The sequence below is a fragment of the Ricinus communis genome, chromosome 6 (assembly GCF_019578655.1).
Source record: "Ricinus communis isolate WT05 ecotype wild-type chromosome 6, ASM1957865v1, whole genome shotgun sequence".
In the NCBI taxonomy this organism is placed as follows: domain Eukaryota; kingdom Viridiplantae; phylum Streptophyta; class Magnoliopsida; order Malpighiales; family Euphorbiaceae; genus Ricinus; species Ricinus communis.
Window position 1 is genome coordinate 2,173,185 of NC_063261.1, and position 72,089 is coordinate 2,245,273.

The following is a 72,089-nucleotide window of genomic DNA, read 5'->3' on the forward strand; positions in this document are numbered from 1 at the left end:
GCGAGCACGAGGGCAAGGTTGACCTCGCGTGAGTTCAACTTGGTCAACATCCAACCCCTTACCCAAACTCACTTGGATCAATTTTTTAACCTAACTACCCGCCCAAGTCCCAACTTGAGGCCACCTTGCTCTTTTTCAGGTACACTCCATGCCACTAATTTCTCGACCGTGTATTGCTTCACTTCAGCTCGCCTCCCATAGCAAGGGGGCATGACACAACCAAACTCCACTAATAGGTATCACTTCTAAAAATGCATCGGGGCAAGTCTACACCCCCCTCTAAAAGACCTCGGCATCGTGCCCGAGGCACCTTCAACCAAAGGGCTCGGCATCATACCCAAGGCGCCTTCAACTAAAGACCTCAATATCGCACATGAGGCACTCTCTAAAAAACATCAACATCGCGCCTGAGGCACCATCTAAAAGACCTCGGCATCGTGCCTGATGCACCTTCAACCAAAGACATTAGCGTCGCGCTAGAGGCACCCTCTAAAAGACCTTGGCATTATACTCGAGGCACCCTGAACCAAAGACCTTGGTATCGCGCCCGAGGCACTTCCAATAAAAGACCTCGGCATGGTTCTCGAGGCACCCTTTAAGATCCCTCCAGTGTGATCCTCACAACAATGCCCTAAAGCATCCACTAAGAGATGATAGCCGCCAAGGTACGATCCTCACACTCTTACTTTGATCGAACTCATTTCAAAACGCTTTATAAAATCATTTTTCCAAGCATTCCTCCTCTAAAGTAGGGGGAAATTATTATCATTAGAAATTAGAGATTAGAGTTATATAAAGCTCGATAATGAGAAGGTTTAATTAGCTGAGAAACCTAAAGACTGAAAGGAACTGTAACCCTAATGTCTTAGGGAAATTTCCTAAGAAAATATTGATGAAAGTTATCGGCATTTAAATAAGCAAAAATGCCAATAAAGGCAATAGCGAGAGGTCAGGGAGCCTAAGGCTTCAAACCAACAACATTTAGCCCTTTTAAGTTTAGTTTAATGTGTTCTAGGGACTAAATCTTGAGTTTGCATGAGGTCACCACTGCTCACGGGAGTCCAGTGACCATTTGAACTCAAATAGAGGCTTTGGGGGTTAAACAATATTGTTTATGTACTAATTAAGCGTTTACAGTCTGATCTTGTGTGAATTCAGTCTCTCTTTTCTTAAAATAGACGGGTTAGCTTCAGAATGATGTTATGAGCCCGTTTTGTGTCATAAGAAACTTACCTCGCACGAGCTCAACCTGTACTCATGCGAGGTCAGCCTCTATAATAAGACAGAAATTATAATATTATTATTATTATTATTATTACTATTCTACTATGTTTCTTTTACTCTTATTTTATTTCATTTTTGCCTACTTTAATTAAATTGCATGTCCATTTGATTTGCTTATTATATTTTTATTATGCTTTAATCATAACCCCTAAATGTAGATTAGTTAGCCCATGGAGGTTCACCCTTTGAGGAGGACCAAGAGTCCACTTGCTTCTTTTTTCATCTAATTTGTGATTTGTACTAAGGCTACTAGGGCCATTTGTATGTGTAGTATTTCCCTTCACTATTCCCCCATTTTTCTTAATCCCTTTCTAGCTCTATTCTCCTTCTTCCATTTTCTATGTATGCTTAAATTCATCTTAAAATCACCCACATATGTGAATAAAGGATAAAATTGGACTTAGTAAATGATGTCATCACCCTATATGCAAAGATAATAAAATGGAAGCTTATAAAGTAAGCCCCCGCATCTCTCATGCTCTCACCTCAAATGCTAAGGATAAAATAAATCTATCACTTAGATTAGGATAATATAATATAAATAATATGGACACCATGGCATGCCAAGAAAAAAAATCTAAGGCACCAAAGTGCCTCCCGACTAGGATTATTAAAAGCACCAATGTGCCTCCCATCTATGACTAGTTAAGGTACTAAACCCCCCGCCTTAGGCTAGATTCTTGGTTGCTCAGCTCACATGCTAAGAAAGATAAAATGGATTGATGAATAAAATAAATATAGGGTATACTTAAGCTAAGATAATTTTATTTGGATAGGCAAAGGCTTGTCTACTCTAGTGGAAGCTAGGCTTCACCGCCTAGACAGATAAGGGTGCTTTCGAAAACCTTCCTTATTCGTACATAGTTTTCTGAACCTAGAATCTCTGATTTTAGGGAGGGAAAAACTTAGGCTCTTCACGAGGGTACAAAGCCATTGTCCTCATTCTCGAATTATCCTAATCTCATCGGGTGGCGACTCCTTCTCCAAATGGTCTTAAGGCCATTTTATAATCTCTTAGGACCCTCAACCGAACGGCTTATTACGAAACAGGCCTAGTGTGAAGAGTGGACCTGAACACAACAGTGGAAAAATTTCATTAAAAGGAAAAAAAATAAGTCATCCGCTGACAAAGCAACTCAACATATAAACAATATATACAAAAGGTTAACAAGAACTTATAGATGAGAATGAAACCATGTTTTCTCAGAAAAAAGATCAATACCAAAATCAAAAGGAGAAGATATTATATTATCCTTTTTTGAATATAATATCCTCCTATTTAATCATGAAAAAATAAAATTAAGTATAATATTAAAGAAGAATAAAAGAAAAAGATAAAAAATATATTTTACTTGTTCTTTTTCTTCATCCCCTAATCAAGCCATAAATAAAAAATCTATTGATCTTCAAACTTTGACAATATACCAATATTATTATCTAAAGCTGATATAGAAATAACATATTTAATTCCGGTTGGTACTTCTTCCAAAGACCCAAATTCATTCAGAAAAATAAGATTTTGAATACAACCAGACTTAGTCTTCTTTTTTTGAACATTAGATGTCACAAAATCTTCAATGCCTTGTTGTACAATAATTGCTTTCCCTTTATTTTCCAAAGACTGAAAGACAAAAAAATCAAAATATAAAAGACATATACTAAACAAATATAAAAAACTATATAAATAAAATACAACATTATCATAATTGAATCAAATTTAGTAGCTACTTTAACAACATCCTCAATCTTGAAAATCAAATTTGGATCCAAATGGTCAAAAAAAGATTAAAAATTAACTTGACCTACTATATTATTCTTATTGAACTTTTCAAAAACAACAACATTATCATCTCTAAAAATAATCTAAAATAAATAACTATACAAAATATAAAAAATATTAAAATTAAAATAAAAAATAGTAAAATTAAAATACTTTCTCATCATCATCACCTCCATCATCATTATTTTGATTATCATCGTGACTCTTCTCAACTCCATCATCATCAACATCGTTAATATTTTCGTCATCAATATTTTTTTATCACCATCATTATTGCCTTCTTGAACTTCTTTACCATCCCCACCATTGGAAGAATCACCTATATCATTCTAAGCCTCATCAAAACTATCATCATCATCTTCATCATCATCATCTTTTTCACAATCCTTTTTATCATCTCTATCATCATCATATTCAACATCATCATCTTCATCATTATCACTATCATCATTATCCTCTTCATTACCATAATTAACATCCACATTAATAACCTAACTAAAAAAATTAAATACAAAAATATTATTTATTCAGAATCTAAAAGATATACATTAATATAAAAAAATTAAAAAATAGTACCTTATCATCTTTACTAATTTCATCTTCAACATTCTCCTTACTTGCTTTCTTTTCAAAAATATCATTATCAATTTGTAAATCATCTACCTCAACTTCTTTCTTATCATTAACAACCTTATAGTACAACTGTATAAATAATAAAAATAATACATTAAATATATAAAAGTTATATGTAAGTATACAATAAGTATATGTTAAGTGTATGACATACTTTAAAAATCTTTATCTCCAAAACCAGAACTAGCAAATCCTGAATGATCACTTTGAGACTTCATTTAAAGGGAAAATAAGACATCAAAAACCTTAGAGAATTTCTGTTACAAGAAAATTTTTAATTCAGAAAATTCAACAATTAGTTTCTTCTCCCTAGAAGACATTAATTTTAATTGCTTCCTCATACTAACAATAAAGCCATAAACATCAAACCTGATACTACTAGGTTGCTTTGAGGTAGAAGCTATAAAAGGTTATGGATGAGGTGGAGAAGACTCAAAATTATCATATTCATCATCAATCAACAGATATATCTTTTTATTTCTTAAAAAATCCATCCAAACTCAGCTTTTATCTCTCCTAAATAGTAGGAGAAATTTTTTTCAATTTCAGTTACTAAAAAATTAAAAATAATCCAAATTAATAAAAAATGATAAAAAAAATAAAAAACTTCTTTCTAAGAGATTTACCAAATATACTCTTTTGAAGAAACTTGAAAGAAGGAGTTAAAGATGAACTCCAATTTAGAATATAAGGAACATCACCACCTCTAAGAATAGCAAGCTTTCCAACAACATATGGGAAACACTCATAAAACCAAAATTGAAATGCAAGAGGAAAGCCAATCAAATGATAGAAATTACTGCTTTTTGTCTTCATTTTAGCAAGAATCTTATTCTTCAAAGAATCGAAAATGATATTGATGTAAATCTTTTAAGGAAGAGAAGGATACACGCCAAGATCGATACTTATAAGATTTGCCAAAAGATATTTGCGGAACTATCACCCTTATTTATAAAGAAATAAGATCAATAGCTATAATGGGATGAACTTAATTAATCCTAGAAACTAACAAGTTAATAGAATTAAATTAAGGTAGAAGTGAAATCGAAACCTAAACAATAAGTTTTAATCTTAAGAACACTTAAAAGAAACTCTTTAAGCAAAAACAAGGTTTTCTATTCAATCAAAGATATGTGTTTGCCGAATTACATAGCTCTATTTATAAAGTTTAAAACATATTAATCCTAATCCTAGAATGACTAGGATATGTGGCCAAGATTTCTAAATAAATAAAACTTTGAATTAAAAGAAAAGAAAATTCCTATTTTAACTTGGACTTGTTAAAACAAAACTCCTAGTTTGACTTGGATTTTGATTTTAAATATTCAACCTTGGACTTGGGCTTTACGTTTGGGCTTGAATTCAACATAAATCGGAGTTGATCTTCATGTCTTTACGTTGGACTTTAATCCATGAATGAAATACAATTAATCAAAGTTAAATCTTGATCTTCTAAGTCCAACTCGCTATCCTCGCTTCTTGAATGCATCTTATCTATCACGTGGACCATGAAAGAACACAAGGCAGCCTTGAATCTCTTGCTTCTAGCTTGTGTGATTGGACCCTCATACTTCAATGGATCCATTCGTGGCTTGCTTAGTGGTAAAGGATCAGCCTTGATTTCATCATCCCCTCCCTTCTCGAAAGGATTCGTCCTTGAATCAAGACCTTCATCAAAAGAATATGGAGATAAATCAGCAACATTAAATGTAGCACTAACTCCATACTCGCTGGGCAAGTCAATCTTGTAAGCATTATTGTTGATGCATTCCAACACTTGAAATATCAAATGCAAACCATGCCTATGCCTAGTTCTAGGTAATCCAAGTACAAAATCCATAGAAATATCAACCCAAGGTGAACTAGGTATAGGGAAAGGCATATACAAACCATGTGGTTGAAGCTTAGACTTAGCATGTTTGCACACAATACAATTTGCACAAAATCGCATAACATCCTTTTTCATGCAAGGCCAATAAAAGTGATCATGCAATACATCTAAAGTCTTTTGAACACCAAAGTGTCCCATCAAACCACCCTTATGTGCTTCTTTCACAAGTAAATCACGCATAGAACAAGAACGAATGCATAAACGTTTTTCAAAGAAAAGAAAACCATCATGCCTATAATACTTATCAAATGCACCTTGTTCACATGTCTTATACACTTGGCCGAAATTACTATTATCATAATATAAGTCTTTTATTTGTTCAAAACCTAGTAATTTGGCATCTAAAACAGCGAGTAAAGCATACCTTCTAGATAAAGCATCGACCACTATGTTATTTTTACCTTGCTTGTACTTGATGACATAAGGAAATGCTTCAATAAACTCATTCCATTTAGTATGTCTTCTATTCAGCTTGTTTTGACCCTTTAAGTACTTCAAGGATTCATGATCGGTGTGGATCACGAACTCTTTGGGTAGCAAGTAATGTTGCCATACTTCTAAAGCTCTAACAAGTGCATAGAGTTCCTTGTCATAAGTTGGATACTTCAGGCTTGCTCCATTCAATTTTTTGCTAAATTAGGCTATTGGCTTTCCATCTTGCATTAGAACAGCTCCAATACCTATACCAGAAGCATCACAATTAATCTCAAAAGTTTTATCAAAATTAGGAAGAGATAGAATAGGAGAAGAAGTAAGTTTTTGTTTCAGCAAGTCAAACGCCGATTGTTATGCTTCTCCCTAATTAAACTTCACATCTTTCTTCACTAATTCATTCAACGGTGCAGCAATGGTACTGAAATCTTTCACAAAACGCCTATAAAAGCTTGCTAGTCCATGAAAACTTCGAACTTCACTTGCATTTGTGGGAATCGGCCACTCTTTGATTGCCTTCACCTTTTCTTCATCAACCTCAATTCCTTTTGCACTAACAACAAAACCAAGAAAAATAAGTTTGTTTGTGCAAAAATCGCACTTCTTGAGGTTAGCAAACAAAACTTCTTTGCGTAAAGTTTCAAGAACTAAATGCACATGCTTTACATGTTCATCATAAGACCTGCTATAAATAAGTATATCATCAAAATAGACAACCACAAACCTGCCTATATAAGCACGCAAAACATGATTCATTAATCTCATGAATGTACTAAGTGTATTAGTTAAACCAAACGGCATGACTAACTGCTCATATAAACCAAATTTAGTTTTGAATGTTGTTTTCCATTCATCACTCTCTTTCATTCTAATTTGATGATAACCACTTTTTAGATCAATCTTAGTGAACACAACAGCCCCATGCAACTCATCAAGCATATCATCTAACCTAGGTATAAGATGACAATATTTAATAGTTATTTTGTTAATTGCACGGTAATCTATACACATACGCCAAGAACCGTCTTTCTTAGGGACAAGTATAACAAGAACAGCACATAGACTTAAACTTTTCCTAACATAACCTTTATTAAGAAGTTCTTCCACTTGGCGTTGTAATTCTTTGGTTTTCTCGGGATTTGCTCTATATGCCGGCCTATTGGGTATGGTAGAACCAGGTACAAAGTCAATTTGGTGCTCAATTCCACGAATGGGTGGTAACCCACTTGGAATTTCGTTGGGAAATACGTCCTCAAACTCTTGCAAAAGAGACTTGAAACTTGAAGGCAAAGAAACATTAAGATCGTTAGTGGTTAGAAAACTTTCTTTGTAAACAAGCACAAGTATTTGTTTTTGTGACATTAAAGCTTTTCTCACATCTCTCTCTTTTGCCACAAAGCTCACTTTTCTCTCTTTTGCACTCAACTCACCTTTTTCTTGCGCTTCACAACTCAATATTTTCTTTTTGCACAAACTCTCTTTCTCTCCTTTTTTCTCTCTTTTCTCACACCTCTCATGGTTTTCCACACAACTCTCCTTTTGCTTGTGCACCTTTTCTTTTTCACGTGTACTCTCTCTCTCTCTTTCTTTTTCTTTTTCATAGGCAGCAACTTTAAGTTTCATTGTATGTTGGTCTTCATTAACAATCTTTGGACTTAAAGGTGTAAGAGTATAAAGTTTGTTGTGAAGTGTAAAATAATAGCAATTTGAACACCCCTTGTAGATGACATCTCTATTAAATAGCCATGGCCTTCCCAAAAGTAGATGACAAGCTTTCATTGGGATCACATCACACAGTACTTCATCTTGGAACTTTTGTACACCAAACGCCACCCTAACTTGCTTTGTAACCTTGATACCTCCCGAATCATTCAACCATTGAAGAGTATATGGTTTTGGATGTTTGGTTGTTGGAAGTTTCAATCGATCCATCATCATTGTGCTAGTAACGTTAGTGCAACTACCACTATCAATAATTAAAACACAAGGAGTTTTTTTTACCAAACAGCATGTATGGAAGATGTTCTCTCTTTAGCTTTCATCATCAGCCCCTTGTTGCACGTTCAAGGATCTAATGGTGACTCCACATAGCTCACCTGAATGCCCCTCTTGCTTACCTCCATCATCGGAATAGCAATCTTCCAATTCGGGCATTGAATCTTCATCACTTTCAGCTCCACTATCTTCTTCACTAGCATACACCAATTCGCCTCCTTTTAATGCTAAAGTGCGCTTGTTTGGACATTGAGAAGAGATATGTACATAGCCTAAGCATTTGAAGCATTGGATCTTTTTGGGCTTGCCTTCTTGAGTTCGGCCTTTATTACTTTGATCCCCCTTTGTTTCGGCTTTATTATCTTTAGACACTTCCTTTCCTTTGTTTTGGGTAGAATTTAGACCTTTCCAATTAGAATTTGTTGAAGATGAGTCCTTGCTCTTTTGCTTCAATTGCCGCTCTATCTTGATTGCCATGTGTAGCATGTCCTCCATCTCTACATAATGCTGCAATTCAAAAAGATTAGCAATATCTTTGTTAAGACCATGCAAAAATCGAGCCATAGTAGCCTCCCTATCCTCTTCTATATTGGCCCTAATCAACGCAATCTCCATCTCTTGATAATATTTCTCTACATTCTTTCCCCCTTGTACCAAACTTTGTAGCTTATTGTACAACTCTCTATAGTAATGAGAAGGAACAAAGAGTTTTCTCATTATTCATTTCACTTCAGCCCATGTTTGGATCTTCCCCTCACCATTCCTACGCCTATTACTCACTAGTTGATCCCACCAAATTGCGGCATAATGGGTGAATTCAACTAATGCCAATTTTACTTTCTTCTCCTCACTATAGTTATGGCATTCAAATACTCTCTCAACCTTCTTTTCCCACTCTAGATACAACTCGGGATCACCCTTACCTTGGAAGGAAGGAATTGTAAGCTTAATACTACCCAAGTTTGAATCTACCTTATTTCTCCCATGGTGAGTTTCGGTTCTATCTCCCCATTCTTCTTCATCTCTCCACGTTCCTCTCCTCGCTCTAGACATACTTTTCTCATCTCGAAAGCTCCTACCTCTCGATTCAAATTTGATTTTTATTAGTTCATCCATCATTTCAGCATACCTATTTTCATTATCAAGCCATTGTCATTCAAGTTTGGAGTTTATAGCCTCCATGAATGCTCTCATATCTGGAATTTCATGATTGGAATCTTTGGAAGAAGATTGATTAGACATGGTTTCAAGAAGATTAGTTTCTCCCTCACGTGTTTGCACTCAATCAAAGAAAGAGTTTGTCTTTGTGCCCTTCAAAATTAACTCAAATTGTAAAAGTTAAAATCACAACCAACTTAATAAAATACAATTAACAAGCCAGAATAGAGATTAATTAAGCTAAAGATGAATTAGAGGAAAAGGAGAATAAAATAACGAACTAAGAATAAGGATGGAAGTAGAAGAAATATAGAATAACAGAATGATAAAGAGGAATATAAGAAATCGAATAGGAAACAATTAAGGAAAAGTAGAATAGGAAAAGGAATTGAAAAGAGAAGGTTATGTGATATCTTCAAACCTGATTTTCTTTGGATTTTGACCTTGAGCAAGTCAATCTTTTTTTTGAATCAGCTCCAAATCTTGCTTTCTATACTCTTCCTTTTCTTTTTTTTTTTCTTTTTTTAAGCCTCACTTCGGATCAATAATCCAGATCCACACAATTTTTTTTTTTTTTATAACCAAACAAGAAAACAAGAAGAAAACACATAGAGCTTAATTTGATTGAAACGTCTCGAAGATTTTGATCAAGCAAATTAAAGGAAATGAAATAACAAGATAAAGATATCACAAACCAATTTATCTAGAACGTCTCGAAGACTTTAACCAAACAAAATAGTATGTGAGTAGAAGAACAACGAAGATAACAAATAGGATACGTAACCAAACCTTGTAAGCTAGCTCTGATATCAAATGATGTAAATCTTCTAAGGAAGAGAAGGATACACACCAAGATCGATACTTATAAGGTTTGCCAAAAGATATTTGCGGAACTATCATCCTTATTTATAAAAAAATAAGATCAATAGCTATAATGGGATGAACTTAATTAATCCTAGAAACTAACAAGTTAATAGAATTAAATTAAGGTAAAAGTGAAATCGAAACCTAAACAATAAGTTTTAATCTCAAGAACACTTAAAGAAACTCTTTAAGCAAAAACAAGGTTTTCTATTCAATCAAAGATATGTGTTTGCCGAATTACATAGCTCTATTTATAAAGTTTAAAACATATTAGTCCTAATCCTAGAATGACTAGGATATGTGGCCAAGATTCCTAAATAAATAAAACTTTGAATTAAAAGAAAAGAAAACTCCTATTTTAACTTGGACTTGTTAAAAGAAAACTCCTAGTTTGACTTGGATTTTGATTTTGAATATTCAACCTTGGACTTGGGCTTTACGTTTGGGCTTGAATTCAACATAAATCAGAGTTGATCTTCATGTCTTTACGTTGGGCTTTAATCCATGAATGAAATATAATTAATCAAAGTTGAATCTTGATCTTCTAAGTCCAACTCGCTATCCTTGCTTCTTGAATGCATCTTATCTATCACGTGGACCATGAAAGAACACAAGGCAGCCTTGAATCTCTTGCTTCTAGCTCGTGTGATTGGACCCTCATACTTCAATGGATCCATTCGTGGCTTGCTTGGTGGTAAATGATTAGCCTTGATTTCATCAGATATTAAACACTTCTTTACCCCATGGATAATATTCACCTTTCCACTATCAATTATATTAAAATAAGATTTATAAACTAACTTATCCTTAGGAGAAGTTAACAAAACATATTAACAAAGTATAAAATAATAATTTTTCCTGCATCTTTATCATAATCCCACCTTTTTGACAGAAAACACTATTCAATTAATTGTTTATTAATTTTCTTAATACTAGCAAAATACTTCTCAATAATAGTATTCCAATCTCTAGAAAAACTAAGCTTATTGCATTCATCAACAAAATTCAAACCAATAATAATTGTAAACTCTTGAACACCAAACTTTAATTTAACACCTTTAATGCAAATCTATAATTTACTATCAACTTCTAGATACACCTCTCTCAACAACAAACAATGAACAAGTTGCGGTTGAAACTTAAATTCTGATATTTGAAGAAAATGACCAAAACAAATTACCAAACAACTCTAATTGTTTGAATGAAAGCTTAGATTTCAGTTGACCAATAACCTCTTCACCAATATGACTGCCTATTTTTGTAGAAAAGCTTTCAAAGTCAATCAAAAACTGCAAAATAAACACACATAAAAATAAAATAAATAAAGATTATTCTAATAGTAAAATTAAACATATAGAACATATTCAAAAAATATAACAAACATATAAAAAGAGTATAGTAAATAAACACTAAAAAAATGATAGAGATATATCAATAAGGGCTTGTATACAACTTTATTTTCCATCAATTATAAAAATAAAACCATAAATAAAGAAAAAATAATAAATAATCATGGTAAAACAACAAAGACAATTATAATACTGTTATTGCACAAAAGAAAAAAATTATTTGAACTAAAGTGAACATAAAAACTAAACATATAACAAAAATATATATAATATAATAACTAAAAACTAAAGTAGAAGACACATATAAAAAACTAAATAAAAATAAATAAGTTTAAAAATAAAAACAGATTAAAAAAAAAGAACACATTTGATCTGGTTTAGACATTTTATAAACACACAAAATGCATATAAGAGACAAAGAACAAAAACATAAAGAATCACTATCAAATAAACAACAAATCTGCTAAAAACACAGCAAATACGAAAACTACTAAACATATACCTAACTAAAATCAAAATACATAAGCAAATACTAATATAAAAAAGTAATGTAAATTTTTTTTTTTTTAAATAACCTTCACCAAGACATTTAAAGGAGGCTCTTGAATAGTGACTGTCCTTTATTTAATACTACTTTCAACTTTTTCCTTTTCTTTAATAGAAGGAGATGAAGGAACATCTCTCTTCTTTGTCGATTTTTCCTCTACAACATTTTTAGATGAAGAAACACTAATATCTTGCTTCTTTTTCAAACTCTTGACTATTGATTTCTTACCCATTTTCTTAGAAATAATATTATCTGAAATCTCCTTCTTATTAATATAAATAGGATTCACCGACTTTCTTAAGATTTGAGAGCTTTAAATGCTCTTGCAGAATCTGTTTTCCAGCCTATAAACTTATAGATCTGAAAATAAATTTGAACAGAAACAATCAGCAAGTTTCTGATGTGCAGGATCCTCTTACGAGGCAAGCACAGAGCATACGCTTGATGAAAGAAACAGGGAAGAAGAAGATAGTCAAAGAAATAAACTTTGAATGCTTTATTGATAATAACAGACTTTGAACATAAACATATAAACAACTTTGAAAGCTTTAAACAAACATACAACTTTGTAAAGCTTTGAAACAAGAAGAATATAGACTTACAAGAGGAGTTACAAGATTTCTCTCTCTCTCACTCACTCTTTTCACTCTAATTTCTTCTGTGAGAACTTTGAAAATGGATTAAAAATGTCATTCATGATTTTCTGAAATTCAGAAGGGGCATTTTTTAATCCAAAAGGCATGACATTCCACTCATATTGAATGGGACTGTAAATGTCGTTTTGTAACGATCTTTTGGATCAATCCTGGATTTGCCAAAATCCCGATTTCATGTCAAACTTTGAAAAGATGAATGCGAATGCGAGTTTTGTAAAAGATCTTTCTTATTTGGAATAGGATACCTAATCCACTTAAGAGCTTTGTTCAGGGGTTTGTAGTTGATCACTAGCCTAGGAGTTCCTCTTTCTATCTTGCTATTCTTATTGACATAGAAAGCTGCACAAGACCAAGGTGATCTAGACTTTGAAATTAAACCTTTAGACTCAAGATCTTTAATCTCTAATCTGCAATGGCTTTCTAAAGACTCATTCATCTGAATGGGTCTGGCTTTAGTAGGGATTTGCTTATCTGAAAAATCATTTTCATATGGCAAATCTACCATATGTTGCTTTCGATTCCAAAAAGCATTTGGAAGATCAGAACAGAGTTCATTCTTAATCTTCATTTGAAAATTAGAAATTTTTCTTTGAATAAAATCATTTTGCAGTTGATCTAGGATACTTTTCAAACCCACATCTTGTTGAAGATGAGAAAGATGGGTTTGTTTACCTTTGATCAAAGCATTGATTTCAAAATTGTAAATGGAATGTGCTTTGATAAGATTCAAATTTCTCTTTTTTGGTTTTTCTAGAAAAGGAAAAACTATCTTTGAATCTTTAGCTTTGAAAATGATTCCAGCAGTTGTCACTTTAAAGGGAGTTATCAAATTGATAAACGGAGTCCCTAAGATAACAGTTTGCTGAAGATCCTTTGTAAGAATAAAAACATTCTTTAAAGCAATGTTATTATTAAGAATTGCGGCTTCAGTTTTACCAGCAATCTTAATCTTTGAAGAATTGGCTGAAGTCAGCCTTTCTTTGGTTTCTTGGTGAAACCTTTTAGGAACCAGTTCGCAGTTGATACAATTGAGGTCTGCTCCTGTATCAAACAAGGCGATGGTTTCTATCTGGAAATCTCCAGGGAAAACAAGCTTTATTTGAATCAAATATTTTCTTGAAGTAATTTCCTTTAAAACATTGATAAAGTTTTCAGGAACATTTTCAGAAACTTCAAGGTTTTGAAAATCATTTTCCTCATCAGAATCAGAATCACTATTCTGCTTGAGGATCAGGCTTTGAAGCAAAACAGAATTATTTTGTTGTTTTTCTTTCAACTCTTTGAGTTCTGTTTTGATGGTTTTAATCTCATTCGGGTTCTGAGCGGTGGGAAGAGGGTTTTTCAACTTCTTCCCTTTGTTCAAAATCATAGTAAGATCATAAGTATTCTTACTAGAAGAAGGAACCAGAGATTCAGTTTTTAAAATCTCTTTTAAAACCTGCTTTTGAATAAGAGGATCACTAATATGCTTTGACCTCAAGAAGAGCTTCTTGTTGCCTAGTGAGCATATTAATGTTCTTTGAAGAGCTCCCCGAATCATCTCGGAACAATCAGTTGAGGTTTTGATTTCATCAATTTGAAATTCTTCCTCAACGTTTGAGAACTCTGATTCAGATGAATCAACTAGAAGAGCAGAAATCTTTTGCAAAACTTCTTCTTCTATTTGAAGCTCAAGAAGTCTTTTGGAAAACTTACAATACTTCGAAGTATGGCCTTTCTTACCACATTTAAAGCATGTAATTTTTGAAAAATCTTTTTTAGAATCTTTCTTTAGAAATTTAGAATGAAATTTGGAAGAAGATGGTTTTTTATAGAAATTCTCCTTGCTTTTAGAAGGCTTTTTATATTTGGAAAATCGCTTCTTTTTGAAAGACTTTGAATAAGAATCAACTTTGCATTTCCCTTTGCAACTAGACACGGGCTCTATTGGGTTATACTCAAACTGGTTATAGAAACTTCCTAGTTCCTGCCTAGTCTTTTTCATCTCCCATTTGAGCTGTCTTTGAAGCTTAAGGTCATGACAAATCTTTAAACCTTCTTTCTGGGTTAGACTAACTAACTCACCATAAGTGTAGAAATCATAAGGGATTTGACCGTTATGGGCTTCTCTTATGGTATTCCTAACTCTTTCACCTAAAATCTTAGGTAAACCGGCTAAGAACTTTTCTTTCCAGAAAGGTTGGCTAGAATCTTCCCTAAGCATGACTCTGGTTAGGAAAGTGTCTTTGTAACTTTGAAAGTTGCTAAGCTTCTTACAGGTAAGATTGCTAAGGAGCTCGGCATTTTTGTCTTTGAGCAGAGAAGGGTCTCCTATGAAATGAAGAGAAATAGTGAGGATTAGAGTTGACACTGCATCCTCAATTGGATTTCCTATTTCATCTAGAATGGGAGTTCCTTCTACTGCGGTTTGGATAGCACCTAGGATTTGGAGTTGCTGTGCTTGAGTGAGATGATAATCCCACCATCCTTTTAATTGGCCAGAAAATCCAGCTATCAGGAGCTCAGCAATGGCTTTATCGGAGGTACCACTTTGGGTTTTGTAGGCATTGGCCGCCATGGTCATCATTGCAAGAGACCAAGGATGTTGTACTCGGACATTCCATCTATATTCCATTCATAGACAGAGGAGGCATTGAATCTAGGCGGGTTAGGATGTTGTTCCTATTTTTAATTCCTAGATCAGGCGGTACTCCTAGGAGTATTCCAGTTAATCTAGGGGCTTGGATTCCTAATCATTGATGTTGAAGGGTTTTGGAATGGGAGCTTTCAAGCTCTGAATCATTTGATTCATCGCTTTGGGCTTGTCCTATTGCAACGATATTCCTACTGCTTTGAGGAGTATCTGGCACTAGATTTTTGGACGACTCAGAGGTTGCTAATCTACTTAGTTGTTCTCTGACTGCTTTGGCAAACTCAGTTTGCTTTTGGAAATGGTCTTGGCTTGGCTTTGTAAGCTGATAAGGCTTAAAAACTGGGTTTTTAAGCTTCTCTGACTGGTTCGACTCTTTTGGTTGACCAATACTGGGGATTGGAGATGTCACCACTACAGGGGGCCTTTGAATCTGGTTTTCTATTCTAACCAGTTGCTTTCCTATAGTGTTTAGGCAGGTGTTCGAATAATTGTTCTGTTGAACAATATTCTTGACATTCTTTTCAAGGTCTTCGCCTACCAGTTTGTAAGGTATTGCTTCTATCTCACTCTCTCCATAAGGAATGGTTATCTTCCTAAGGGGAGGATGCTCAGACTGGACAGTTAGGTTTTCTCCTACCTTCCACTCAGGGGCTTTGTTCCTTACTGTGACAGGACTAATGGACTTATCCTTAAAGGGATAAAGGATACCATTTTCTTTGCAGTAAATTTGAAACCAATCAAAAAATTTGATTTGGGCTTTGTTTTGAATGCAAAATTGATAGTATTTTCCCTGAATACTATCTTTTTCTTTTAAAAATTTCTTAAAAAACCAAAGTTTCTTAAGATGGTTTTTCTTTGAATAGAAATCTTCATGCAAGAGTTTTTTATCAATTTCAAACTCTTTTGAAATCATGTTGATCTCTGCTTCAAGGTTTTGGGTAATGGGCCGATGGTGATGGTGAAGATGGGGTAGAGGTTATCTCTATATCTTCGTCATCTTTCTTTGGATCGGTGTAGGTAGTGCAGGGATGTTGCTTTGGTAATCAACATTCAAGTGTATTTGGAACATCAGATGTTGAAAATCTGGGTTGAGTTTGAGATGGAATTGGTTCTTTGTAAGGAGCATAGATAACAGAAGGAATTTTGGATACCCTTCCAATATCTATGGTCGAGGTTGAAGAACCATCATCAGAAAATCTAGAGGAAGTTGACTTTCTGTTGAATGTGATCTTTACCTTTCCATCTGGATTTTGGGCTATGGATTTTATGTGATTTCCTCTTCTATTTATAGGAGAAGCAAACTCTAGGGTTTAAAATAATAATTACTAAAGAATAATTAAGAACAATTAAAAAATTAAAATACAATCTTAAGTGATAAATATTGATAATATCAAATAAAATTCTTTAAAATTAATATGATAATTATTTTAAAATTAATTAGAAATAAATATATAATTATCTTCAAAAATTCTAATTTGATCCAAATTTTGAATATTTCTAAGATTTTACCCTTATTTTGACAATTTTTAAGATTTTGACCTAATTAAAAAGGTTTGACTAATTTTCAGAGATTTCTAGCCTTATTAAAAAGGGTTTGACCATATGTCAAAATTTGACCGAGTCAATCAAAACTAAGTTAACACTTGATTTCGATTTTCAGACTTCCGTTAGATTCAGAAAATATAATGAATTTTCATCATTAGATTTTTCATAATATTTTTGATATCTAAATTTGAAAAATGGGTGCTGATATAACTCATTATTAATACTAAACTTTATACGTTTATTTTATCTAGTTATATTTTTTAGAAATTTATTATTTATAGAAAATAATATATTTTAATTGAATAATTAATTAATTATTTTTTGAATAATTTAGATATTAACCTAATTATATATTTTAATAATATTTAATAAAAATATTAAAATAAAATCTTATGTTAATAAAAAAGTTGAAAACAATTCAACATTTTAGTATTAATTATTTTTCAATTTTATAATATAATACTTTTAATAGTAATATTATCGTAATTAATTTAATTAAATATATTATTATAATTAAATAAAGATGCAATACTTATTTTCAAGAAAAATGGTAAGGAACAAAAATTTTAAATTTTTTATAATGTAAAGAGCAAAATATTAATAAAATATTAAATAGTAAATAAATATTAAAAAATATGAATAATTTTTTTCTATGTTGATTGATATAGTGTTGGATTCACTAACAATAAGTAAGAATGAGCTTTTTTAATTCAAGATATTTGAAAGGTGTCGTAGTGTATGAACTTGTTAAGATTTGATAATTAAGTGTTTAAATTTTTAAGAGTTACAATTTGGTATATTAATTTAGTTAATATTTACGATTGAGTGTGTCAGTGTAAATAGCAAACCAACGATAAATTACAGGTTCTCCACGGAAGCTTTTTAGCAGATAATTACAAAATGTAGTGGGATCTTATTAAAATTTAATAATTAAGTATTTAAACTCTTAAAAGTTATAATTTAGTACGTGAAATTATTAATATTTGAGTGTGTGGAACTAATTATTATATAAAAAAAAATCTAATGTAGATGTGGTCAGTAATTTTAGGCGCCCACCCAAGTATCTTTAGTGACTACAATATTGTAAGACTTTTCAACCTATTTAGAAACAGCTAACTAATCACTAAGATTAGCATGAAGATGGGAGTCGCCACCAAGGTAATAACTGAGATATTTTTACTAATGAATGGCATTTCTCAAATTCCATAAGAAAGCTTACGCCATAAAGTCCAGAGATGGATCCGGAAGCCAACTTTCTTATTTGTGTATATTAGTCTTTAAATTTATTGTTTAACAAAATATTCCCTATAAATACAAGCATTTTATACACAAGCATGCCAAATCAACATGCAATACACCTAAGTTTAGCCAATTTTATTCAAGCCCAGCCCATATTTAAGTTATTAATCTAGTTTACTAACTAATTATGTATGAGGCCCACCTATTCTAGCCCAATTACATGTTTAGATTCCAACATGTTATGCTCTTTGGATTCTAGTTTGGATTCCAACCTGTAACCCTAATGGACTACTTGTTATGAGAATGCCTATTTATTGTGATCTTAACTCTAATTAAGTTCAATCCCTAACTAAACATGCCAAAGCCCGCTATTCTGATTGGATTTTAGATTTTAGGTCTAGTTAAAGTGGATTAGCCTATTAAACTATCAAATTCATGTTGGATCAGTTTTTAGCCTTAAGTCTATGTAGCCCACTTTTATTAATCAGTCACTTAATCATGTATTGGGTTAACATACAATAAATAATAAAAAAATAATAAAGAAAATAAAATAGAAAAGAAAACCCTAGCTATTACAACCTGCCTACAACTAAGATTACAAGACCAGAATGTAATACCCGTGATTTTTAAGTTTTAAACTCATTAAATAAATAAATAACAAGGTTTACACAAAAGTAGAAAGGTTAAACTAAACACTTGTGAAAACTAGCCTAACATATTTAACCCAATGATTATGGTATTAAATAGAAAAATATAAAATAATAAAGTAAAAGCTCTCTCGAGATTCATAATTTCTTTAAGTAGGAAGATGTTTGGTCCTCACTCTCCACTTCTTGAAAAAACTCCTTAGATCTCAACAGAACAATGAAAACTAAGACTAAATATTTATAAGAACTATAGAGAAAATGGTGGGCAGGTGTAGGTTGGAGATGTAGTAGAGAGCTCATAGGAGAAAGCTATCCTCCTTTTTAGAACTAGATTTGTAGAGATATAAATAAAGAAGAGTCATTCACCAAGAAAAGTCTCCCTAGAGATATATACTCAATATAAGTTTATCTAATAGATAAGACTATAAGGATTCTTATCTCCACCAAATACTATTCTATATTATATATAGAAATAAATTATTAAAACTCTAAAATACCTTAAATTTCTATATATAATTTGGACTTATCAGTATTAATAATAAATATAACTTAATTTTCATTATATATTCAACTAAATAATATCTAGAATTTTTCATTTCTGTTTCTATTGTTGACTTTCAGCCAAATGGGTCCTTATTAGTTATTTATTTATGTTGAAGGGCATCACGAGGCATTAAATTCAAAAGTAGAATAAATGTCATGCAACTTTAATAAAAAACTAGTTGTTTACCCATTCATTGCACGACCATTATTATTATTTTGATTATAAAATTAAACTGATAGATACAATTTAATAAATTTTTTAATATATAATATATTAATTTATAATATCTTAAAAAATAATAGCAAACTAACTATTTTTAAATATTCTTAATCTTTTAAAATTTTAAAATTTTATTAGTACAATAATATAAAAATTATCTTAAGAATATTCATTAATTAATTTTAGTATTATATAATCTAATACTATAATTGATATTACTATTTTTAGGATTAAAATTTTATTATATAATTAAAAACTAGTTTATTATTAAATATAATATTAGAAATATAATTTAAGATGTTATTTTTTAAAATTAGAATTATTATCTAATTAAAAAATTAATTTATTAGTTAATATAATATTAAAATATAATTAATATACTTTTTTTAAAGATAAAATTAGTATCATTATCTAATTAGAAAACTATTTATTAGTTAATATAATATTAAAATATAATTAATATACTAGTTTAGGATAAAATTAATATTGTTATCTAATTAAAAAATTATTTATTTATTAATATAATATTAAAATATAATAAATATACTATTTTTAAGGATTAGACTCCGTGTTTAATTACGAATCTAACTTATTAATTAATAAATTAATAGAAAAAACTATAAAATTATACATAAACTTGAGCTCTATGTATCAAAAGTAATAGACATATCAAAATAAAAATCTTACGTGTTAAAAAAATTTTAAATCTTAAAAGTATATATATATATATATATATATATATAACTCTAATTACGTTTCCGAAATAAATACTATAAAAAGGGTGACTTGAGCACGAATACTTTTTATTAATACTAAGTATTATATTCAATATATAGGTCAATGATATATTGAATCATATATAGATATATAAGAATTCTATATTTTGATATTAGATATCAAATATATATTCAATTAATTTAAATTTAAATAATTTTTTGAGTACAAATAATTTTTATTTATATTAAATATTTATATCACAATAAATAAATAAACACTTATATATATATATATATATTTAAAATTTCATATAAATAATTAATATATATTTAATTATTTAAAATTAATAAATATATATTATTTATTCAATTAATATTGTATATAATTAAAATTGTACATCTAAAATAAGTAAGAATTTCAAAACTATTAGATATATCGTTTTCTCTCTTAATAGTTTTGAAAGTGTTTTATATTCAATATAAATGATTGGTATTATTAAATTGACCTAAAATAGACAATAATTTCCGAAACGCTTTTGATGTACTCTTTTCTCCCTAGTAACAGGTTGAGACTCAAATTGCCCGTCACTTTGTTGACAGACTCACTTCAATTTGTACCACCAAGATAAGAAGAAAACCCTATCAGTTATTTAAGTGGCCTGGCCCAGAAAGACAGGTGGCTGCAATTATCCACCTTCATTAACAGGAAAAAACTATGTTCTTAAAGGTTCCACTCATGCATGATGACAGTTGGTTCATAATTGATCAATACTTATTTAATAATGACATTACTTTAAAGAAAAGATAAAGAGAAGGAAAAACAAAAAGTAGAGAGAGAAAGACAATACAAGATTATCTTGTCTGCATTATCAAAAATTCCATATCCTACAGGTAGGTACATGGATATGCATATATATAAATAGAGGCAGCTCCAACAGAGTAGAAAAGAGGCAACACTAGAAATGAAGGGTTCTGGGTAATGTTTAGAAGCCCTTTTCATGTACCAGGAGAAATGGGTGGTAAACAGATAGGATTGTTCGTCATATTTTTCACTCACTTGCAATACTTTTTAACATCTTCATCTCCACTACTTCACAAGGCCTTTGTTTCAGGTATTCTTTTTGCTTTTTTGCTTCTCTTCAAACTTTCCCTTTGATCAAGTTTTATTTTTCTAAAGCTAGTGTTCCATGGTGCTTTTCTTGATTGCTGTTTCAAATACTATTCTTGTTTGTCAGGTTTATTTATATTTATACAAAGATTTGAAGAAACTTATTGTGTTATATAGCCAAAGAAAGGATTAATCTCATCTAATTATTAATGCAAATCAAGAAGGTACCGGAGTATCTGACTGCTAGAAGAAGATGGCCTATGTCAAGATATTATATATATATATATATATATATATAGTTGCTCACTTGCAAAACTAGCTAGCTGCATAATTTGTGGTAATTTTGTTCCTGGAAAAGGCTGTTAGAACTGCCCATGTAGTAACCTATGACTGATCAAAAGAACATCAGAAGTTAAAGGAGTTAATAGTAAAAAGAGAATCTGATACTCAATTGTTTCTCGTTTACATTTTATAAATTTAATTCCTAGGCACTGAAAGTCCAAGCAGGATAAAGTTTACAAAACTTTATTTGAAACTTTTGATGGAACACTTCCTATACTTTTGCATATTTTATATAAATTTTAGCTTTTGCCAGAATTACGTGCCATTAAGCATTTGTGCTTCATTAAGCATTGAGAATATATATGTTTGGCATTGCTATTATAACTGCTATTCATTTCAACTGTTTTGAATAAAAAATAAATAGTTATTATTTTTAAGGTAAATTTGGCATGATTTGGTTATGAAAACTTCAAATTATAACGCTATAAATCCCTCTCGAATAATTTCTTATAAAGAAGTCTCAAATTCGAGCATAGTTAGATCTCAATTATACTTTTAGAGGAAAGAAAAAAAGAACTTCTCTGAAAGCTGATTCTATCACAGAAAAACCAGTTGCAATCTAATATGAATTCGTACGAAAAGCATGAAAACTTTATCTCAAGCATAAATATAGATTTTAAACTATAAAAGATGCATAAGAATAAATGCAGAACCATGTTCACAACTTACTAAATTTTCATAGCCGCATAAAAAGGTATACCATTCTACTTAAGAGTAACTATTTTTTCTATTTAAAGAGGCAAAAATATTATTCCTGCTAATTTGAAAGGTTCAAAATTCTTGTCTCTCCTACTTGCAAAAGTATGACACTATTACTATGAAAATTCTCTGTGGAATTGATTTCAGGATGGGGTATCAATACTGAACTTTGAATCTTTTGGGGCCATAATTAGGATACTTATAGAATTTGGGACAGATATGTCAATGAAGATGGTGGAGCATATCCATTTTTACTCCACTCGAAAAAAGGAGCTTTTGCTGCTGCTGTAATTGTCGAATAAAATTTTAATTGATTTCTTTCTTAAGCAGTATAGGTTGATCAGAGTGACTAGATTACTTGTATGATTACAGATCAGACAACCTTTTCATTATTTGGTTGCTAAGACAATTCATCAAAAGATTTCAACATCATTAAGAAATATGTAATGTGAAGATAGTATTAGAAGTGATGGTTTTGACAATGATCATTCTGCGGCTCTATGCCTTTGCTTCCAGTAACTTTTAACCTGGTTCTGAGGTGATTATTAGTAGAAATGAATTCACAGAACCTTTTCATTCCGCAAGAAGCAGGTTATGCGGCAATTGTTCAGTAGCCTATAGATCCTTGCAGAAAAAAGTAAAGTAGTTTGTTATGTGTTAGTGTCATCCTTAACGCTAGCAATAGTTATAATCTCAGCTAAAAATTAAAATTTTAGCTTTCTATAACCTGGGTTTATTCATTTGATAACTTCTTTGATTATTCTCATACTAGACTAACAATGTTGAGAGATAGATCCTCTGCAGGAGCATAAGGTGGGATTTACAGGTAGACATGAACATGACATCAATGGTGATGGTGATGGCAACAGAAGAAGTGGCATAGTGCATAGCAACAAATTTGCCCATGGAGGTGTAAATGGTGGTAGATCAAATGGTGGTGCTGCTAATAATGGTGGTGGGTCAACTGGTGCAGCTGGTGCTGCTAATAATGGTGGTGGGTCAACTGGTGCAGCTGGAATTGAAAATGGAAATGGCAATGGCAACAGCAACGGACAAGGAGGCGCAGCAGTAATCCCCGTTATTGTTGCTGGTGCTGCTAATAATCGCCACCCGAACAGCCACCGTGGTGCTGCCAGCAGCAACAGGAACGCCGTAGGATTTCCTGCCATGATTATGATCACCTTGGCAACTTTCATTGTAAATTTAAGTGTGGATTTCAGTTACAGAATTTAGATTAACCAATTAATTGTGAGATGCGGGATAGATGCCTATATTTATGCACAAGGTATGTTTGTAACACGTCTTTCTGTGATGTAAAGTTCATGTACAAGTCAAGAAACCTGTGCTGCATAGTTTGTCAATCATAATAAAGAAAAATATTAGTTTGCAAAATGAAAAATCATTTCAGTTTCCATTATAAGAAAATCTATCAGATGCGTGTTACAAAAGAAGTAGCTATAAGGTTTACAATTCTGAGGTTTCTATTGTAAAATAAAAGTTAAATTGGCAGAGACAAGTTCCAAAAGCTGAAGAACCAGAACATCGTAGCAAGGTCATTTTTTTGAGCTTCTCTAGATTATAGTTTGAATGTCACATGGAGGCTGCTTTTCAGCCCCAAAATTCCTATCAGATAGAGTTTACTGGCAAAGTGAATTATATAATCATCTTTCAAAATTGTCATGGTATTGCCTGCTAAATTGTTGTTCCTCAGACAATGACATTCTACAACTAAATGTAATTAGTAAAAGATGCATATAAGCATAGTCTGATAATAAAGCTGACATAAAACAAGAGCTCTTTGCTAGAAATGAGAGAGCTGCTCAAGTTTACGGGATTGGAAAAACTTGCAGCGACCTTTACCACTTGATTCTATTTCTTCGCTCTTCGTCTTGGGTATGGTGATACCAAAACTGCTCAACTTCAGTTGCCGTTTACCATTGCTATTGACAGAATCATCTTCATCCATTTTATCAGATTCCCTATCATAAAGAGTTCTAAGATCAAAACACAAAATTAATCAAGCAGACCTTGGTAAGTAAATAGTTCCTCTGCCAGCTTTATAAATTTGGGATGGAGCAGGGCATGGGAGCATTGGTGAATTCCACTGACAACACAGGACTGCTAAGTAGCATATGGCATTGACAATATTAGAGCCAATCATGATATCAAATAAAGTAGGCCAAATTCACAAGCAATTAACACACGGTCCCCCTTCAAGGCAATTGATTAAAGTATTTTACTTATATTGCTATCCTAGAAAAACTGAAAAAGAAGTAAGATAGCAAAGCACTAAAGTTCCACTTATATCTTGAATGGATCCACTGAATTCTTATCTAATACAAAATAAAACCCATCATAATAACAATGTTTGTACTACCATGGACCTCAGCTCCAGTCAGGATCAGGCATACATTTAAAGAAGACGTCTCATGAATCATGCAAGTCATAAACTAACCTGCCCAATATGCCCCTAGATACTGTGACCAAACAAAGTAGTGAGCTTCTCCTGAGCATTACGTAGAAAATAAGAGTTTGCATGAAGAAGCAGACCTAATATTCTAATGAGTTCCAAAGACAGTTGGATAGGTACCCCCAGCAGTTGCTTCAGCTAACCAATTTGAATAGGTAAAACTGGTAAAGCTACAGCTGCTCCTGCTACTAAATCGACTTGAACAACGGATGCTGGGTGACAAAAATGAGGTAGCACATGCCAACAAGCAAGATATACATCATTTTAACACTTCGGCTAATTAATTAGTCTTGTACAGATCGCTTACTTTTCAAATTTCTTTTCTGAAAGGTCATGAAAATCAAGACTTTGTTTATGATATGCAAGTTGGATCAGAATTTACTTCATGTAAAGAGGGGTTGAGCTGTAATTTGCCATTTTCACAATTTGAAAAAACTATATTTGGCAATCATGTCTTGTGTTTGGGAAATTTCTAGTGGAGTCTTGGATGTATTTTATTTAATAGTAAATATCTTTAGCCATTAACCAGTGATGGTTTTACAGAAGCTGGGTCAGAAAAGGAATTGCAGACTGTCCTAACAATTGGTAGTTTTGCATGATTTTCTGTTTCAAGAATTGCAACTACATCAGGTGATTGCTACCCACCTATAATCCTATCAATATACATAGGAATGGCTCCCAAAAACTAACTAGTGAGTTAGGAATTTTGTTTGGAATATGGAATGTAGATTTAAATTTCAAAGATGTGAGGAATGTGATTCTTTTACTCTCTTTGCTTGGAGTTTTTCTATTCTCCTTTATCTCTTTCATTGTGCTGTGAATAACTCAAAACAATTAACAGCACCTAGACATCCTCAAAAATATCAGTTATGCTTTATTCTGTCATAAATTTCCCGTACAAACACCCTAAAATTCTTTAAACTGAATGCTTCCCCTCAACTAGCCTCCCAAAGTAGCCCAATAATCCTTATTGAAGGGCGAATCATCAATGCCAAAGACTGATTCAAGGGAAAAGAAAGAAAATTAAACTTAGATATTTAATTAGTTTTGATAACCTAGATATTCTTGATATTCAATGAAGGATTTCACTAATTAGGCAAAGTTTATTGTTACTTGGGAAAGCATCAAAAGTAATTGGGAGATTTTCGAGTTTACAAATTTAATTTCTTTCTATTTATTGTTGGTTAAAAGTTCCTCCTATCTGGGATTAGAAGATGAGCATATATTATATACAACATCCCATTTTATCATCCCTGAACTTTTCATGTTTTCGCCATGGGGTCCTTTACAAATTGTGTTTTAAATGGTTCATGATCTTTTAATTTTTTCAGTATTGCAGACTTCTTTGAAGCCTCAAATGCACATGTACTGCAAATGCAGATAAAAGGGATTGAAGCATAAAGATGTCATTTTGTTGAGAATGATAAAAGATTAGGTTAAAACACAACAAAACATAAAGAATCACAATGTCAAAAAAATGAAAATTCCGGGGACGATAATATAGGTTTTGCTAAAATTTAATTTTTCTTTAAAAGTTCTATACATTCTAGAAAGTCATCAACTTGTGTCAAAAACTATAAATTTCGAACTAGATAATGTAAGCTAAAGGAAAACACAAAAGAGAAAGAAATACTTCTGCAAACATAAGGAAGGAAAGATACTAATTGAATATGGAAAACGGGGAAAGATAGTTACGGAATGAAGAGAGGACAAACAAAGAGACAAAAGAAAACATCAGAGACCATTTAAAATACAATAAAATATGAAGGGCCTAATACCAAAAGAACGACAAGTTGAGGGACGATAAATAAATTCTCCCAAACAACACCATTTTATGTTTCAATCGCTTTTAATAGAGTTTGAAATACACACATGTTTGAGGCATCAAAAAAGTCTCAATGATGAGAAAAATAGAAGATCAAGAACCATTTTAAACACACTAGAACATAAAGGACCCAATGCTAAAAACATGAAAAGTTCAGGGATTAATGGGTTTTTCTATTTTATCTTGGTTTAGAAGGAATGTGTGCAATTCGTGAAGGGATATATGTAACTTTAAATCTCTATGGATACCTTCTACTTCTTCAACTCTGAATTCTATCAATTTGCACCAAGCTTGCCAACCATATAAGCACCAGTAAGCCAAAAGAAAAATTGCTATATACCTATGCTATATCACTGTGATCAAAAACAAAATTTCTCAAACAGAATTGCAAAATTATATTATTATTATTATTATTATTATTATTATTATTATTTGTATTATTTGTATTATTATTATTATTATTATTATTCAAAAGGCTTAGAGATATGTGGTGAGAAGGACAGAGACTGAAAATGGGTCGACCAACTGCCACAATGATCTTAAGCATAAGGAGAAATACACCACTTACATCCACTGCTAGCTTCATAACACTAGTGAAAACTCAAGCTACATTTACATGAGATTACCTTATATTTTTTTAAGGAGTTAAGCCCAACAAATTTCAAGTCTTCCTTATTATTCTCAAGTAATGTTCTTATATGCTAGGCATTTTTCTCCAAGTGGAACCCATATAAAAAGTTTGGCCATAGCAAATTTAAACCCTATGATAGGTCAAGTAAGAGTATCTTGGCACCAATATTTCTTAAATTTTGTGATTTAATTTTCTGGATGAGTAATGCTATACAAACAATTGAGAAGAAACTCTCATAGATTAGTTAGGAGGTAGAATCTGAACTAAAAACACCTCATCTAGAATAGCTATGAAGCACTGACTCTCCTAGGGTGTTGCCATGTTCGTATCGGACACTCCGTGGACATGCTAGAAAACGTTTTCATATTTTTTAAAGTTAGGGACACGCCAGGGACACGGGAAGTAATAAACTCTGCAAAATTTTGAGGCAAATTTGAAAAACATGGAGTGCTTTTTAAAGTAACTTAGTTAATAGATCAAATTATAAAAATATAAAACATAATTCTTTGGAAAAGAACCATAGCCACACTTAATCCCTATATCTCTTCGATTTGTTTCCCACTTTCTTTCCACCTCAAAATCTCTTGTACAACTTGTTTCCTTCTCAATATTATTGTTTGTACATGAAGTGGGTGAAAATGAAGAGAAAAAAATGTTTAAGACTTCTAATTTAATTTTATGAATGTTATTTATGTAGATTTATATTATAATAATTATCATTATATATATATATATATATATATATGTCTCACTTTTTTGGAAAATGTCATGTTCCGTACTCGTACCCGTGTGCGTGTTTATGCTGCATAAAAAATAGTCAATTAGAGAAATTTATATACTTTTTCCAAATAAGAAAATTAAAATATTAAATTTGCCGTGTCTCCTCCGTATCCGTGTCTCTCTTTTAGAGAATGTCATATGTCCATATTCGTGCTTCATAGAAAGTAGTCAATTAAAGAGATTTATATATTTTTTCCCAAAAAGAAAATTAAAATTTGCTCTCCGGATTATGGGTATTTTGTGAACTGGCTAAGCAATGTAATTTCAGCAACTCTTGTAATCTTGAAGAGGTATTGTTAATTTCAGCTATTTTTCAGAATTTTCAAGGGATATTTACTCCATCAGCATACTTTATAACAGCCTTTCTTCATCAACTAGCCTTCTGAAGCAAGACTAAAAGTCCTAACTCCTAAGCATAGTCAGTGCTGTCATAAACTTTCAATATCAAATTTGCAACTTTATCAGCAATCTATGAACTTTACACATTTTATCCAAACAATTAAAAAAGCTAAATCCTTAATTCATCAAACCTATAACTGCCCCAGACATTTGTCACACAGGCTGATAATCATATTTTCCTCCACCATAAGATCTGAACAGAGGAATGAGAACCAATATAGCTGCGGAATGCTGAGATTTTATCACATATGTCAAGCTGATGTTGAACCAATACCATAGATGTACTCTTTAAATCATGAGCAACCACAGTGTACATTGCAGATAGGCAAATGAAAGGATGGACAATTAAAGACCATATGTTTTGTATGAACTTGTACTACAAATGTGATGGAGATTGCTAAGTGAGAGTGAGTTAAAAACTAACCACAAGACTTCAACAGCATCTTTGTAATAGGAATTGCATGTGCCCCAACTGAAGCGCACCAAAGTTGGGAATCCAAATACCTGGTGTTTATGTTGTTTCAACCAGGCCTTGGTTTCAGGATCTAACACCAGATTCCATTTGATAACATAACCATCTGAAAGTAAAAGCAGAAGTAATATGCATTCTAATGAACTAAGAACTGCTAACCTCCGGGGTAGCCAGAACCAAAATTCCTACTTATGCCTTCAGCTGTTTCCTCAAGTACCCAATTTCGCAAAGCTCGGTCTCTTGTAACCTGCATTATAAGTGAAATATAATCATGAGGACGAGAATACATGATGGATGAAAAGAACAGAGGATAGCATATTACCTTTGCAACTATGCTTGCTCCACTCACAACTGGATAAAGACTATCAGCCTTCTTTGCAACAACAAATTTGATGGAAGGAAATCTTTCAGATAGTTTTATTCTATATTTCTCAGCATCTCCCACTGTATCCAGATAAACCTGAACAATATTCAACATTCAGTCTCTGTTCTGACATTATTTGGCTCTGTATATGTACATGGATTCCAAGGAGTGGAAGCAAATGGTCTGGGCAGCTGCTCCCGACTTGTTTGAGATCCAGCTTTAAAGGAGTAGATTTGAGATGAAGTGATTATTTGATCATGTTGGCATGACCCTAAAAAGGTTCGATTGGCAGTGATATCTCTTTCTTTTGTTGCGATACAAGACACATTCCACCACATAAATAATTATCAACTTGTTGATAGAAGAGTTGTATGACAAATTTTTACAGTTTGAAAAAGATAAGAAGATTATGATGATGATGATTATTTAGTAATATATGATATAGGAGCAATATCTTGATCTATTTCTTTCTTGATACAAAAGCTAACACTAAACCAAAGTGGAGAGTAACACAATCAAGAACAATATTGACACCTTGCTTGTTACATCATGGAATACCTTTATAATCTCTTACTTCTAACAGGAAGGAATTTGATTCATATGCACAAGCATAGCTGCTTCTAAATCTTATTTAGTTTAGAAATCAATGCATCTCTCTGTTAATATCATAACTGCTAGTTCTGATTATGAAACTTGTTTTTCTCTGTGTTTACAACAGAGAATATCACTGCATATTTTGATTCTAATATCCAACAGTTCTATTTGAAAAAGACAAAACGTTAAGTGTAAAGAAACTTCAACAAGTCATAATAGATTACCTGAGTCAAAAGAACTCCTTCGTTTAGCACCCTAGTGATAAGTCCAATTGCGGACTCATGTGATATCTCATTTAAATTTATCTTATTCCTTTAAGACCAAGAGGAATCATGTAAACAGCAGAAAAGTTAAAAATGAAATGTATAAAGTTTTTAAAAACATGCTATTACAAGAGGTACTGACTTTTGTAGCATTTTAGCAGAGAGCTCCCTAGGATCAATGACATCAACAGCCCAACCAATTGATTCATTAGCCTTTAAATTTTCAAATAACTCTTCCCTCTTATCTTCTTTTAGAGTCTTTGAATCTGTAAGCAATCAAACAGGAAGTGTGAGAGAAAGAGAAAAAGGTAAAAGACAAAGGAACAAGTTTGAGAGAACATATCTAAGCAAATAATTAGCTCATAATCTCCATTGTTGATAAAAAGGAAACCCAAACTACAGTGGTAAGAATCCAAGACTTCTCAATCACTGTTTAGGACGATGGCATTCATTTTTTTCTTTTTACCTTTTCTTTAATCCTAATCCATCTTCATTTTATATCATGCAGCAAGCAAGTGAACACACATGAATTCAGTGCAAATCACCTGGCACAATAAAAAATACTGCTACCACAAAAAACACAAGAAAATGAAGTAAATCAAGGCATTTGATAGACTTATATGCATTTACATGTAGATATGTTAGATCGAAAGGCCAAATATATGCATGTATGCGTAGATATGTGCTTTCGAAGGGCCAAATACATGTATGTATGTTAGGTATGTGCTTATGATTATATGTAAGAACTAGGAAGAGAAGGGAAGGAGAGTGAATAACAACCATGCACACTAACTACTCGTTATCAAAAGCAAAAAAAAATACACTATAATTAAATAGGAGGTCCAAAGTAAAAACTGACAAGAGTATCCTCAATTAAAAAAGATCTAATTCTGGTAGTGAAAAGGTTAAAAGAAGCATGATCATGCATCTGATCTTAGGGTGACTCCAAATTTTTGCAGTTGAATTATTGATTTTTTTTAACTGCATTATTTGTGTGTACAAGAGGACATCACATATAAACCTTTTACTTCTCCTAGTTGCTACAATCCTACCGCAACCATAGAAATTTTTTGTCAGGCCTACAAACAAATAAATTAAATATCAAAATTCAAACAATAAGCAACCTGTTAACTGTTCATCAAATAAAATCTACTGAGAAGACTATTATCAGATAAAAATAAAATAAAAGACATAATCAATTGTGTATATTACTAGATTTCACTAATCCAAGATTTTGACGAAAAAAAAACAAAACAGAAAACAGAAACAAAATTCAAAGAAGAAAAAAGAACTAAAAAAAATAACCTGCAAAACTTAAAGTAGAAAGAGTCCTCTCATAAGAACGAGCACAGTACAAGCATCCATACACCATAGGTCCTGAAAAAGAGTAGTTAGTCCCAGAAAGAGATTGTATTTTCTTTTTCTTTTTCAGTGTATATAAAAAAAAATTATAGATACCAAGAACAGGGCCACGGCCAGCTTCGTCAATACCCATAATGCAAGGCTTCGATGCCCATTTGGGAAGAGTTGATTGGGTTTCGGATCCCATTCTTCACTCGCTCACTCTCTGCTTGTCTCTATCGAAATGGCGCTCTGTGGCTCCCGCCAAAAATGAATCCCCCTCAGTCGAGCTGATTTTTATTAGAGAGTAAAGCATAGTTTGTCACCAGCTTCAGTTTTGTCAAACGGTTCGGATATAATATTTTCTTAAATATGTTAAATAATTTTTGTTTAAAGAGTGGTTTCAAAAAAAAAAAAGTTGCTTAAAGAATTTTGATAGTCTAAGGCTGTCAAAGGGCGTATTTAGAATTGGGTAAAGGTCACTCTCAAGTCGGGTCAGCAATTTATTCAGATTTTAATTTCTTGACTAATTTAACCATTAATTTGATAAAAATAGTTAAGTCATTCCATTCAAAGAATTAGAATTATAGAAAATGGATAATTATAAAGATAGTTAATAATTAAGTGTTTAAATTTTTAAAAATTACAATTTAGTATATAAACTTAGTAAATATTTACAATTAAATATATATAGCAAGTCAACAGCAAGTTATAAATTATTTAAAAATAATTACAAAATAGCGTGCGAACTTATTAAAATTTAATAGGCAAAACCTATCACTTGATCCCTGTATTATTTGAATTTGGTTCATTTTGTCTATATTCTTGGATTTGGTTTTACATAGTCTCTTGATTTTTTTATTTTTTACTTGTTCCTTTTCGAATAGAGCATGTGAAACTACCAACGAAGGTGTTAAATATTTCCAGGCAAACAAAGTATGGTAAAAGAAAATGCTAGGTCAAGTAATACAGGATGACGACATGGCAAAGGGCAAGAATCTGTAAATGAAATAAGGGTCTTTAAGAACCTTAGCAAACTAATTTTCTTACCTCAAAACTTCTCTTCTCTCTCACAATTGTAAAACAAAGTTCGACAGAAGATGGAAATGGTTAATGATGAGTAGATCACAGTGGCCGCTGAGCCTTAAGATGGTGTTCCCATATCCATTGGAATGCATATATAGAGTTAAAGCAAAATTGTGGGTTTCTTGGTCTGATTTAAGTGTGCTAGTGGGTAGTGTAAATTTTTTGTATGACACAATGCTAAATTCAATGATCATATTCACAAGCTACTTAAACGTTAAAAAAGCAGAAGAAAGATTGAGGTGAGAGGTTTTCCATTTGAAAGTCTTAAATGAAAGAGCAAGTGTAAGTGATTTTTATAAAATGGAAAAAGGAAATCAAAACATCGAAGGAGAAGGAGGAATATGATGAAGCTCAAGTACAGTTGAAGCAATTAGAGAAAGCAAAAATGCTTCTTTAGATTATTGTTGTTGCATTTGGTTTATTAGCTTTCTTGATGGTATAAAAAATATAGTTTGTTATATGGCTTTTTTAGTAACTGTGTAATGTTAGTAAAAATTGTATTGAATCTTTATGTTAATGAAAATGAGATGGTTTGCCTTAGAATTTGTTTTTTTTCATGCAAAGTTAATATTTCCTTTGTTTAAAGATTTAGTTGGATATAATAGTGATAAGAAATAAATTATAGATGATTAAAAGTTACATAGTACTAATACTTTCAATTAATAACTAAGATTATTATACGGATTACATGTTAATCACGTTCATTACAAACTTATCCCAAAAACAATCGTAGAATACACAAAGAAACCTTTACAATTTCATAATATTATGAGCAAGAAGAGTAGACTGCCAAAACCACTTTAAATCTAGTCCTACTACTTCCATGTTTTTCTCTCATCCTTCTTCTTTAGCAGTTTTATTTATCTGGTCTCACTATCTTTTTGCAACTTCCTAGTGGTGACTGTGTGTTTCCCCTAAAACTTTAACCTTTTAATTTTATAACCTAGAACATGCTTTGAAGAGTTGTCTATTAGTTGTGGAGCATTAAAGCCCCTATACAATAATCGAGCAGATTTACTACCAAGTTATAAAGCATGAAGAAAAGGAGGAAAATACATAAGAGGAGTTATAAGCAAAAAAAATCCAACGAGTATAAATCATATAAGACACATTAACGTTCAATAATGCAGATCCACTTCACTCATCAATATAACAACTAAAACCCTTTGGCTTTTGGGTATATTTTTCCTTGCCCTTACCCTTGTCCTTATTGCCACCTTGTATTCTTACACTTCCCAGAGTTCAACTTGCTTTTATGCATATTAATCACTATTTTAATTATATACATTGCTTTCATTGACTGTTGGGATTCTATATTGAAGAATAGTTACAAATATAAGTTTGAGGCTTTTGGAATCTTACCCCATGTAGGGTAAGCTTGTAGAAGCCTCCACTTTTATTTTAAGGTGTTTATGGGTAATTATGATTTCTAATATGCTTTCTATGATAGAATAATATTTTTCCAGTAGGTCTAGCTCTTATTTTACATGTTTCAAAGTAGGTTTGAAATTGTTAAGCATGCTTTAGGTTGATTCTTAGATTAATATATGCCTAGGTTTCTTATTTAGCTTAATCATGTTCTAGTGCTTTATTCGCATGATTAGAAACATGCTTAGGATTAAGTGAGCATGTTTATTTCCTGTTTTGTTTAAAAGTAATTTAGTTTTAGATTTCATACATAAAGTTTGCATTTTCTTCATCTTTTGAGTATTTTAGATATTAAAATTGTCATTTTGCTTGTTTAGTGTTAATCCTAATATTTGAATGCTAAACTAACTTCTTATCTTCATAGTACAGGTTTAGCTCCTTTGGAGTTGGTTCAACCCTCCCTAATGAGGGTTCCCTAGGTTTAGTTTTAATTTGGGACCAATGTTATGCTGATGTCTTTATACACTTGTGTGTGACTAGTATTAATTAGGATATTAATTATTCCTCCTTTATATTTTTATTATCTGCTTTGTACTCCATTAACTCCTTCCTTCCTCTTCTCTATATTTATGTTATTTATTGCTTTAGTATGTTTAGATCTCACCTCACATGCTAAAGATAAATCGGGCTTAGGTTGATTGATCACCTCACATGCTTACTAAAATAAATTAACTCATCAATGTGGGTCTCCGCCTTCCATATTTCATTCACCTAATTGCTTAAAGATTAAAAATGTAGTCTCACATATTTAATAAAAACTGATTTATTTGGTCACCTTGGAATGTTAGATAAAATCTAAGGTACCAATGTCCTTTGGCCTAGTGGCACTGATATGCCTTCCATGTAGGTAGAAGTATGCTAGGTTAGTAACTTCTTTTCCTCACATTATGCATGATTAAATGAGATAATGAAATCATAATAAAATGAGTAGTAACCAAGCTAGGTTAGTACGATTAGGGAAACTAAAAGCCTTAGAATCTAGTGGAGGCCGAACTGCGTGTCCAGGTGGGTTGGGGTGCCTAATCCCTTTTGAACACGTACCTAACTTTCTAAACCAGATCACTGATTCAGAAAAAGGGAAAGTTAGTTTCTCCGGAAGGAATTTGAGATGCCATCCTTCATCCCTCTCTATTTGTCCCGATTATTTTACCTAGGTGGCGACTCTAGTCTTCTCCGATAATTCACGGTCACCATGGTTATCGTGATCCCTTGAGACCTCTTCCCGAACGGCTCACCTTCAAATCGAGCCTAGTATGAATGAGAAAACCTTTGACACAATGACATGGTTGCTGCTTTACTTGGGCAAGCCAATGAAAAAGCCCACGCTCACAATTGGTACCTTAAATTTTATCTAACATGCCAAGGTGACCAAATAAGAACTGGTTTTATTAAGCATGTGGGTGCCAGATTGTTTTTATCTTTGATTGATTTTAGGGCACACTTCTCCTAGCAGTGTTTTCAGTATTGGCATTGGTAGTGGTAGCCGCAATATTTTCAACAAAAATTGCGGGATCAACAACTACAGGAGCAGCTGGGGTAATCGGTGCAACAAGTGGGGCTTGACTTGCAGCCGTCCCAGCTAAAAGTTGTTGGAGCTCTTTCAAAATTACCCCCCTTAGATCATCAACAACAACATTCTTGAGGTTCTTAACATCTTGCTTATTAGCTCTTTCATTGGCCATCTCAAACATAGCTTCAATCTTACTTGTGGAAGCTTATTGTCCGGGCTTTCAAGGAGCTCTAGTACGGTCTGGATCCTTGGTAAGACAGGTATTCTTTCTAGCCTTCCACTATCTTGCCTCTTCCAACCCAAGGGTGTGTCTACCTGGCTAAAATGCAGAAGATGCATGATGCACGTGATATGCACAAAGACAAAGAGAAAGGGTTAGCATACACAAAGTCGTCATGTAAAGCATCCTTCCGACCTTATTTCTCCCACACACGATTCATGGTGAGTCTTTCTTCCTAAGGATTCTAGGTCTAGGCTTCCTACCAACAGGGAATATTAGGCCTGGCGCACATGCTATAATCTTTCATAACCGATTTAAACAAATAAGGCAATGTTTCTCAGTATAAGTTGAAGCCTGCATATTTTGGGCCTAAGGCCTAATTCCGCATGTTCTTGGGCCAAGGCTTTTCAATATATGGACTAAAGTACTTACAAAGAGAAACATCTCAAATAACAAGAAATAGGTTTCAAAGAAGAGATTGCTACTGTCATTACCATAAGTTGAGTCTTCGGTAAGGATAAAAGGCTCCCACAGGTAAAAAGTGTTCTTCCTTACCTCATCTCCCTACTCAAGGGTCCATACGATGAAGGAAATTCACTCATTACTTGTAAGTGATGGTTGGCCAGTGTCGTTGTCACGACCCCACCCGTGGGCCCGTGACCGGCACTAGGGAATGGGTAGGCTTAAGGCCACCGAAACCCGTAGTAAGCCTGACACTCACTGATTTAAACAAATCTCATCTCAAATTAATATTATTAAAACCATAAATTATCTTAATATTTACACTTTACAAAATTACTTCGGTCTACCAGAAAAACTAGGCGAGACCCGAAGCTCAGAAAATTTACAACTGATACATCTACTAATTACTACTGCGGAGAATCTAAGATTTACCAATTTACATACCAAATCAAATACATCACCCGATGATGAAGGAGTCAGGTTATTGAATAAGAGTCGCGGGAGAACTAACAGTCACGAATCTGAAAAAAACATAAATGGAGTATGGGTCTAGAGTGAGTTAAAATCAAATAATCTGGGGACTATTGCATTCTTCTCAGAAAACATAGATTATTCAAATTAGTATATCAAACCATGCTCGTAAATACAAATCATACTATAATCATACCCTATTACTTTCTTCACAGAAAATATTAATCATTTGAATCAATATATCAACCATGCACGTAAATACAATCCATATTATAATCATACCATAATAAATAAATAAATGAATAAATAAAAATATATTTTTATTTTTACGGGACGAGTGGCTTAGTAGAACCCTAAACCCCAAATTCTAGTAGCCTTTCGGCTCTCTTAATCCAACAGGTCTGGCGCCCAGAGAGCAAGCTCGATCAGGGTCCTTACCTCCAGCCTGAACACTTGAATTCCAAATGAGCCGGCGCCCAGAGAGCATCGCTCGATCAGGGACCTTAACTCCGACAATCAACTGAACTCAGCCCAGAGAGCAAGCTTGATCAGGGCAAACAAATCCATAATAACCTTATGTCCATGATCATTACCGGTGCGCACGGGGTCCTGATGTAACCCATCAGGCGGCATGTTCTACAAGCCACGTTTCCCAAGACACAATCATCCATTTAATAAATATCATTGTATAATGAAGTCATTCAACCATATCAAATTAATGATTAACAATTAAGAGTAAAACATCAGGCAGCTCAGGTGGAAAACTGATAATATTTGGAATTATTATAACATTACTATAATAATACTCATATTATCTTCAATAATTAATAATCCAGTAAAATTAATTACGTTGAGATATTAGTAACCATGTTAAACATAAACTTCCAAAATAGCATATTAAAATCAGACTTAGCAATAGTGCAATGATTAAATGACTTTAACTCACGAATTGGCGACCTCCTAGCTCGCTCCGGTGCCTCGGTAGGAGCGAACTGACAATCTAATCACGGAAAACAATTTATCAATACTGAGACAATCCATCATTAATCCTAGGTCTAGACTCCTGGGGTATCTAAGAATCTCGACTCGGGAACTACCGAAATTCGTGAGAACCTCCCCTACAACACGAACATTACCCCCGTAAAAGCGGGTCCGGGACTGCCGGAAAAACACTCCAAATAACCAACAATTTAAACAACGGAGTCGGGTCCCCAAACTTCACTATTTCCGACTCGCCATACGACAAAATACGACTATGGCGGGCCGGCGGACAAATATTTATGACTCACAAATATCATCAAGTACTCAATATAATCCAATAGACACAAATTTAAAATCAAGGATTTCTAAGATCAACGGCCGGAGAAAATTAAGGGCGCTCGGTCGACTCGCCAAGTCCGATCGACGATCCGAACACACCATCGGACTCTGACGTAGCGATGGCGATCCGCTTTCGATTTTCCGATCGACACCCGATCATCTGGAGAGATTTGCGGACGATCTCGACCGTCGATTCGCAAACGAAGCTCGATCGCCACGAAACCAGTGCCATCGCGAAGCTTGAGGCGAGAGTCGGGATACGTCCTCCGATCGTCCATCCTCCGGCCGGAGCTCACGGAAAAGCCCAAAATGCGGGCTGCCTCCACTTCGCCCGAACTCTCTCCTCCGGCCACCAAAACCGCTACCGCCAAAGGAAGCTCTCCAAGGGGAGCCGATCGCCACCAAGATCGGTAGGAAGGCCGCCGAAGCGGCCAGCCGCCGCGAATCCGCCGCCTCAGCTGCCGCTGGAGCCACTGCTTCGCCGCGCTCCGTCGGCCGATGCTCCACGCCCCGGCCAGTGCACCGGCCTGCGGCGCCCCTCTCTCTTCCCTCTCTCTCTCTCTCCTCCTTTCTTCTTCCCGATTTCTTTCCTTTCAATATCGACATTAGGCCCCCAAACTTTTCCTTATTACAACTTGTTCCCTCAACTTTCTTAATTACTTACAATTTCATCCATTAAAATTCCAATTTAACCCCCAAACTTCTTTTTAGCCTTTCAATTAAGCCCCTAACTATTTAATTTGGGCCAAATCCGAATTATTGAAAATACACAATTACAAAAATCCCCCTGACCGACATATTTATTTACAAAAATACCAAGCTCACAAATTTCCATTAAAACCCCATAAAAATAACATTATACTTTCAATCCTTATTCCAAAATAAATTTCCAATTTAGTCCTAACACATAATTAAATTAAATAATCAAATTCCAACTTAAAATTTAATACTACTAATCAATTATAATACCAATTTTTCCAAAATTCTTTTATAAAAACATCCTTTATAATTTCTTAAAATTTCAAACTAATTGGGTATAGAAAATAACTCATTTATTTGATTAATATTAAATTTTTCATTAAATCATTTCAAATTAAACCCAATAATAATGAAGCTAAAATTAACTTAAATAAAAACTCATTATTAAATATATAAAAAAAATTCCGGGTGTTACAGTCGTAATTCTAAGGTTCCGGTGGAGCCAAAGAACCACTAACCGACGCCATCGGGGCTATAGGGACCACAGTGCACAATGTGTATATAGGCATCGATTTCGGGCGCACACCCAAGTGTCTTTAATGACTATGGTACTATAAGGCTTTTGAACCTAATCAGAAACACGCTAACCAATCACTGAGACTAGCGTAGAGATAAGAGTCGCCACCCGGGTAATTCACCGTGACACTTTTATTAATGAGTGGCGTTTCTCAAATTCCATAAGGAAGCTTACGCCATAAATTCAAAGATGGATCCAGAAACTAACTTCTTTATTTGTGTATCTCATTCTTTAATTTTATTATTCAACAAATTATTCCCTATAAACACAACAGTTTATATACAAGAATACCATACAACACATAAAGCTCTCCTAAGTCTAGCCCATTTATTAAGCCCAACCCACGTTTAAGTTGTTTATCTAGCTTATTAAATCAATTATATACAAGGCCTAGTCTAGCACAATTACCAATTTATGCTTTTGAATCCAACCTTTAAAGCCTAATAGTCTACATATTATAATAAGGCCTAATTATGTGATCCTAAACCTAGTATGGCCTAATTATCCTAACTATAGCATGGATAAAGCCCACTAGGTCTACATCAATTTTAGATTTTAAGTCCAATTACCATTAATTAGCCTAGTGGACTACAGTCTTCATGCAAGGTTCAATTTTATGGCCTAAAGTCTATGTGGCCCAATGTTTAGTTAGTAATCATATTACACTTATTTGATTACACTGTAAACAATAATAAGTAGAAATAAAGTGTAGAAAAATAAATCTAACTATTACAACATGTCTATAACTAAAAAGAGAAGTAAAAGTCCTAAAACTAAGCACAATATATGAATAACGCAAGAAATAGATCATAAATCTATAAAAAGCTGAAATTTAGGGTTTTGGAGAGCAGAGCCGATCGGCTACGAGTGTAGAGCACTGAGCTGATCAGCTCTAAGGCTTTGGCATGTGGTTTTTGATAGTTCCTCCCTCGATTCGATGCCCCTGAGCTAATCTCACATGCATAAGAAACGTGAACGATTAAAACATATAGAATTATATAGAAAATATAAAAAAACATAAAATCAATTAGAAACCTTAAATGGAACATGCAAACTCTAAAAAAACCTAGAATAACAGTAAACAAGAAATAGGTAAATATCATATTTAAATTATGTAATTTCTAAAATATTTAACTATCAAGTTATTAAAAAAATTACAGATCTAATCTAAATCCTGAACATGTTACTTGTAATTAAAGAAAATAAAATAGTCAAAACCCCACATGTTCCTATTATCAAATTCAATTCCCAATAAGTTATTATTATCAGGTTCAAATCCTTAGCAATATTATAATAGGCAATCATCTAAAAAACTATTCTAGTCATATGAAAACACACAAATCAATAAAAATAATCCTAATAATTTCTAAGAAATCATCAGAGAACCAAGTTTAGAAGATGATATGGATGATGATGCTTGAGGAACCCTCAGATTATCACCATAGTTGATTATTCTATGAGTCTTAGAAGATGATGATGTAGTTGAATCGAAGATTGGTTGAGGATCCAATATTGAATGAAATTTTAAAATGCTTTTGTCATTCTTTTAAAGTTTCATAATGTCAGCTCTTTCTTAGTGCCTATAACTCTTTGTGTATTTTTGCTTAAAGTGTATCGACTGCTAGGTCTTGCTAAGAATCAGTTCCTTGCTAACCCTTCTTTTGTTAGACCTAGGAGTTAACGATGCATATATAGATGTAGGGTTTAGGAAACCTTAAGAGTAGAACGATATACTTAAATTTTTTAGAGATATCTTTGATAAAATCAAATAAAATCCTATATTTATCAATAAAAACCTTCTAGAAAATCATTTTGGACGTAATAGTGCCAAAAAATAACGTCTGATTAAGAAAACCATGAATTGGTAGTTTATTTATGAAAATTTTAAAATTTAGTCCCCGAACATGCGAAATTCATTGTTTTGACCCTCAAACTTTATTTTTCTTAACAATTAATCCAAATTGATTTCAAAAAGGTGATTTTGGTCGGATTAACCTCAACCTTAACATCGAATTTAATGGTCCTTCGTCTTTCAAGAATCAAGAAGGCAATAACTTTTATCATAGGATTTTCCGTAATTCCCTCAATATCTAGATATGGAAAATGGATGTTGTATAGCTACTCCTAGTTTGTTGAAATTTATAAGCATGCAATGCGATTAAATAAATTGAGACAGGTCATAATATCAAGGATATGACATAAAGGATATCTTGATGAGCTGTAGAAGGCATGCTCTGTAAGCTCGAACTTTTTTTATTGATTTGATATGTGGACCACACCCGCTTGAATTTTTGAGAACTTTGCATGCTTAGGTTGAGGACTTCGCCTGCTATTTGGAAATCATGTCCAATGATTTCAGAACCATATCCGTTGATACAAGGACCACACTTGGTGACTTCAGAACCACAGTCATTGATATGGGTACCATGCTTGCTAATTTGATATTTGCAAAGACTTTCCTCTAGTCGTTTTCCATTTCAGAAATAATTTACCACTTTAAGTCAATTTGGTAATTTTCCACTTCCGGGTACTTTGTTTAGAATTTCCTACCTTGTGGTGCGATTTGATTTGTTTGATGTTCTTTATAAGCTATACCAGTACTTGGCCCGCTGAAGGACTAAAATGTAATTTTGATGGATCGGGGACCTAAACAACAGTTTTTCCCTCAGGCCCTATATAAACCTTCACATCCATTCACAAATCACTTTATCTCATTTTCCATCTTATTTTCTCTCAAATCCCTTTCTACTTTTTCTTAATTTCTTATCTGTTTCTTAACGAAATTTTATGAAATCGGTCTTGAAATGGCAGCATCTTCCTCTAGATTCTCCAGGTGTACTTCGATCGTACCCAACTGGGAGTTCTTACCACCAATTTCTCGAAAAAATGACTTAGTGCTTGTGAAAGCAGTAGAGATCACCCTTTTTGTGAAATTGAGCACTCACTATTGGAGAGGAATTTTTCTAGCTTTAAACTTTGTTTCATGTCACTTATATACTAAATTCACACGTTATTTGTCCAAAATAAATATAACTTTGCGAAAAAAGTGCAAAAAAAGTTGTCCCTAACCTACGGAGCTGATTCGGCTGTGCGCATAACCGATCGACTCTGCACAATCAAGATCAATCGTGCATTGGCTGAAAAGTGATTTTTAAGTGGTTTTAGCGTAAAATATCAATAAATTGATGTAATACTTGTTTAAGGCCTTTATGCTGTTTAATGACATGATCCATGATTAGTGCTCGAATGTTTGGAAGCGCTTTCTTACTAATTTACTTGGGTTCTTGCCAACGTGCAAGAACACCCGCTGCATCGATTACTAGAGCAAACCTTTCCACTAACGGGGCTTTCTGCCTCAGAATGCTCGAGAGATGGATCAAATGGCCTGAGCCTTTTTGATGTATCTCTTTAGTATAAATTTGTTCAAAGACTCAAGAAATTCACTGAACTTCCATTATTTTGCCCCGCTGCAGGATTTGGACCAGGTCTCTTCCTACAACTGGAGATCTATGGCTCTCATGTACTTGTATCATGAGATGGGCATTACTGTCCGATGTAGTAAGAGGATCTACGGCTTCTAGCATGTAATCCATGTAAGTTATGCTCTAACTTCACTTTTCTGATTTCTCTTATTGGTATGCGAATGTTGATTCTTGTTTTGCAGGTTTGGGCCTTGGGGATCGGTCTTCTGGTGGGCTCACAGCCCATTTGCACCTTGCAGGCTTTTCCTCACTTAAGTCAATGGGACTCGAGCAAGAGTCTCCTATTGGAGTGGGCCCATATTCACGTGCATCGCATGTGGATCAACACCCTAACTTGGGACAAGGTAAATGAAATTTATTAGTCATACTTGTGATTTACTTATATAGTTATTTACCTTTCTAGTTTATAGATTCGGGAAGATTAGCTAGGAGAGCACTGTCACTTAGACCCCTACATGCTTTATGTGGCTAACCTTAGGTAAGGAGGGTTCTATTGGTCGGACTTGCCTGTCCAACGTGGTACCTAGGCGAGAGGATCTATGGGTGGGAGCGAGGCCCTAACAGACGACGAGTTCCCTTGCTTCAACCTCTCTCTATGTTTTGGATAGCGGACCTCGCTAGGGAGGAACTACTAGAGTGTTTAGTAGGGTATGATGAGCCTGAGGATTTTACCATCCAGTCTTGGAGAATGGTTATACCTCTTTTATTCCTCAATTGCTCGGGATTGTGCCATTCGATGATATCATGGGTTAGGTACCTTTTCTGGTCTACTTTGAATTCTTCATCTTTTATATTTCACTTCTCTAACCATTTTGTTTGTAGTTCATCCGTCGTGCTCTCGTTTCTCGTGAGTCGACTGAGGAGCAATTTGCCTGACGTTCCAAGCCCTCCCATATTTCAGGCTCCTCTACTGGTATTGCCTCTGAGGCTCCTCCTACAACCATGTCTGATGTGGTTCTGGGGAGTGTCACATTCCCTCAGATCCTACGATCTCATATTGTAGTCCCCATGGCATGACGGAGCACTGGCTTGCCATGGAGCATTATCTTTCTTCGGAGTTCATTCAAGCACTAGACGTACGTAAGTAAGATTCTTTTTGTGTTTTCATGTCTCCTTTCATGAAAAGTTATGGCATATAATGCAAATAAAATACAGGTTCAAAGAGACCAGTTCGAGTACATTCATCGATTGGTCGGCGCCGCGAGGAGGCAGTTTTTCATCCTCTGCGAGGATTGGTGGGTAAGAAAATGATTCATGCAATGTAAAATGTATGCATGCATGTATCTATGTATAAAATACACTAACTAATTTCCTTTTAGGTTTTCATTAGAGGGACCACGAGAGCTTGCAAGGGCAAGTGGACGACTGGCAATGTCAGATTGATGCTCAACAATATTGAATTGACATTCTGATGCTTCAGCTATTGACCTTGCGGACCTAGGGGATGGACACTGACTCGGACGATGGGATGGGGCATTCGGGATAGAAACCTAGCTTTTGATTTTTGCCTTGGTAATTTTGACTCTTTTGCCTTTTTGTAGAACTTTTGACTTTTTGAGAATATAAAATCCTTCTTTTTAGTCTTCAAATCGCTTTCGTTTTTCTTCATTTTTCTTTATTGTTGCATGTATATGAGCTTGTATGCAAAAAAAAAAAACCAAAATTTGGCCAAAATTCGCACCGAGAGGCCACATAGCCGATCGGCTCTACGCACAACCAATCGACTGTGCACTTTGTCGATTGGCTTTGTAGTTGCAAAGTCTGAAATGGAAACTGATTTGAGGCAAATATATACCCATGCGCCTCCACACTTCCTCATATGCGATTTTTACTTCAAAAAGCCAAAGACTATGTCTCAAAAAAGTGCCAAAAGCCTACAAACTCTCCTTAAAACCCTAACAGCTGATGATTGGATCAAACTTGGAGAATTCCATCTTTCATCCTTTAAAGCCATGCAACATGCCAAGCTTGATTATGGGTTTTCTCCATTCTGCCATCAAATTTTGGTGTCCAATAGACCATGTCTTTAGGTTCAATAGGCAAGAGTTATGCCCCATAATTGAAGAATTCTCTGCCATTCTTGGAGGCCCTATGGATTCTACTCATCCCATTACCCTGCCAAAACTTGATGAGCCTTTTCCTAGCAAACTGGTGAGATTATTCGACATTGCCCCCAGCTAAGGTACTTTCATATTCTGTTGCTGAGTACATTACCCTTACTTCTCTAATCTCTTGCTGCGAGAAGAAGGAAAAGCACACACTTGCTTAGATTCGAATGATGGGCTTTTACCTTTATGCTCAATTTTTGCTGATTTCTCCTTAGGGAGGGGGAGATATCATAATTTTTGACATTATTGATTAGGTGAAGCATGGAGCAGATCCAATTCAAGTCATTTTGGCTGAAACCATTATCAGATTAGACATGTACAAAACTGATAAGTAGTTTGGTAGCAGCCTCATTCTCTTACAAGTATGGAGCCAAATCTCTTTTCTTTTACTATTTATGTTTTGCCTTAATTTTTGCCTAACCCATCCTTTCAGGTTTTCAACTTAGTAGGCTCTTGTCTTAATTTTTACTCAAGCCACCCTTTCGGGTTCTCAACTTAGCAGACTTTATTTTTGTCTAAGCCACCTTTTTGAGTTTTCAACTTAGCTTATTTTCCTTCTTTTTTCTATTTTTCTATATTTTCTCCTTTTCTATCTCTTTTTTTTATAAATTTGGTTGAGTGAGAAGCTTTAGATATTGACCATCCTGAGGAATATCGACAAGTACGAGTCGAAGCACGTGTAAAATCGATTTGTTGTTACTCCACAGGGTCAGGATGGCTGGATTTCCTGGATGAAGGGCATTTCGAACACACTCATCAACTGGACCTATCCTTGGTGGAAAATTAAGCATGTCATACTCATGGTGTATGATGATTGTGTACCTTTAGTAGGACTACAAGCATCCGCCTTTTTACACACCTTCGAGACTTTGTCTGTAGTATGGACGAAAACAACGGATCTTGTAATTCCCTCATAAATTCAAAGGCTTCCCGATTAGATAGGATTTCTTAGATAAGATCAAGAAACTTTGGCCCCACCGAGATATAGAGCGAAACCCTGATTCCGAAGACGATTTGACTATTGATAACAACTCCAAGGCTTAGGTTCAACTTTAGACTTTCACTTCTCTTGGTTTTGCTCATTAGCAGGACTCGAGAACTAGATGCTCTATCTAGGCATGCAGATGCAAAGAGAAGAAGAAGATAGAAAACATGCTTTTTTTTAGATCTCATTTATTTTTCTTAGGAATTTTAGTTTCTCTTTCAGTTAGGATGCAAAATGGTAAACAAATATATATATGTTTAATAAAAATTCTAAACAATTAATTCATTTAGTAAAAGCCTAAATAGATATATTTTGATTTCTCATGATATAACTTTTGTCATCAGCCAGTCTCTTTAGATTTTCTAGCTCATTATTTTCTCTCTTGTTGCCTTGATTTTTGCCTGACTAGCCTTTTCAGGTTTTTTGATCAATAGGCTTTATTTACTTCTATTTATTACTTATTTTTATACATAATATTTCTTAAGACGATCCAAATTGATTGGTTTAGTAAACTGATTAGTAGCACCTTTAGGTAGGATCTCCTTTACCTACTACGGGCCTTCGCAATTAGGCCTGAGCTTTCCTCTCAGGTCAAATATAGTAGATCTTATGTGCTTCAATACTAGATCACCAGCTCTGATCTTTCTTAGCTTCGCTTTCTTATTGAATGCCCTAGCTATTCTTTTTCTATACAACTGCATATGGTATAAGGCTTTCATCCTTTTTAAATTAACTAAAGCCAATTGCTGGTATCTTTGCTCGACCCATTGATACTATGGTATTTTAGCCTCTAATACAACTCTCAAAGACTTCAACTCCAACTCAACTAGTAAAACCGCTTCAATGTCATAAACCATAGCATATGGTGTCTGCCCAGTTGATGTTCGCTCGGTTGTTCGATATCCCCAAAGTGCAAAGGGTAACCATTTGTGATTCCACACCATCTTCGAGAGTATTTTCTTCAGGTTCCTATTGGCTATTTCTATTGCATTCGCTTAAGGTCTTTACAGAGAAGATCTATTATGCTCGATCTTGTATTTTGCTAGTAAGTCTGATGTCTCACCTATGAACTGCACCCCATTATCCATTACGACATTGATGCGGGACTCTATATCGACAGATTAGACTCCTTTCTATAAATATGGCCATTTGCCTTGCCCCATGGTAGTGAATGACTCAACTTTAACCCACTTAGAGAAGTAGTCAATCGTTATGATTATGAACCTGTGACCATTATAAGGAGGTTTTATTTCTCCGATGATATCGATCAAGAAGCTGTAAAGGGCCAAGGAGACATTAAGTTGTGTAGCTCGGTCGGAGGTATGTGACTCAGGTCACTATATAGTTGGCACTCACAACACTTCCTCACCAATGCTATGCAATCCTTTTCCATTGTTAACCAATAATATCCTTGACGTATGATCTTCCTAGTTAACTCTATACCATTTATATGAGGCCCGCATACTCCTTTATGCATTTCTTTCATTACTACTTGAGCTTTTATTTTAGTCATACATCAGAGCTGTACACCCGAAACCATCCTTTTTTATAGGATTCTCTCATGGCTAATGTAATTCCTGGCTTGAATTCGCAGCATTTGTCTTTCCCGGACAGTCGTTTCTTCTAGATATTCCCTATTTTCTATAAACCTCTTTAGATCATAAAACTAAGGCTTCTCTTCCAGTCCCATTTGAACTTGTATTACCCGATCCCTTTAATGACAAGGTGCACTCGGTTTCACAATCGCTAAAGGTTTCATCGAAAGCTGTACGGGGTTGACTCACATAGACGATAGGGTAGCCAACGCAATCGCCATCTGATTCAAATCTCGAGGGAAGTGCACAAATGAACACTTGGAGAAATTACATGCTAAAGCCTTGAGATAGTCGACATACAGCTTCAACCTCTCCTCTTTTACTCCTCATTCCTTTATCGCTTGTTGCATTACCATCATCGAGTCCTATTAGACCATCAACTGCTTTGCTCTTGCTATCACGATCGCTTCTAATTTAAATAAACATGCTTCATACTCCACCATGTTATTGGTCACTCTAAAGTCTAATCTCTTGGCCGTTGACAGCATCTCTCCTTTTAACGTTATCAAAACTATTCCTAACCTTGCACCTTTTGCATTTATAGCTTTGTCGAAGTACATCTTCCATTCTTAAATCTCAATTACTGGCAGGTTTTCATTAGGAAACTCCAAATCCTAAAGGTTATCACCTTCGATTGCATTCTAAACTAAAAATTCCGCTACAACCCTACCCTTGACTACCTTTCTGGTAACATACTCGATGTCGGACCTTGTCAGGAGCACTAACCACCTAGACAATTTTCCTGTAAGAGATAGAGCTTCAAACATATTGCATGCACCTTATAAGACTAGAAATAATGTCTCAGCTTCCTCGTAGCCCATCTTATAGCCAAACAAGTCTTCGCTGTGAGATTGTACTTTGACTCATAAGGCAGTAATTTCTTATTGAGATAATAGACTGCATACTCCATGTCATTAGGTTTGCATTGTGCTACCCCCTATGGCTTCCTCTTCTAAGGCTAAGTATAGAATCAATGGCTTGCCATCCTTCGACGGCTTTAGTACCGACAACTTCATTAAATACTCTTTGATTCTGTCGAAGGCCTTTTAACAATGTTCATCCCACAAAACAGTTTGATTTTTCCTTAAAAGCTTGAAGATAGGATCACATACCATCGTGAGCTTGGAAATGAATATGCTGATGTATTGCAAGCGGCCTAGAAAACCTTTGACCTCTTTCTCCATCTTCGGCGCTGGTATCTCTTGAATAGCCCTGACCTTGTCCGAATCAATCTCTATGTCTCGCTGACTCACTGTTTTCCCTAATAGCTTTCTTAATGTAACTCTGGATACACTATTTTTTAGGCTGAGTCTAATGTTATACCTTTCCACTTGTCTTAAAAACTTATTAAGAGCTTGGAAATGCCCCTCCCTTATTTCAGACTTTACCACCATATCTTCTACATACACCTCTACCTCCTTGTGCATCATGTCATGAAACAAGGTAGTGGCTGCTCTTTGATAATTTTCTCTCGTGTTCTTTAGTCCAAAAGGCATAACCTTGTAGCAGTATGTTCCCTATTTGGTGATAAATGACGTCTTCAGCTTGTCCACTACTACCATTATGATATGATTGTACTCAGAGAACCCATTCGTAAAGGAGTACATCGCATTCAAGGTGGCATTCTCGACCATTACATCCATGTGAGGAAGAGGAAACTCATCTTTAGGACATGCCTTATTCAAGTCCCGGTAATCCACGCACATCCGAACCTTACCATCCTTCTCCAACACTAGGACAATGTTCGTAAACTGATGCTGGCTAAACACGACTAGCAATCTACATGCAAGTGCACCTATCAAATGTAATCTAGCTATGGCAAGTATTAATGTCGTATCCCACGAGAACTGAGAAGCTATTGCTACTACGCTATTCATACTATCTAACCGATCAAAAAGTGGTGAAGATCATTAACTAAAAATGATTGAGAATGCAAATGAAAACTAAATTTTAATAAAGAGAATGAAAGTTTGAAAAGACAATGAAATGAGTTAACCCAATTGGGGAGTCCTTTTAGCTAGCCAGCTTAAAACAATAATTTATGAATTGATTGATTAAGAATTATGATCTGTGGATAATTTCTTAATTGAATTGGCCTCTATCTTGAGTTAACCAATTCCTAATCCTAAAGATCTAAAGTTGGAATCTCTTCTTAACAATTGATTTTAGAATAGCATTAATCTCTAAATTACTGCTAATAAGAATGTCTAGTTCTTATTCCAGTAAGTTATTACACTTATCTCTAAGATGCAAATCACTTAATCACACAAGCAGTTGTCCAAACTCAATTGAATTTCTCAATTAAAAAAGAGTTCTCAAATTGATTCAACAATGAAGAAGAAATAATAGATTTTATTATACTTGAATGAAAACTACAATCTTAAATCAACAATTCAATCGATTAAGCAGAAAACAAGCCTAACATAGCTAAAGATCACCCCTAAACGGGTTTAATAAGATTAGTTATACATGTTCATGATTAAACTAATAGAAGAATCAAACACAATGTAAACAAGAATTGAAAAAAACATGAACACCCTTTTCTCAAATGGTGGAAATGCTATCCCCTCTTGAATAACTCTGAATCCAATCTCTACAGCTCAAGATCTCCTCATTCTTTCCTTTAAATCTTCAATCCAATCCTAAAAAATAGCTATCTAGATGATGTTAAAGTAGAATTTGTCTCAATTTTCCTCTTCTTGATCGTCTGAAAGGTTGCTCTCAAAGTTTGTCTTGAATACCCCAAAATTCTCTCCCTCTAGAATCCATAAAATCCCTTCCTTCTCTTTCTTTTTCTTTTCTTTTAAATTAGGTTTCAGAACCCAACACGGCTTAGATTTGGGCCGTGCTAGATCCATGCTGTGTAGAGCTAAAATTGCATATCTGGTCTTCTTCAGCACGACTTGGATTTAGGCCGTGCTGCTCAGCATAGGCATGCTCCTAGATCGTGTCACTCTCGGAGACTGTGTTGCAAATCGCTTCTTCTCACTATGGGTAAGGAATTTCAGCACGCCCTTTTGACCCTAAGCGTGCTCCTCAGCATAGGCATGTTAGCAAGACATGTTGAATAGTCTAATGCACCTGATTCGTCCGTTTCTTCCCGATTTTGATCCAATTTCTCTCTAACTTTGATGATGTACCTAGAAAAACACCTGAGACATAAAGGAAACTAAAACATGATGATTCTAATACAAAAACACATAATTTGCCCAAAAAAATAACTCAAAATCAAGCATGCAAACATGTGCAATATCAAGAATATCAAATCCATTCGGGGTAGTCAACCACATCAAGGAAATTAGCCTTAACCTACTTAGTGACCTCTTCTCGTATTTTCTCTATCCATCCCGGCCTTAATCTTCTCATCTTTTGTTTAATCGGCTTGATGTGAATGAGTTGGAATATAGTGCTCTACTATTTTCCTGTCTAGACCTGGCATGTCATCATATGACCAAGCAAATACCATTTTTCTTTTTTCTATTATTCTTTTGAATTCTCTCCTTTCTCAAGAGTTATATCGTGAGCTATCAAAATGTTTTATGGATTTGCATCTATACCTAAATTAAATGAATCAATTTGTATGAAATTGATGTCAAACATGCTTATGACATGATTATCAAAATGAATACTACCATTAGGAAAAACATTGCATAAGTAAGCAAAGTCGTTCATATCCTTGATCTTAAAAATGAAAGAAGCATCATCCTCATAAATGTTAGATGTTATTACATCATCATAAAAGACATGAATAATATTATCTTTTATAAGAGAAGCTAGCTCCTCTTGACTCATTTATCTAGCAGGGCGGTGATTTTCTCTCAAACTTCCTTGATACTCAACTGGACCATCTTGATGATGATTAGGTTCTTGAAGATCTCGAATCCTAGTACCTCAGCCCTAGTTATAGTGACAGGTTCAGGCTCCCTAGAGTAGGACTTGTACTCTTGGACAAATATATTTTTTAGAGTCTTACCTTTTGGTTTGCCCTTATCTTCTTCTTCTGAATATCCCAATCCGTGTTGAGTCTTCTGACCTTTAAAGTCCGGCAGCTCTGCGATACCTTACTGATTCCTTTCCAGCCCTATTCCAGGCATAAAGTTCATCTTCTTGAATATGCTGGCTACTTTAGGATCTATGTAGTCCTCATAGAGAACAACAACTTGCAATCTAATAGGGGCATCCAACTTCTTGACAGCTTCTTGGATAGCCGAGATAACCTTACCACCTTGATCGTTGATAGTGACAATCTCGCTTTCATGAGGGAACTTTCCTTTTGATGTACAGTGGAAGGAACTCCTCTTAGGGCATCAGACCATGACCTTTCCAATAACAGTGCAAAAATTACTAGGATGTCCAGGACAATGAATTCCAATCAGAAATCGATAGGACCCATCTTTACTAGTACTGAAAATGTTCCTTCTACATCTATTAGTGTTTCATCATAGGCCCTTATAACTATATTTGATAGTTTTAGGCCTTTCACAGTCATCCCTAGCTTACGAAGTATATGAGGACACACATCGATGTCTGACTCATCATCCACCATTATACATAGAGTTCTCTTCCCTTTAACCTCTGCTGCTATGTAGGGACCCTTGTTATGGTCTCTTCCCTCAAGTGGTAGGCCTTTATTCGAGAAAGTGATAATCCCGGTAGTCTTGTCAGTTACCGTTTTAATCATTTCCTTAGAGGTAGCTGATGTGCTAATGCTTATACCAAACAATGCCTAGATTAAAGCCTTTCTATGATCTGATGAGTACATCAGCAACTCCCTTACGTTGATTATCTTCTTCTCTTTATTCAACTACTCTAATAACCTGGTATCCCCGTCTTCGAGTGCTTGCTCATCTTGCTTTAGTTCTTGTACTCCAAATTCCTTACCCTTACCCACTAGCTCGGTTTCCTTATTAGAGTTGTTGTCTGCCTAGATGTCCTTAGACTTGGTGTCTTGGACTTCACATTCATTCCTAGTCTTGCACCAGATGTCGTTAGCCATGACTGACTTCTTTTCTCATTCTTTCCAAACCTTTAGAAGACCAGACTCACAAGCTGCTTGATCATTGTTTGACTCCTAACCACTTGGTACAATGTTCTTAATTCAAATGTCGGCCAAAGGAGGCCTTGAATATCGGACATTGAAATAGAATTTTTTTGAAGGCTTCCCTAGTAGGTCTTCACACTCATACTAAGAAAGTTGCTCAACTTGCCATTCCCTACAGTCAATCAAGTCCTAAATCTCCTACCTAAAACGGTTGCACTAGTTCGTCACATGCCTAAAAGACTAGGGATACTCACAATACTAGCAGTTGTGAGGCTTAGGACTGTCCTCTAGCTGTTGGGACTTGATTTTTTTGCTCCATTTTAGATGACAGAACACCACAAATAGTGATGCTCCCAGCTCGGTGAAGATTCTCTGTGTGGTTTGGTTCTAATTCTGGCTCGGGCTGGGGTATGTCTTTGAAAGAGTTCATGACATTCTCTTCATTGAAGTTAGAGTTGATCATGGACCCCTGGTTTTGGTATGGTGTGTTGTAGTAGTTTGGTAAGGGATTTCTTCTAGTGCTGGGTTGGTCAGGGTCAGTTAGTTTTTTAGCATCGATAAGGTCTTGAATTTCATGTCTTAGATAGATACAGTTGTTAGTGTGGTGGCCAGGTGCATGGTGGAATTTGTAGTAGGCGTTGGGTTTACAACCGGGTGCATTAGGGTTAGGTGGGTTCTTGAAGGTAGTAGGTTAGAGCAATGCCATTTTGAACTAACCTCTCGAAGATTTTGGAGAGAGGTTGCTTGAAGTTGGAGAACTTCGTCGGTTTTTGCACAACATTCACATTCAGGGTCTTGCTCCCTCCAACTTGATAATTTGCCCTTTCGCCGATTCTCATAGTCTTTCTTTTGTCATTTTCCATTTCCTTGACCTGTAGCCTATCATCATACAAATTCATGATGGTCTTTGGGTTCATCATCTGCAACCTTTCAACCCATCCTGAAAGAACATTTCTGACCACCATACTAACTAGGTCTTTTTCAAAGGGCTTGTTCTTCATCAATCCATCCTTATTCGTCCACTTGGTCAAGAAATTAGAGAAGGACTCATTTGGTTTTGTTTGGTGGACTTGAGATCCTTAATTGACACTTCTAAATGAGTATTATAATCACATTGCTTGATAAAAGAATTACATAAATCATGCCATTCAGCTTTGGCAGGTTTTTCCAGACCATGGTACCTATTTACAGCGGGTCCTTCGAGAACACAAATAGCTTGACAATTTGGGTTCTACTCAACTGTGTAGTTCCCATGATTGTTACATATTGTTTTAGATGATCTTTCGGATCACCAGTCCCCTTGAACTTGTTCATCTCGGGCATTCTGAACTTCGTAGGCAGCTTATCTTCACCTGTCAAAACCAGCTTTTCAAAATCATAAGTAGTGTCCAAGCCTTTGATTTTTAGCATGCCTTGCATCTTGTCACGCTTAGCGCTCAAGCCACTTACAGTTTCATTGGTGGTAAGGGCGGCTCCCTCTTAGCCTGGTTGAGCACAAATTCATCAAAGTCCTAAAAATTCCAAAGCACTCCCCTTCTAGTTAGGTCCTTAGCATTGGTATTAGCAATAGCAAGAGTAGCAACTATAGCAGCAACAACTTTAGCCGTTCAACAATAACAGGTGATGCAATAGGAGCAGTAGGTTGGGCTTGATTTACAACCATCACAGCCAAAAGTTGTTTGAGCTCTTCTCAAATCACACCTCTCAAATCGTCGATTATAAAATTCTTGAGGATCTCAATATCTTGTTCGTTAGCTCTTTCATTGGCAATTTTAAATGTAGCTTCGGTGTTAGCTTGGCGCCTTGGCCTTTCAAGATGCTCTAATATGACTCGAATTCTCGAAGAAATGGGTACCCTTTCCAACCTCCCACTATTTTGTCTCTTACAATCCAAAGGAGAATCTATATGGCTAAAAAAAGGGATATATGATGTATGCAATGTATGAGATGCACGATGCATGTGATATGCATAGAGAAAAAAGGGGTTAGCACATGCATTAATATACAATTCACCCTTCTAACCTTATTACTTCCACACACGGTTCGTGGTGAGTCTTTCTTCCCTAGGATTTTAGGTTTGGGCTTTCTATCAACAGGGAATAATAAGCCCGACGCACATGCCATAAGCTCTCAAAGAAGATTTAAAATAAACAAGGCAATGCTTCTTAATATGCGCATAAAAGCCTATATATTTTGGGCCTAGGGCCTGATTCCACTTATTTTGGGCCAAGGCTTCTAATACTTGGGCTTTAGACACTTATTAGGAGAAACATCTCATATAGCAAGAAATAGGGTTCCTAAGAGAGATTACTACTGTCATTATTGTGAGTTGAGTCTTGGGTAAAGATAAAGGCTCCTACAAGTAAAAAGTGATCTTCCTTGGCTCGTCTCCCCACTCAAGGGTCCATATAATGAAGGAAATTCACTCATTACTTGTGAGTGATAGTTAGCCAGCGTCGCAATTCTAGGGTTCAAGTGGAACCAAAGAACCACTAACCGACGCCATCAGGGCTATAAGGACTAGTGTGCACAATGTGTGAAAATGGTATAGTGATGCAAGAATAATAAATTAAATAATAAAACTAGAGACAAAGATACATGGGAATCAGCTTCTCTTATCCCTAGTGGGGGTGCACCGAAGTGTCTTTAGCAACTACGCAAGGCTTTTCAACCTAATCGAGAACACACTAACTAGTCACTGATACTAGTGTAGAGATGGGAATCGCCAGCCGAGTAATTCACCTGACATTTTTACTAATGAGTGATGTTTCTCATATTCCATAAGGAAGCTTACGCCATAAATCTAGAGATAGATTCAAAAGCCAACTTCCTTATTTGTATATCTCAAGTTTTAATTTTATTGTTTAACAAATTATTCTCTATAAAGACAGTTTATATACAAGCTTACCATAAAACATATAAAGCTCTCCTAAGTCTATCCCATTTATTAAGCCCAACCTAATTCAAGTTGTTTATTTAGCTTAATAAATCAATTATGTACAAGGCCTAGTCTAGCCTAATTACCATTTATGCTTTTGAATTCTAATTTTTAAAGCCTAATGGACTACATATTATGATAAGGCTTAATTACATGATCCTAAACCTAATATGGCCTAATTGTCCTAACAAAAGCCTAACAAAAGCTCACTAAGTCTACATCAGTTTTAGATTTTAACTCCAATTCTCATTAATTAGCCTAGTGGACTACAGTCTTCATATGAGGTCCGGTTTTAGGGCCTAAAGTCTATGTGGCCCATTTTTAGTTAGTGAATCATATTACACTTATTTGATCACACAGTAATAAAAAATAAGTAGAAATAAAGTACAGAAAAATAAATCTAACTATTACAATCTGCCTACAAATAAAATGAGAAATAAAAGGCCTAAAACTAAGTACAGTACATGAATAACTCAAGAAATATATCAAAAATCCATAAAAAGCCAAAATGTAGGTTCTTGGAGAGTAGAGCCAATCAGTTATGGGTATAGAGCCAAATCTACTATGCATTGAGCCGATTGCCTCTAGGGCTTTGGCAGTTGGTTTTTGATAGTTTCTCCCTCGATTGGATGCCCCGGAGCCAATCTCACATGCACAAGAAATGTGAAATTGATTAAAACATGTAAAATTAGATAGAAAACATAAAAAACATAAAATCAATTAGAAACCCTAAAAAAAACCTAAACTAGCAGTAAACAAGAAACGACTAAATATTAAATTTAAATTATGTGATTTCTAAAGCATTTAACTATCAAATTATTAAAAAAATTACAGATCAGATCCAAATCCTAAACATGTTACTAATAATTAGAGAAAATAAAACAATCCAAACCCTCCATGTTCCTATTATCATATTCAATATCCAAAAGGTTCTTATTATCAGGTTCAAATCCCTAGCAATATCATAACAGACAATCATCTAAAACCTATTATAATCATATGAAAACACATAAATCAATAAAAATAATCCTAATCATGTTTCTAGAAAAGCATAAAAGAACTAGGTTTGGAAGATGATGTCTAGGGAACCCACAAGTTGTCACCATAGTTGATCTGTGAGCCTCAAGAGATGATGATGCAGTTGAATTGAAGTTTAGTTGAGGACCCAGTGCTGAATGAGGTTTTGAAAAGCTTCTATCGTTCTTTTAAGGTTTCCTAAAGTCAATTCTTTCTTAGTGCCTATAACTCTCCGTGTGTTTTTTACTCAAAGTGTATCGACTGCTAGGTCTTGCTAACAATCAATTCCTTGCTAACCCTTTTTTCCTTAGATCTAGAAGTTAACAATGCATTTATAGACGTAGGGTTTAGGAAACCTCAGGAGCAGAACGATAGAATTAAAATTTTTAGAAATTATCTTTGATTGAATCAAATAAAATCCTATATTTATCAATAAAAACCTTCTAGAAAATTATTTTAGACACAACAGTGCTAAAAAAATGACGTCGGATCAAGAAAACCATGAATCGGCTCTTTATAGAGCTGTTCGGCTTTGCACAAAAGCCGATTTAGCTCTATAATGAGTCGATCAACGATTAGCTCTATGCAGAGCTAATTGGCTCTAAATGACGAAAAGTTCATGAAAATTCTATAATTTAGTCCCCGAACTTGTGAAATTCATTGTTTTGACCCTCAAACTTCATCTTTCTTAACAATTAAATCCAAATTGATTTCAAAAAGGTGATTTTGCTTGAATTAACCTCAACCCTAACCCTGGATTCGCCCATCCTTCCTCTCTCGAGACTTGAGAAGGTAGTAACTTTCATCATAGGTTTTTCGTAATTCTCTCAATATCTAGATCAAAAAAATGGATGCTAACAGTTGCATAATGATATAGTGATGCAAGAATCACTCATTAAATAATAAAATTAAATACAAACACACACTGGAATCAACTTCTCTTATCTCTAGTGGAGTTGCCACTACTAGTTGTGGTTTCGGGCATGCACCTAATTATCTTTAGCGACTACAACACTGCAAGGCTTTTCAACCTAATTGGAAACACACTAACTAATAAGAAAGACTAGAGTGGAGATAGGAGTCGCCACTAGGATAATACTCCGGGACACTTTTTCTAATTGAGTGATGTTTCTTGATTCCATAAGAAAGCTTCTCCACATCCAAAGATGGATTCAAAAGCCAACTTTCTCATTTTGTGTATATTTGTCTTTAATTTTATTATTTAACGAGCTAATCCTTATAAATGCAATAATTATATTTCTATTAATCAAGCACTGCAACATGTGAGGTCCATCTAAGTCTAGCCTATTTTATTAAGCCCAACCCAAATTTAGTTAACATAATTTACTAATTAGTTACATACAAAGTCTTTCTAGTCTAGCCCAATTTATAAGTTATGTTTTAGTTCCGAGCCTTTAAGCCTGTATGGACTATTTGTTTTATGCAAAGGACCAATTATGTGCGCTTTAAACCTATTCATGCCCTAGTTAATTATAACTGAAGCATGGCAAAGCCCACTAGATCTATATTGATTTTAGATTTAAGCCCATTTTACTATCCTTTAACTTAATGGACTACTTTTTTATATTATAGTCCAATTTCAACCTAAAGTTTATGTATCCAGTTTTTAATTAGGCAATCACAAAGCAAATATTTGGCATCATAAAATAAAAATAAAGTGTAGGAAATTAAATCTAACTATTACAATCCTCCTACAACTAAAGAAATGAAATAAAAATACCTAAATACTAAGTACAATACATATAATCACTAAAAATATATCAAAACTCCAAAATTAGGCCAAAATTGCACATAGCCAATTGGTCTAGGGCATAGAGTCGATTAGCTCAACACAGAGCTGAATTGGCTCTAGGGGCTTTAGATGGTTGTTTGCGATTTTCTTTAATTTTTCATGCCGAGAAATCGATTTTCTTATGCATAGAGGATAAAGAACGATTAGAATATATAAAATGCAATAAGAAACAAAAAAACATAAAACTTAGCAAATAAAACCTAAAAATATATAAACCCTAAAAATCAAAATTGACAGTAACAAATATAGTTTTTAAGGCATATTCCAATTTCAATCATACAACCCTAAAATTCTAATTCAAATAAACACAAATTAATTATATATCCCTAATCATTAAACTAATGAGATTCAAAACAATAATAAAATCACAATATCAAATTCAAAACAGTATATGTTCCTATTATCAGTTTCAAAATCTAATCAAATCAACAACATATTAAATAGTAAGAAATCATAATCTAATTATGTGATACATGTTTATTCATTAAAGAAATAAACCTAAACATGTTTCTTGATTCATAAATAAACGTAAGAACAACCAGTAGAGAAAAGGATGTAGATGATGTGGATGTAGCGGAACCCTCAAGTTGTTATCGTATGTTGTTGTTGTACGAGTCTCAGGAGATGAGGAAGTAGTTGAATCGAAAGATTAGCTGAGAATCTAGTTATGCTTGAGATCTAAAAAGAACTTATGTCATTCTAAATGACTTTTCTAATTTAGGATTCTTTCTTAGTGGCTTGCCAAAAACTAATTGTAACACCTAAACTCAAAACATCCAATTGTATAACAATATATACAATTAACTTTATAAACATAATTTATTACTTAGTTAAAATACATTCATACAATTTAAGTGGCATAACATACTTAATATACATAAGAAATATTTATAATTAGTTTAATTCACATAAGTATCTAAAATGGCCCAATGCCTGAGATAACTCCTCTGGCCCACCTGATAATGTTGACTGATGCAAAGAGAGCAATGAACAGCTAAGGCTATCTACAACTGCACTAACCTGGAAAAAATTGCTAAGACTTTGCATTGTTTATAAGAAGTTTAGGCTATGTACAATTAATTTCATCTCACATAATGCAAATAAAAAAGATGGAAGTATGAGACTTTGCATTGATTATAGGAAGTTGAGTCTATTAAATACTTACCAAAATTTATAGGATAACAAAGTAATCCTATTCTTTTTCTCTTACCACTTCCTTGCCTTTGGACGAACCTATTCACATATTCAATAAAAATATAATTCAATCACAAGGCATAAATATACATATCTTTAATATCCATAAAACATCACATTTCAACAAAATAACATATATTCTTGATGTTAATATGATGCATGAGATGAATGATAATAGATTAATATATTTGTTGATGTAGGCGGCTTGTAGGTACTGACTTAGAGATTACACCAAAACTTATGTACAATTAATAAAAATCCCATCTTTCCCAGAATTACACTTCCATTTTTATAGAAACCATAGTAGAAAGAATCACTTCAAAATCATTTGTATATGACATTTTCAATACAGCTGCTCCAATTTCCATTTAAACAGAATAGTAAAAAGTTTCCTATTAAATGACAGTCAAATAAATAAATTTTCTGATGAAACTCTGCAGATATAAGTTAACATCCTAAAGTTTCTATAGACACTAATTTTACTCAATTTGGACTTCTCTAGCTCAAATTATGAAACACACAATTAGTAACAAATTTCTGAATCCTAAGTCTGACTTCTGCTTAAAACAGTTTCGAGCAAGCCATACTAAGTTCAATATATCTCACGTTATACTAAACCAAGAATTATCAAATTTCACAGACATATACTAGATACATAAATGAACAACTTTCATGTTTAACTTTTTGTCTGGTTCAGCCTCTAGATGCCTCAAAACTTTAGCACAAAAAACCAGGTCACCTGCTGAACCACAAACAGAGCAGCAGCAATTCCTCACCTTATAAGTTCATACTCACTCAACGTTTTGCAAAACCATTTTACAGAAATATTCCTGAGACATATACCTACAACTTTAATGTTTAGAAATGTTCGAAATTAAGCCTCTAAGGTCACGAAATCAGAGGTGAAAAATTCTGCCCAGAAATTTCAGCTTCAAGATCACAAGTAATAGCATATTCACTCTTGATTAAAACAATTCCAAAACACATAATCATCAATAATTTCATATCATTAATCCCAATTTACAGCAAAACAAAGAAATTACAATTACTCACCTTTGTTTCCCTTAATTATGAAAGCCTGATGGGCTACTTATGCAACCTACACTTAAGGCAGTGAACCTATTGATGCGGCCTAGCACTAGTAAGTATCAAGGTCGTATTCCTGGAGATCGAGTGAACCTAGAGTTACTACTGTTCACTATATTATCTAGTCTGAAATAGGGTGTGAGAAGTCTAAATTAACTAACTAATGATTATGAATGCAAATAAATAAATGAACAGCAACTGACAATCGAAAGACAACCGCAACAAGAGACACAAACCCAAAGGGGACCTAAGTGATGGAATTCTAAAGGTTGATTTTATAAATTACCAATCTTGCTTACCCGTGCCTAAATCCTGAATCGAACTCGGTTCCTCTCTCGAGCTCACCAACTTCCTAAACCTGCACTAACTTAATGGAATCTCTTCCTAACAGATTATTGCAGATTAGCATTAAGCGCGATTTAGATCTATTAAGAGTTGTTAATTCTTAATCCGGCGAGTAAATTAACCTTATCTCTAAGTGTTAACTACCAGTTCTTACTATTCAAATTTCAGTTGTAACAAGCATTTCTCAATGTCAAGAAAAAACCCAAAAGAAAATTAATTCAACGTCTCAAATTAATTGAATCAAACTTTATTACTGAATAGCAAGAAGATTACAAGAATGGCAAATACAAATCTAACAACTAAGCACAATCCATCAACAATAAAGACCCCAATTGGTTCAAAAGATCTAGCTACTCATGTTCATAGTTAAAGCAAAGTAAGGAACAAATAAGGAAAAGAAAACTGAAGGCATGTACACTAATGTGTGCTACTTGTGTTAGCTACAATCTAAGGCAGTGTACCTATCAATGCACTCTAGCACTAATGACGAGTATCAAGGTCGTATTCCTCGGGAAAGTGAAAGCCCAGAGTTACTCCTTTGTTCTTTGTTACATTAGCCTAAAATGAGTGGTTAATAATTTCTAAACTAACTAATAGCTACAAGCTAAATTCTAAGGGAGATGCAGGAGTAATTGATAACTAAAATAACCAAGACAAGAAAGCAAACCCAAAGGGAACCTAAACTAGTTGGCAATCAAATAAAAGATAAAGGATTGGTGAGTCTAATTATGCTACCCATGGACGAATTCTTAACCGAATTCGATTTCTCTCTCGAGATAACCGAATTCCTAAACCTAATAACCTAAAGTTGGAATCTTTTCCTAACGATTGATTCTTAAATTAGCATTAACCTTTAATCCGCCTCTATTAAGCTTTGTTAATTCTTAATCCGGCTAGTTAATTACCTTTATCTCTAAGCGATTATTAACTAGTTCTTGCTATTCAAAATTCCAATTGCCAAATGGACTTCTCAATCACACAAAGCAATCTAAACACACAATTCACAACGTCTCATGAATGATGCATTATCTTATTAATATTGAAAGAAAGAAGAATACAAAACTAACCCAAACAATCCAACAATATAATACTAAGCCAACATAGTAAAGAAATCCCAATGGATTTATTCAATCTAGCTAATTATGTTCATTATCAAAATACACAAGAATTCAATTACAACAATGAGTAGAGGTAGAGAAAACCCGATTACACCCTTGGATGAGAGTAAACAGCCCCAATTCCTCTTTCTCGAATTGAATCGATTCTTGTTATTCTTGCTCAATTTGAAAATCAATCAACGAACCTCACCCAATCTTCAATTTTGAAGGGAATACGATTGAAACTTTGATCCAAGTATCCTTTTCCCTTGGTTCCAGCTTAGAAAACCCTTAAAGAGAGAAATATTAGGGTTTGGGACGTTCTCCCCCGCTCTCTTTCTTTCTTTTTCTCTTCTTTCTTTTAATTAATTCCTCCTATCGCCGCCAATAGGGCCGTGTTCTTGGCCGTGTTGGGGATATGGTTTGGTGTTCCTGGCCGTGTTACTCTCTATGGCCGTGCTCCCTAAGAACTTATTTTTCTTTTATGTTTGATGACACCCAACATGACCGTGTTGGGAACACGGCCAGTGTTGAAACCAACACGGTCATGTTCAGCTTCTTCATGCTCGTACTTAGCTTGTTTCAGCAGCTTCGGCGTCCAATTATGCTCAAATTCTTCGCTTTATCATCCTTTGACTTCTTTTGGACCTAATGCACACAAACAGACGCATAGGGTGAGTGTTGGGACCAATTCACATCCAAATGTCCATAAAATCAATCTTAAAAATCTCATTTAGATGTGTGTATTTTATGCACATCAAATAACCCCACACTTAGCTTATTGCTTGTCCTCAAGCAATCAAAAGTAAAATAAGGAAAATAAACTACTAAGGAACAATACTTAAACTGACAGACAAGCTAGAGAGCTCCTGCACATATCCTTAACAAGCGTAAGTCAAACAAAAAGAAACGAAGCAATCAATTCAAGTATCACAACCAAGATGCCAATAATTCATAAAATAGTGTCTCAACAAAATTATTCAGAACCAACTCCTCACCAGATTCACTCTAAATCACTCAAAGTGTTTAAAGGGTAGTGTTTAATCGCTCAATGCATCAACTACTGCTTTACTTACTATATGCTTGCTCTTAAATCCTACTCCTACCACTTATGAAAAGTCAACAACCATGTCAAGAGGTCTTTAAAAGGGTTGTAATGGGGATTAGGTAGGGGTAGGTATATTTAGTTAGAGTTGAACCTATGGTGTTCTGCAAAGAAATACATGACCTGCTCACAAGTTACAATAATCACAAGGGGTAAACAATGGATAGTAGTCTAAGGTGGGAAATAGGAATCAAGTCAAAATGTAAACTCCGAAAAGCAATTAAACAATTAGCTCACTTACTTTCTTTCTTTTCATCACCCTTCCCTCTTATTCTTCTTAATATTATTTTTTCTTCTTTTGTTTTTTTTTTTTTTTTCATAAGGGAAGAACATTCACATAATGGGTTAAATTTCTTTTGGATTGAAGAAAGCTGCTACAAGATTCTAAACTATTCCCAAGATAAAAATTCCCAATAAAAATAACTCATATGCAAAATCATAACCCAAAGCAGAATAAAACTAAGTGGTAATGAAATATGATAGAAAATGGTGAAAGAGGGGGTTATCTACAGAATCAATAAACGAATGAAGGCTATTTGGCTGGAATGAAAAACCTAAGTGCCTCTATCATACCAAAGTGTTAAACTCTCCTTGTGGCCCCCTAGCAACCGAATAGTTAACATAATCTAAAAACTAGGGAGTATCAGTGTGTACCTGAGTGACATATAGATGCTCCTCTGGAAATCGATCGTCTATGGTCGTCTCATCAAATGCATCCAAGTGAGGATTCTCTAATCTCAATAAATGGTCCGCTGTCAGATTCTTCACGCCCTTCTTATCCTTGATCTCGACATCAAATTCCTGCAACAAAAGAATTCACTGAATCAATCTCAGTTTCGCATCATTTTTCAGGAATAAGTACCTCAATGCCGAGTGGTCCGTGAAGACAATGGTCTTTGAGAGAACGAGGTACAATCTAAACTTATCGAAGGCATAAACAACAGCTAACAACTCCTTCTCTGTGGTGTAGTGCTCTTGGGCTCCTGTCAAAGTCTTGCTAGCATAATAAATGGGTTGGAATTTCTTTTCAATCCTTTATCCAAGCATAGCTCCAACTGCATAATTACTAGCATCACACATCAGCTCAAAAGGTAGCCACCAATCAGGCGAAACCATGATCGGGGCTGTAGTCAGAAGTTTCTTAAGTAACTCAAAAGTAGCCAAGCATGCATCATAAAAAATAAAAGGTACATCCTTAACTAACAACTGAGTAAGAGGCTTAGCAATCTTAGAGAAACCTCTATTAAATCTCCTATAAAAACCTACATGGCCTAGAAAGCTCCTAACTGCCTTAACAGAACTAGGAAGAGGTAGCTTAGATATAACCTCTATCTTAGCTCTGTCCACCTCCATCCCAGCCTGAGAGATCTTATGCCCTAACACAATCCCCTATCTTAATATGAAATGGCATTTTTCCCAATTTAATACCAAGTTAGCCTCAATACACTTAGCTAACATGCGCTCAAGATTTGCCAAACAAAAAGAGAAAGAATCACCAAAAATAGAGAAGTCATCCAGAAATACCTCCATAGACTCCTCAATCATGTCCTTGAAAATAGCCATCATGCACCGCTGAAATGTAGCCGGTGCATTGCACAGTCCGAATGGCATCTGTCTCTAAGTGAACGTCCCATAGGGGCAGGTGAAAGTAGTCTTCTCTTAGTCCTCGGGTGTAATAGGAATATGGAAATAACCTAAAAAACCATCAAGAAAATAATAAAACATGTGACCTGCCAAACGCTCAATCATCTGATCAATGAAAGGAAGAGGGAAATGATCCTTTCGAGTTGCATTATTAAGCCTTTGGTAATCAATGCAAACTCGGAAGCCTATTACCATCCGAGTTGGGATCAACTCATCCTTCTCATTCCTTACCAACGTCATGCCTCCTTTCTTGGGCACAACCTGCACAGGACTCACCCACGAACTGTCAGAAATGGGATATATCAGACCTGCATCAAGAAGTTTAATTACCTCCTTCTTCACCACTTCTTTCATGTTTGGGTTGAGTCGTCTCTGAGGCTGAACAACCGGCCTAAAACTGTCCTCCAACGAAATCTTATGAGAGCAGAAACTTAGATTTATGCCTAGGATGTCAGCTATCTTGAAGGCAAAGGCCTTCTTGTACTTCCTTAGAACTTCCAAAAGCATGGCTTATTCTTCGGGAGTCAGATCAGCTGCTATGATCACTGGCAAGCGCTTCTTTTCATCCAAGAAGGTATAAATCAAGTGGCTCGGTAACACCTTCAATTCTAAGACTAGTGGGTCCTCGAATGAGGTCTTTACCTTCTGCACTCTAGACCTGTCAAGAAAAGATAAGAATCAGTTGACAAGCTCGGCTCAGAAGCCAATAAAACAGCGAGTTGTTCCAACACTTGCTCGTTGGACAACTCCTCCTCATCCTCAACTAATGCTACCTGCAAAGGGTCAGAACATAACATTTCCTACAAATGGGACTCAACCACATCATCAATCACATCAATAGAATACACATCATTATCATGGTCTAGTGAATGTCTCATAGAAGTGGCTAGGTCAAAGGTAATGGTCTCATCATCAACTCTAAGCTTAAGCTTCCCATCGCTTACATCGATAACAGCCCTCGATGTAGCTAGGAAAGGCCTACCCAGGATAAGAGGCACAATGCTCTCACCCTCCATATCCATCACCACAAAGTCCATAGGAAAGATAAATTTATCCACCTTCACAAGAACATCCTCAACAACACCTCTAGGAATCTTAATAGTCCTATCAGCTAACTGAATGCTCATCCTAGTAGGCTTGGGTTCATGCAACCCTAACTTAGCAAATAAACTAGTGGGCATCAAATTAATACTAGCTCCTAAATCAGCCAATGCACCACTAATTGGCAAATCGCCAATCATACAAGGGACAGTAAAACTCCCTGGATCTCGTCGCTTGAGTGGCAGCTTGTTTTGGAGAATAGTTGAACACTCCTCATTAAGTACTACCTGACTAAGATCCTCCAACTTCCTCTTGTTGCTCAAAATCTCCTTTAAGAACTGGGCGTACTTCGGCATCTGCGAAATTGCCTCAACAAAAGGTAAGTTAATTTTTAGCTGCTTAAACAAGTCAAGAAACTCACTGTATTGCTTGTCCACCTTATCCTACCTCAACCTCGCAAGATATGGAACCGGGGGCTGATACTCCCGCACAGGGCTCTGTTGCCTGTCTTCTTTCTTCCTCTCAATCTCCACCATCTCATGCTCTAGTCCTTCCTTACCTGGCTCGTCCCGCACAATCATATCATCCTTATCAGCTAAAGGTAGAGAACCAGTCAATTTCTTACCTGATCGCAAGGTGATAGCCTTACAATGCTCCCCCGGGTTTGACTCTGTAGTGTTGGGGAGCGATCTTGAGGATTTCTTTGAAAGCATCTTAGAAATTTAGCCAATCTGAGTCTCCAAGTTCTGAATCGAGGCTTGCTGATTCCTAAGTGCACTATTAGTCTGCTGGAATCTCGTCTCCGTAGACGTCACAAAATTCATCATAAGCTCCTCTACATTTGACTTCTTTTCTGGTGGAGGAGGAGCTTGTGTAGGCTTAGCTGGCTGTTGTTGTGGCTGCTGATGAAGTCTTTAAAAACCTGGTGGACCCTAGGCATTATTGTTCCTCCAACCGAAGTTGGGATGATTGCGCCACCCAGGGTTGTATGTGTTGCTGTAAGGGTTGTTCTGCTGCCTTGGGGCATTCCCCATATAATCAACCTGCTCAACATTAGAAGACACAGCAGAAACAGATGGAAAAGTAGAAGAAGATGAAGCAAACATACATCCCGCAATACAGTTCACACTGTAGTGCGGGCCACCATAAAACTCGCAGCTAACGTTCACTGCATGAACCGGCATCTGGAGTTGGTCAATCTTCTTGGTTAGAAGCTCCACCTGAGCTGCCAAGGCTACTGTAGAATCCACTTGGTTGACCACTCCTTGTCTTCCTAGTCGGCTCCTAAAGGATTGCCATTGATAATTGTTCATGGCCATTTCCTCTATCTAGTTTTGAGCCTGCTCGGGCGTCTTACTGTTTAGCACCACACCTGCTGCAACATCCACCATCTGGCTTGTCACAAGGTTCAACCCGCTATAGAAGGTTTGAACTTGCATCCACATTGGTCATCCGTGATGTGGGCAGCATCTCAAAAGGTCCTTAAACCTCTCCCATGCATCGTACATGCTTTCATCATCAAACTACACAAAAGAAGATATGTCATTTCTAAGTTTAGCAGTTTTAGCAAGAGGAAAACACTTATAGAGAAATTTTTCGGCCAACGCCTTCCAGGTAGTAATCGTCTACTGTGGAAGAGATTGCAACCATTTCTTTGCTTTGTCCCTCAAGGAAAATGGAAACAATCTCAGCCGAATGGCATCATCGGTTGTTCCATTTATCTTGAATGTGTCACAATTCTCTAAAAAGTTGGAGATATGTGCATTGGGATCCTCGCTGGGCAATCCTCCAAACTGCACACTCTACTGGATCATCTGGATAACATTGGCCTTTATCTCAAAACTGTTGGCCGCTACAGCAGGTCTGACTATACTAGTTTTCGTCCCATCCAAAGATGGTCGAGCAAACTCGTACATCGTCCTCTAGTCGTCATCGGCCTTGGGGTTGTGGTTCTCCATCACGTTAGCTCTATGAACCTGAACTGTAACTCCGACCTCCTCCTCAACTGCCTGCAAACATCATCTCAATAATCTGAAAGAGTGCTCCGGGTCAGATAAAGGTTCTATGGGATCAGGGTTAGAGCTCCTGGTCATAAACTACCTGAAACCGTCAATCCAAACAACCACCAATCAATAAAAATAATAAAATAAAGAATAAAGAATAAATAAATAAACAAATAATGACTAAAGTAACACGAAAACAATTCACTCTAGTCCACCGTTACGGTTTCCCCGGCAACTGCGCCAAAAACTTGATGGGCTACTTATGCAACCTACACCTAAGGCAGTGAACCTATCGATGCGGCCTAGCACTAGTGAGTATCAAGGTCGTATCCCTGGAGATCGGGTGAACCTAGAGTTACTACTGTTCACTATGTTATCTAGTCTGAAATAGGGTGTGAGAAGTCTAAATTAACTAACTAATGATTATGAATGCAAATAAATAAATGAACAGCAACTGACAATCGAAAGACAACTGCAACAAGAGAAACAAACCCAAAAGGGGACCTAAGTGATAGAATTCTAAAGGTTGATTTTATAAATTACCAATCTTGCTTACCCGTGCCTAAATCCTGAATCGAACTCGGTTCCTTTCTCGAGCTCACCGACTTCCTAAACCTGCACTAACCTAATGGAATCTCTTCCTATCAGATTATTACAGATTAGTATTATGCGTGATTTAGATCTATTAAGAATTGTTAATTCTTAATCCGGCGAGTAAATTAACCTTATCTTTAAGTGTTAACTACCAATTCTTACTATTCAAATTCCAGTTGTAATAAGCATTTCTCAATGTCAAGAAACAACCCAAAAGACAATTAATTCAACGTCTCAAATTAACTGAATCAAACTTTATTACTGAATAGCAAGAAGATTACAAGAATGGCAAATACAAATCTAACAACTAAGCACAATCCATCAACAATAAAGACCCTAATGGGTTCAAAAGATCTAGCTACTCATGTTCATAGTTAAAGCAAAGTAAGGAACAAATAAGGAAAAGAAAATTGAAGGCATGTACACCCTTCTCTTTCAAGTTGGATGAGAAACCTTAATTTTCCATTTCAAAATATCAAACACTAATTTGCCTCTTGAATGCTCCCAAATCTTGTCTTGATCTTCAAATCGATATTGAAACAAGTGTAATCCTTCCTTCAATTGATGAATTTGATCTCCCAAAGTCGATAATTGAGGTATAGAAAACAAGTGAATCGAGTGTGTATATTGGAATCAAGTCAGAAAATTGAGCCTCCATTCACCAAATCGAATTTTGCCTATATAGTCTTTTCAGCACGGCCGTGGTCAAGCTTGTGCTGGTCAGCACGGGCGGAGTCCAGGCTGTGCTGAACCTAAGGATTCCTTTGTGTTGACCTCTTTCAGGTCGTACCCAAGCCGATGCTGAGCCACCACGGGCCGTGGTGGAGGCCATGGTGGCTACGGAAACCGTGCCAAAAGGCACTCTTAGAGGGCAGCTAGTTGGCAGTTCAGCACGGCCAGAGTCCAGGTCGTGCTCAACCCTTGAGATGCTAGTCCTTATCCAATTTGATAGATTTTGGTCCATAATCACACGTTTTTCCCTCGATTGTTGATAGTGTCCTTCGAAAATGACCTGAAACGTGAAAGGAAATAAAAGACAGGTGATTCTAGCATAAAATGAGATAATCATGCATAAGAATGTAAACAATCGGGCATGTAAATATGTATAATATGATGCCTATCAAAGCCCAAAACCTTCAAACTTATAGGAAGAAATAGATTTCACTTCCTAAAAGTTTGTAGAATTTGATTAGGAAATCAAGATTTAAATGAAAGGTTTGAAGAAGAAAAAAGGAGAAGAATGAGAGGGACAAAGAAGAAGAAGCTATGGGAAGTATATGTAGAAATGAAGAAATAAAGTGGTAGTAAATCAGTGTAAAAATAAGAAATTTTACAATTTAATCCTCTTTCTTTCTAACTTTTCAATTTAGTCCTAAATCATTACTCTTCAATTAAATCAATATGTAACTAAATAATAGATTTATCTACCACATAGTATAATAAAATAGGTTATACATAATTATGATGCAAATGACATATTTAATGACATGCTAATGAATATTGATTATTAATTAAAAAATATTCGGTTGTGACACTAACTCTTTGAGTATAACTAATAAATGTCAATCAATATTAAAGAGTGCAGCTAACACTAAGCCTAAGGTGTCATCTTCTGTTCGTAGCAGTAGGGTTAAGAAATCCTAGAAAAATAGATAAATATTTAATTATTTGAAAATAAAATTATCAATTATCCTTTTTTTATTAGATTAATGTCCAATAAAATGAAATTAAATCTTTTATATTAGAACAATTATATAAACTATATTTAAAAATTCCAATAACTATCGTAAATCATTTCTAGAAAATAATTTTTACATTTAGGCATTTGAATGTCAAAAATACGCGTAAAACGACGTCGAATCTCAAAAAATAACCAATTAGCATTGTGTAGAGCCAATTCAACTTTATGCTCAGTCGATATGCTCTTTATTGAGCCAATTTGGCTATATGCAGAGCCGATCGGGTCTAAGGGCTGAAAAGTTTAGAAAATTATTGCAATTTGGTCCCTAAACTTGCTAAAATGGGCATTTTATCTCTCAAAGTTAATTTTTTGACAATTAAATCCAAATTGATTTTAGAGAAAGTGATTTGAATTTAATTATTCTCAGTCCTAACTTGGATTTGCCCGTTCTTGATCTCCCGAAACTCTAGAAAGGTAGTAACTTTCGTCATATATAATCCCTCAATATCTAATTCCAGAAAATGGATGCTGACAAAGACATACCCATTCGGTGATGAATGACGTCTTTAACTTGTCCACTACTACCATCATGATCTAGTTATACCCGAAGAACGCATCAATGAAAGAGTACATCACACTTGAAGTGTGTTGACCTAAAGGTCAATTGATCTCTATTTTGATCTTAACACCCAAATTGAACATTGCTAACTTCATGTTTGAGTGTCTATACGAAAATGCTTCAAAGGATTTCAAATTGGCCAAAGCATCCTTAAGCTTTCAAGAAAGGATTGTAAAAAGTCTTAAAAAGCTTGAGGTTGCGTTAAAAGCGCGAGGATGCTTTTCATGTGGTCAAAATTATCCAAGCGGTTGGAAGCTCTATCTGACAACACCCTAATGATGGAGAGCCACCTGGTAGTCAATTGGTCAACACCTCAAGAAGCACGAGGGTGCTCTCATTTGAGGCAAAAGACCTAAAATGGCGGATGTTTTCTTGATAGGGAGCGTGATGGGGTGCTTTTGAGCTCGACCAAAATAAGCGCGAGGGTGCTATTCTAGTGCGAGGATAGTTTTCACATCTAATGCAAAGTTATGATCATTGTAACTTCAACCACCAAGTTAGAGCCACATGTCTAGAGCCATTGGAGCCCTAATTACTCTTTTTTTAGAAAGCACGAGCGCGCTCGACAAGCGTGGGGCGCTTTTTATGCCTATCGACAACTTTTTGCCATGTCACCTAATTTGCATTTAATCAGTTTGGCCCCCTTTTGCAACGTCTCTAAGAAGTAGGTATGAGTATAAATATCCCTCATAAAGACTCAAGAACTAAGTGTGTGATTTTGTTATGTCCAAACTCTTGCAAATTTATTTCTCAACTTTCTACACTTAATTTTCTTCTTTGTATAGTGTATTAAGTTGAACTTGATTGTTCAACTAACATTTTAAAGGGTTATTGTGTGAGCCTAGGTATTAAAAACATAAGAAATTGGTTGTTAAGTAACCATTTAATACTCAAAAGTTAAGGGACTTAGATCACTAAAGGAAGAGGTTTAGTCTTGGCCTAAAAACACCAAGTTGTTGGGTGAACTTGAAAAACCCAAAGGTTGTAATCTTGAAGATTGGGGTGGAATATTCAAGTGTGATCTTGAAAAACCTTTGCATCAATTTCTCCAACCCTAACTCTATTCCAAATTCCTTTAATCTTCTTTAACATCATGTGTTTCTCTTACCTCAACTTATTTTTTATAATGTAAGGTCACCAATTCAAACCCCGTTCTTGGTTCTGAGGGGCAACAAGTGGTATCAGAGCAAGAAAACTCTTACCAAGCTTCATCGCGAGTGTAAAGATCAATAGCAACCAATGAAGGAGCTCAACACCTCAAGCAATTCTTTAATGGATCCGACTATGCCTTTTGGAAATCCTGTATGGAAATCTATTTGGATTCATATGGCATTAAAGTGTGGGAATAATGGAAGGCTCCCACCGCAGTTAAAAATGGTGAAGAAAGAATTTGATGATTGCTATCTATGCTGCTACAATCTAAGGTAGTGTACCTATCGATGCAGTCTAGCACTAATGGCAAGTATCAAGGTCGTATTCCTCAAGAAAGTGAAAGCCCAGAGTTACTCC

At 34.8% G+C, this 72,089-nt stretch overlaps 2 protein-coding genes and 1 non-coding gene across 6 annotated transcripts; 2 read left to right on the top strand and 1 right to left on the bottom strand.

Annotated features, from left to right (window-relative positions):
• The first annotated feature begins 20,930 nt into the window (after positions 1-20,930).
• Positions 20,931-23,679, top strand: LOC8277739 (glycine-rich cell wall structural protein 1). Its single transcript, XM_015717236.3, has 2 exons — positions 20,931-21,243; positions 23,074-23,679. The coding sequence occupies exons 1-2, from the start codon at positions 21,111-21,113 to the stop codon at positions 23,511-23,513; spliced, it is 573 nt and encodes a 190-aa protein (XP_015572722.1). The 5' UTR covers positions 20,931-21,110; the 3' UTR covers positions 23,514-23,679.
• A 237-nt stretch (positions 23,680-23,916) lies between these two features.
• Positions 23,917-31,811, bottom strand: LOC8277740 (ribonuclease H2 subunit A). 4 transcript variants are annotated; one of them, XM_048375770.1, is made up of 9 exons: positions 31,537-31,807; positions 31,384-31,455; positions 30,221-30,344; positions 30,040-30,127; positions 29,180-29,317; positions 29,017-29,104; positions 28,810-28,930; positions 27,959-28,008; positions 26,906-26,928 (listed from the first exon to the last, which is right to left on the bottom strand). In XM_048375770.1, the coding sequence occupies exons 1-9, from the start codon at positions 31,625-31,627 to the stop codon at positions 26,921-26,923; spliced, it is 780 nt and encodes a 259-aa protein (XP_048231727.1). In that variant the 5' UTR covers positions 31,628-31,807; the 3' UTR covers positions 26,906-26,920. The 4 variants fall into 4 exon arrangements, with proteins under 4 accessions (XP_002515756.1, XP_015572727.1, XP_048231727.1 ...); XM_002515710.4 differs by lacking the exons at positions 26,906-26,928; positions 27,959-28,008 and adding an exon at positions 23,917-24,259 and having other exon boundaries at positions 31,537-31,790; XM_015717241.2 differs by lacking the exons at positions 26,906-26,928; positions 27,959-28,008 and adding an exon at positions 24,148-24,274 and having other exon boundaries at positions 31,537-31,801.
• A 35,321-nt stretch (positions 31,812-67,132) lies between these two features.
• LOC112534281 lies at positions 67,133-67,239 on the top strand. The gene has a single exon (XR_003078577.1). It is a non-coding gene; the product is annotated as a small nucleolar RNA R71 (small nucleolar RNA).
• The last annotated feature ends 4,850 nt before the right edge of the window (positions 67,240-72,089 follow it).

Excerpts from the sequence above, each read along its gene's own strand:
- LOC8277740 (XM_002515710.4), bottom strand. The coding sequence starts at position 31,627 with ATGGGATCCGAAACCCAATCAACTCTTCCCAAATGGGCATCGAAGCCT. Across the intron at positions 31,456-31,536 it reads TGGCCGTGGCCCTGTTCTTG|GACCTATGGTGTATGGATGC; the intron begins GTATCTATAATT and ends ACTCTTTTTCAG. Across the intron at positions 28,931-29,016 it reads TGGTTCTGGCTACCCCGGAG|ATCCTGAAACCAAGGCCTGG; the intron begins GTTAGCAGTTCT and ends ATCTGGTGTTAG.
- LOC8277739 (XM_015717236.3), top strand. The coding sequence starts at position 21,111 with ATGTTTAGAAGCCCTTTTCATGTACCAGGAGAAATGGGTGGTAAACAG. Across the intron at positions 21,244-23,073 it reads TCACAAGGCCTTTGTTTCAG|ATCCTCTGCAGGAGCATAAG; the intron begins GTATTCTTTTTG and ends GTTGAGAGATAG.